This window comes from Idiotropiscis lumnitzeri, chromosome 17, assembly GCF_059441095.1.
Source record: "Idiotropiscis lumnitzeri isolate Australia: NSW breed Sydney's pygmy pipehorse chromosome 17, RoL_Ilum_1.0, whole genome shotgun sequence".
NCBI lineage: Eukaryota > Metazoa > Chordata > Actinopteri > Syngnathiformes > Syngnathidae > Idiotropiscis > Idiotropiscis lumnitzeri.
Window position 1 is genome coordinate 14281082 of NC_142407.1, and position 59299 is coordinate 14340380.

A 59299-nucleotide genomic window follows, 5' to 3' on the forward strand; every position below is an offset into this window, starting at 1 on the left:
GTGTAAGACGCACTAAATCACGGCACTCCAGTAAAAATAATGCTTTCACTGGGAGCGAATTGTGCTCCATTAAAAATAAAGTACTTGCGTAAAAACCCATTAAAAAGCAGGCGTAAATTGATTCAAAACGTCGTTTGCATTAAGATTTGTCAGGTCCCTGATTTGTCAGTTTATGAATAACTTTAACCGGCGAAAAACAATCGCTCCGAAAGATAATTTATTGATCCAAGAGCCATTTTTCATCAAAGTGCTTCGCTACATGGACAGCTATGATTTTCTCTATTTTCCGGTCAGAGTCGTGATGAAATGGAATATTTTACAATGGTCAGTTCATCACGAGCCAAGCAAGCTTTTCACTTACTAGAAACTAAAGTGAAAGCAGCAAGATCGGCCCGTTTAAAATGTTTTCAAGGCACATATATAGAAAAATCTTCAATGGCCAAGTTGTTTCCCTGACCTTAAACCAAGAGAGCATGATTTTCATTTACTGTGAACAAAGGTGAAGAGAACAAGATCGGCCCGTTTAAAATGTTTTCAAGGCAAAAGTATAGAAAAATCCTCAATGGCTAAATTGTTCCCCTGACCTTAAACCAATAGAGCATGATTTTCATTTACTGTGGACAAAAGTGAAAGCAGCAAATCCACACATTCAGTGCATTTTGGAAGCAAACCAATGGAATATTTATTCTACATTTGCCAAGTCAGCTTAAGACAAAAACAAAAGCAGTTTAAACCCAAAAACTCAAGACTTTTTTAAAGGCAAAGAAATGGAATATTCGTGTATGGAAAGTTGGTTTCCTGATCTGAACCCAATAGAGCATGCTTTTCTTTTACTCAAGCACAATTGAAGGCAGCGGGATGCTCAGATGCAAGCCTTTCTGAAGGCATCATGCAATTGAGATTTTCTTCACTTACTCAAGACAAAAAAATGAAGGCACCAAGACCCAGCAGCTCCACACTTTTGGAAAGCAAACCAACTGAATTATCTTGCATGGCCAACTCAAGTCTTTTTCGAGACAAACACATTGAACATGCTTCAACTGTCAAGCTGATCACCTGATCTCAACCCAATAGAGCATGACAAAAATAAAGGCAGTAAGCGCCCCCACAAACGCAAGACATTTTGATGGAACATTCTGTTTTCCACCCATTGGTTTCTCCTCTTGCCTTTGGTCATGATGACACAGTCGCACCCGCTAACCTGAGAATCCAAAATAGTCCTTCTCCTTTTCATAGCAATGGGCATTGCACGCATGAATGCAAGCACCGCCTGTCCAAAAGTGTGCCAACAGGTCATTTTGAAGGCTGCCCAAGACGGATTAGACCTCTGTGTTCTTTCGCTTCGGGTGCATTCATCATGTAGGCTCTTGACCGGTTGCTAGGTATGCGCTGCACTGTCCTACATTACGTGTGTGTGTGTGTCTAACCTGGCCAGTGTGCACATTGTGGTAACAGGCCAGCTGTGCCGTACCATCCCCTCCCTCAGCCCAACCCAGCCCTGGGCCACATGGAGGCGGACAAAGGCTGCGCCTGGATGGAGAGATTACAAAATGAAATGAGTGATAATTGGAAGCCGGAGGGGCTCCGCGAGCGCAAAAGGCGGCAAACAAGTGGAAGTGGAAGAGATGCGCAAACTCGCTCGTTGCATCGCCATCACGAAAACGACCACAACAACAAAACGTGCTTGCTTTAATAATGCATTGCTCGAAAAGATGGGAAGAACACTGGTGCGCTCTCGCGCATGGATCGTTATTTGATGCCATTAAAACAGCAACATGTGCAACAGTCGAAGCGACGTTCACTCGTTCGTTGTTTTGTTCGTCAAAACGGCAGGCAGGTGCAGCACTTTTTTGAACAGTGCCTACAGAGTTTGAAGTGAACCCTATTTTATTGGTGATATAGAGAGACTATACAGGATAAAAAAAAATTGAAATCCTACCTGTGGTGTGAAATGCTAATTTGACAAAACCCAAACATTGGAAAGTGAATTTTTTTCAAGATTTTTCCATGTTTACATTTTTTCCCATTTTTATGGAAAACAATATTGACTGCTTATTATAAGCATTTTTTTAGAAATATTTTCCCATATGCATTTCAAACCATTGCTACTTCATCACACACAAACCAGCAACAAGCACCAAAATAACAAACAACCCGGCATACGTGTGACCCTCGAAATTTGCACTCGGATTGTATCATGACTCTAAGGACCCTACAATCCTCGCGATATAAAGATACGAGAGAAAAAAAAAATATTCACTCATTTGCTTCCAGCTGAATGAAAAAAAATATGGATCTTAGCAGCAGAAAATGAGTTCAGATTAAAAAAAAGAAGAAATGCAAAAGTTATGACGGTGAAACTGAATTTTATGGAAATACAGATTTGACATAACATTTTACGATAATAAAGTCATACCAATCCAAGAAATGTTGCGTGTAATGCCGGAAGACTCGTCTCGAGTTTTCCCAAAAGATTTAAAGCGGTACGGGTCATTCGCGCCCTGGTGATGGGGCGGGGAACATGTTGACTCTCGTTGCCATGGTTACCACTCACTGCCCAATTAGACCCTCTCGGCTCATCGTCTCGGCGGTGTTGATTTATTTTCATCATGCGGCACGATCGCCACCGTCCGTTGACGAACTTGCCGGACGGTCTGCATCGTACGCAAATATTTAAACTATCGCGTTGATGTCGTCGATTAATTGAGCATCAAACTCAGCAGTCGGCGTGTTTTCTTCCGTTCGACTTTAGCTAGCGTTTCTGTTTGAGAGCCGCTTACATTATTTGTCGGCTTTTTTCAGTCACTTTTTTTTTTTTTACTTTCTAGTTAGCAGACGTCTTGAGGAGACATAACCCGTTGTTGAACCCCGACAATCGCACGATAAACAAACCAAACATGTCACCAAGCATTGCTGAAGATTAAATGCAAAATTGAATGTTCCGCTTTGATATAAAAAAAAAAAAACTAGAGAGAATCTGCAATCTTATTTATCTCCTCTTTCTATCTCAACCAGCAAGGCTTTTTCCTGTGGATTAGCATATTGATGTGCGTGCCTTTTAATGCTTCAATTTCCACGTAGGAAATATTGGAAACCGGCAGAGGCGGCGCAAAACAGCAAACTCGGCATCTCGGGTCCAAATCTAATCCCGGTGATTATTTTTGAAAGCCTGTCGACACAACGCCGTTATTTACCCAATAAATAGATCGTGGCGCCAACAACACGGAGGAAAGTGTCCACGTAACACCTCAATAATGCGCGCGTGGCACGGCGTGAAATATGCATTCACTCCAGCTCGTCTTTCAAGAGGCCAAGGTCATCCGGCGTTAACTCGATCGCTCGACGTATGGCGCAAATCGCTGCGAGGCTATTCGGTCACGTGCAAAATGGACCGCCGTGGTCAGTGACTGTGAAATGATGGCCGCCACGGAATTGCATTTCAATTTGATATTTATGTCAGAAATGTAAGCCGTCGTGCTATTATTAATGATTCTTTAGGCGTGTCAGCGATTGCGATCGATGAACGCTGCGTCTCGTTTAGCCTGGCGGCTCTCGAGGCTTGAGTAAATACATTCGACGGCGTCGTTATTCAAACAATATTGTGGCTTCTAATTTGCGAGGTGACAAATGTTTTAATGGGGCTCGCGGACACGTGTCGCTTTGGCATCATCGCCGGATGATGACGAGCGGAGCGTCATACAAATCGCATCCATAAAGCGTTTTACGTGGCGGCCTCTTGAAAGCGAACGCCCTTTCCGTTAGGATGAACACACGCACGCACGCACGCACGCGCGCACATCTGGCCGTGACGGCCCAATTAAAGTAATGCTCGCTGGCACACACTCGCTGGAAAGAATGAAACAATGAAAGAGGAATAATGTCCGTCACAGCCAGAGAAATCTTGAAGTTGGCTCACAGCTCGGTTGGTACATTTTTTTTTTTTTTTCTGTCATAACAGCTGCAGCCGCCAGGCCAAACTGAACATAGTGAAGAAAAATAAATGCCTCACTCAAATAAATGAGCATTACGAGAAATAAAAGAGACTGGTTAGTAACTGTAATGACAGCAGCGCAGCCGTGGGCAAACTACGGCCCGGGGGCCACATGCGGCCCGTTAAACGTTTTCATCCGGCCCGCCGAAGTTGACAAAAATGAAATGAATAAACCTTGTTAATGTTTTATTTTGTAAATACTGTGCTGTGTCAAAGACAGATATTTTGTTGGAATGCTTTTGTTCATTTTCAAATGAGAAAAACCAAACTGAAAGCTTAACCCTGCCTTAAACCTTCACCCTCTTTTGAAACCCAAACCCGTCATTCGCAACAGTAACCTAGTTAGCGAGCTGTTACGTTTGCGCTCTTTCTGCTCTGATCTAACAAGATGACTTCATCGCACTCCAGCGCGCAGCTGGGCGGCTTTGTACCCTCGGAATTATTTGATGAAGAAAAAGCAAAGGAGGGACGCGTGCGGAACACGGCAACACATGAACAAAAAGTTTCCATGCGGCAGGAAAGGCACGATGTAGAACGTAGCACGCACAAAAGATGACAGAAACTTCCTTCAAGGATCGAGGCGAGGAGCGCATCAGCTCAGCTGCTGCTTTTTTTTTTTTTTTGATCACGTTACAGTTGCGTTTGTGAGTTCACGAAGCGCCGTGCCGCAAGCTGCAGCATGTCAATCATGTTCCCATTTTAGCTGCGGCCATTTAAAAAAAAAAAAAATTCTTATATCTGAGAATAATGAATTGCTATCTGCGCCGCCTTTTCTATCCGTGCACGTTATTTTTCTTCATTCAAGCGACAGAGTTCGACAGGTTTGATATGACTAAGCACCCCACCTCCCCGCGCCGGTAATTGTGTTGGTGCACCTGCGTGCGTCACACTGCCAACCGGTGAAATTATTGAAGTGAATTTGGTTTGATTAGCTCGCCTGAATTATTCACTCGCACTTCGAGTTCCGCGTGACATGGTGAGTTCAATTCTCGTGTGTGTGTGTGTGTGTGCGTATCCTGATTTGCCTATTGTATATACTTTATTACAGGGGTGGGCAAACTTTTTGATTGGCGGGCCACAACGGGTTCTAAAATTTGACAGAGGGGTCGGACCCGGAGCAGATGGACGGAGTGTTTTGGTAACGTCACCTCATCTGAGAAAAAAAAAAATACATTTAATTTTAAATGAAAGTGAACAAAAGCATTACAACAATATATATATATATATATATAGATTAAACATTTTACGGGCCACATGTGGCCCCCGGGCCGTAGTTTGCCCACGCCTGCTCTATTAGGTGTATAGTGTGTCTCATGTTGCTAAGTAAAATGCTGATGTGAGATGTCGACTGCGCTGACTGTCGAGAGGCGCTGACCTGGAAATGGCCGTTTCAAATCATAATGGCTGACTTGCTGTGTTTTTGTTATCGGGATGTTTTGGTGGATCTTTTCATGATAAGCACGTCTATTAAATTTCATACTGCTAAGTGAAATAAGTTCAGAGGGGTACATTTTGAACAAATTCTGGAGTGTGCTACAATCTGAAAATGACGCTAGCATGTCAGCTTCAAACCAAAATGGTTTGACTTTATGCATCTTTTCAGGCACATCTTTAAGAGATTTTTTGCCAAATTTTGTTCATGCTTCAGGGGTTGAATTTTCAAACTTTACAAAATTTGTTTGGCACGTGAGTGTCAAAGTAAGGAAAACTACCAAATCTGGAAAGTTTTGGTGGCATTCATTTTCTTGGAGAACTTTTCGGAGTATGCATTTTCCTTGAATTTAGCTTAAATGACTTCCAGGATTTTGCTTCTTTTTTTTTTTGTGCATAATGAAAACAGAGAGATGACTGGAGACTCTCTTGTGGTTTGAGTCCTGCGCAGAGATGCTAATTGGAGCCTTTTCTCTTTTTCTTGGGATGCGTTTGTGTGAATATGACGACAGAAACTTCCATCGCGGCAGATTGCGAGGAAGGTTGAGAATACCGTGAGGATGAAGATGCTTTTTGGAAGACAGACAGCCAGATTGACAGAACGTGTACATGAGGGGGAAAGAAAGTTAAGTAAAAAGTTGCGCAAAAAGCTTTAGTTTGAGAGTAAGACAAAGAAGTTTGAAAAATCACAACACTGTGAATATTATGTTTTTTTTTCTTGTGAAATCACAACTTTATTTTCTTAACATTTTGCCTTTTCTGGTCTAAAAATATATTCAGACTATTCAGACGTCTTTCTTGTGAAATTATATTTAGTCTCTAAATAATACAATTTATTCTTGGCACATCCTTTTTTTCTTGTACTTTTTTGTCGGAATATTACAAAAAAATATATTGTTGCAATATTCTCTCTTTTGTTGTGAAAATTGTGAATTATTTTTTTCTAGAATGACAATTTATTCTCATAATATTCCTGGCGTTGGGCCTTTTTTCCGATAAAATATTAAATAGTCGAAGAATATGATTTTTTTTTTTAATTGTGACTTTTTAACAGAATATTCCTACCTTTGTATTCCATGGTAAATTTTGTAAAATTGTCTTTACTCTCCAAATAGTACGACTTTTCTTGTAACACTAAAAAAAAAAAAAAAATAAATAAAAATATTCATCATATTCGACACCTTAATTTCACCTCATATTTTCCTTGGAACAAGCATGCAAAAAACAAAAACCCTGGGCAATGAGCCACGTGCTGCTTCATCAAGATAGACATATTTATCTGATCACATGTAGCAGCACGCTCTGGTAAATTTGCATTTCCCATTTTTCCACAGGTCACATGACTGCTTTCTTTTGCTCATTTGCATATCAGCAGTCCAAAGAGTGCCGCCGAGTCTAATAAAGCACAGATGGCGAGCGAAGTCGATAATTTTGATGAAAAAGCGGCGGAATTAGCTTTCCATCTCGGGGGTTATTGATTCTACAAAATCAGAGAAGGGGGGGGCTCATTTTTTTTCCCAAGGAAAAGGACTTCAATATCAACCAATTCTCCTGCCACGTATGAGGAATGAATGCGTTGCTAAAGAACATGATGCATATTTGCGTGAGTTATTACGTTGTTTTTTTTTTGTTGTTGTTGTTTTCTCTGCTCATGTTTTGTGAAGGCATGAAATAAAAAATAAAGATCTTCTGCCTAAATTTGGCCATGTGATATTTTGGAAGAGGCAAAATCACAATTTATTAAAGGAAAAATGACATTCTCCTTCTCGCAATTTTTCTACCATATTTTTTCTAAAATTACAAATTAATTTCTAAATGTTACAACTTAATTGTTGTTTACTTTAATTTAATATCAATAAAAATATTCAACCAATATTCAAATATTTTGATTTATTCACGTCGACTTGACACAGAAAAGAAAACTAATTTAAATGCTTCAAAATTATATTCTCGTAATATCAACATTTCTCATTTTTTGTTTTATTGTACTTTCCCTACTTTTTAGAAAATTCCGACTTCATTCTTCTAATATTCGACCCATATTTGCCTCATATTTCGACTTAATTCCCATAACAATGAGTCACTGAAAAGGAAAAAAAAACATTGATGTATTTTCTCTCATATTTGGACTTTTTTTCCGTAAAATACCAAATGTATTCACTCAATAGTTGGTTATTGTAAAATTCCAAATTTCTTCTCATTCTAATGCAACATGTGACTTCTTTCTTGCGTCGTGGCCATTAAATTCTTTCTTTTGGTGCTTCTGAGTTTTTGTTGTGGTTCCCGAATTGGCTCTCATCCGATTCCATTACGAGAGCGCAGGTACAGCGAACGTGGCAATTATTGCCGACGAGCACACTCAAAAGTGCATTAAGGCCATTATCCGCAATGCCACCTATTCATGCCGAGCTGACCACTTGGCCAGCCTTCAAAGTGTTATCACCTTTTCTTTACAAGCCCACCAGTCATCAAGCTTCTATTTTGGTGTCGTTGTTGTTGTTGTTTTTTGTGTACAGCACAAATCCTACAAATGGAATGCTTTAATGCAATTACATGTTGGGTACGAATAGTCATGCTGGCGGGCGAGATGTGTTGCTGCTGAATGATTTTGCCATAATTGCTGTGACAAAGGAGCTATGCCAATGTGAGTGGGGTTAAATATTAATATCTACATGTCATGTATAAAATGTTTTTTGTGTTGCGAGCAAAAACTGGTGTTGCGAGACGGCTTCAACCACAATTAGTTTTGAAACCTGGAAATTAAGGAAAATTGATTTATTTACCTTTCATTGTATTTGATCATTTTATTACTGGTTGTTTTACACATTACAATGTTTTTTTTATCTGACTGTTTTTCCCATTAAAAATGTCTGTATTTTATTTTTTGGGGGGGGGGTTAATAGAATTTCTATTAATTTCAATAGAGGGAGTAGATTTGTGAGTAAGGAGTATGGAACAAATTCAAGTCATAGGACGACAGTCTATGAGTTATTTTTCAGGTATAATAAGGTCCATCATGATGCCATCTAAAGTTGGGTTTTACCACACTGGAGTCCCTCAGGGCTCTGTTGTAAGTCCGCTCCTTTCCAGTTTTTATTATCAGTTATTTAAACAGAATTTATCCAGACTTAGGAATTTAGAGTGTTCGATTAATGTGGGACTACCCGGACAAAACCCACACAGGAAGACTGGAGCCCGAATTGACTACTGAAGACACACACACACACACACACAGACACGTTTTTTCAGTATCTACTCTTATCTCAATAGTAGCTACACTGACAATATTCTATTTTATTTTTCACCTATTTCGTGCAGAAAAAAGAGAATATAAAGACGTTGAACTGAACGGTTTTGGCTTTTTCGTATTGATTGATGTGGCATTGGAAAAAAAAAAGGCTGCTTGACGTTTTATCAAAATGGATTCTTGCTCGGTCGTAAATGAATTCCTTGAAGGACACCCCAAAAATGTGTTCTCTTGCCAACGCGACTGCTTTGATGGTAAAAATGGATTCCAAGGACATAAAAGTGAAACTCCTGTTGGCGTGCAAGTTTGTTTTCCAGGGAATTGTTTACCTCGGGGTAGCTGCGGCAACTACAAAGCAGCAGGCAGGCCCGATTAGGCAGGTGATAATTCGATCGAGCAGCTGTTCTGCATGATGGCTTGCCACCCGCCCCCGACGGCAAAACTGCAGAAAAAAAAAAACAATCACAGAAAGCGCATCAAACACACTAGAGATGATGTGTTTGTGCACGTGTGTATCTTACATTACAAGAAATACAATACAGTTCAGGTTGAAAGACGTGGAGTAAAAATACAGTCACTATTAATCAAACATTAATTTAAAAATAGATTTTCCACTAAATGATCTGTAATTAGTAAAAAAATATATTTTCTTTTCCTAAGGAATATTTAACCAGGTAAAGTCTTTATTGAATCATTTAGAAAGGTTCATTAAATCACAGATGAGCAAATTAGATTCAGTTCTTCAGAAACAGCTTCAACTTTTAGTTTTTTTCCGCTTTCGTTGCGTTGCTTCACAACACTGCATCATCCTGTTGACTCTCGCTTTTGCGTAAAAGCCAGTGTCGAAAGATGCTTCGAAAAGTTTGCGCCGCTGTTAAGTTCCTCCAAAAAAAGATCTCCCTTGTGTTTAAAACTGAGGAATTAGCACGTCACTTTTTTTTTTTTTGTTCAGGCACTGCGAAAAGAAAAGTATGCCCGCCGCACCTGCTTCACTTTTGCCGCCACAAGCGTGTGAGTGACGCCTGCTGCGCTGCTGCGCCTGAGTGCTGCGCCGCTCATGTGATTAATGTTCAAATCATGGCCGCCGGCATCACTCGGCATGTGTCTGGCGAGCACCTGCAAGAGAAACAAACAGTGAGCGCTTCGGAAAAAAAAAAAAAAAAGGAAAAGACGAAACGGTGTCGATCCGTCGCCATCCATCACGTCGCTTCTTCTTTAGCTTTCGTACGCTAATGTTGTTTTTCTTTCGCTGCGGAAAAAAAATCTTATGTTTTTGTAATTGAGTGAAAATGCAGGAAGTGATGCGTGTGATTGCTCCTCATTGTTAATCTATTTATTTTTGTATTACGCGCACACGCGCGAACACGTTCTACAAACTGTGAAAGCGGCAAAACCAAACACAATCCAACGGAGGCCATTTGAGTTTGCACAGGTCCTTCAAGGGACATACAAAAAATAGTTGACGACGTTTGAAATATGTTTCATGATGTTTCAGCTGCATTTCAATCAATTCAAATAGCGTGGAAGACATTTATTTATGTTAGTACGCTGCTTCATTTTCAAAGTGAAACTCATATTGAGTCACCAGTCAGAGTGACAGATTTAAAAGAAGAAAAACTCAAATAATAGCATGTGCGTGTCATGTTTTGCTTTTGGATTAGAGTAAGGCAAAAAAAAAAAAATAAAAAATAAACTATGAAGAAAAAAAAAAGTGAGTTGTCAAAGGGAATGTCTCGCTGTGGCTGCTTTGCCCAAAAAGCAATTTAATAACATGAAAAGATTCGGTCCTTGCTGTCCGACATCCGACGTGGATGTAAAAAAAAAAAAATAAATAAATCAAACAAAGACGCGCTCCAATCAAAGCCCGATCACACACTTTTGATTAAGTCTCAGTCTAACAATAAGATGCGCCTGCAGTTCTTTCACAGAGGAACTGACATCCCTTTATTTTTAGCTCAGTCCTTGGTTCACAAACAAAAAAAGAAAAAAGGGTCTTTAGTTGTCGAATGTGCAATTACAGCTACAATGACACACGCTCAGAATGCCATTGCTGTAATTATGTATTCATTTTCACATCTAAAATGCTGCAGGATGAATTGTATTGTCTTGTTTTTCAGAAGCGAAAGCGTCGATTAACTTCTAGTCAGGAATTCTGGCAAGTTGTAAATGCTTTTAAATCGAGGTTCAAAACATTTTTTTTGTCCCCATACCTACGATTAAGGTCTTTGAAAGCATTTTTGAAATCAATTTCACTGTATGTTCTTGGAGTAATTTGAGAGCCGGCGTGGGCAAACTACGGCTCGGGGGCCACATGCGGCCCGTTGAACGTTTTAATCCGGCCCGCCGAAGTTGAAAAAAATTCAATGAATAAACCTTGTTCATGTTTTATTTTCTAAATACTGTGTTTTTTCAAAGACATATATATTTTTGCAATGCTTTTGTTCACTTTCATTTATTTCATTTTTCATTTTTGTTTTCTCCGATGAGGTGAGGTTACCATGATATATGAATACAATTTTTAGCAAGCACACTGGTAATTTTTCTGATATTGATAACAGTAAGTTAAAGCTACCAGTTATCAATACTTTTTCTACGAATCTCGATAGTTCTCATAATTATGTATATTATTTTAAATAGCATAATTGCCTCTTGAAGATTTGACTCTCATGGCAAGAAACTTTAACTGCAAATGGCATCTCAGCTTCATTAGAGCGCGGGTGGAGTGAGTGCCTAATAAAGAAAATGGCTTTCGGTTCAATAAGTTCAATCAGTTGTTTGAACGTCGTTTCCATCGGGCAAATTTGCGCACCATTTGTGTTTGCGCAAGCTGTTGCTCCCGCGCGCCTACCATTTTCGCCCATCTATAAAAGCTCCCCAGTCAATCTGTTGCGTTTGCTGCCAAATGAGCAAACGCACATTGATGGTGTTTGCCGGCGAGTGCTCCAAGCGACAAAAACAAAGGCGGCGAGGCAGATGAGACGGTCCTTTCATCCTCGCCAGGGTACATTTGGATTTCGAGGGGGTGGTGTTTTCCTCTAATTCAGATGGTTCGAGTAAAGCATTGAATTTCTTTTTTTTTTATTTTTATAATAGCACACTAGATTCGAGCCACTAGTATCATTGACAGGACACCCAATTTAACTGTATATGTATCTTATATAGACAGGAAAAGATTTCTATTCTATTCGCTTCTATTCTGACTGTAAGTGTCCCTTGAAAGGTTTTATGCAGTGGACCTGTGCATATTTGGAGGGCAAATTAAAAAAAAACAAAAAAACATGTACATGAGAACCAGACCAAAGGCAGTTGTGCCAATTGCATTATCTTTAAAAAAAAAAAAGACTTAACATAAAATATTGCACAATGGCTTTGAATCGTTACATACACAAGATTTCTTTCAGAAGAAAATAAAATCCTGTCGTTTGTATTTTTATATGGTGTATATATGACAGAATGTTGGTACTCGTTGGGAAAGGACCCAAGCCTTTGCTAATTAATTCCATCCAGCATGCTTGCAGTCCATATACTCCGACTGGTTCACTGGCCGGTTGCCGTGACCCAAATATGACCGAATGTTATGGCTCATTCTGCGCTTTGGCAAACCCGAACATACTGAGACTGGCTCTCTGACAGTGAATTATGTAAATACAAGTGGATCTGCCAGCCCCATTTGCATGGAGGCTCGAATAGTAACACTTATTACATTGGTGTCATCCAAGTGTTATTTCTCACCTGTGTCGGAGAACACACAGTGGGAGGAGGAAGCGGAGGAGGAAGCGGAGGAAGCAGGTCAATGAATATTTCATGAGTTTCATTACTGCATATTTATTATGCGTTCTACCGTTCACTCAATCCGGCGGACTCTTTGCCACCGGGCGATCTTTAACCCAGTGGCCAAAAAAAATTTAAAAAAAATAAATAAATAGGCATCTCATTTGACTGTTATGCCAAGTAACGGAATCTCATTGGCTGAGCTATTGTCGATGTGACGATAAGAACAGGACGTAAACGGAGGATTAGGCAGAAATGGGGATAGGCAGCGCTCGACATTTATGCATTGCCAAATTTATACCGAAGCTATGTGTGGCCGAACAACAATACACTTGTAGAGTCAAAATATATCACTCAAAAAGGCACTGTATGTGTTGGATAACAATCACACACTCGCTAAGTCAAAAAGAATCAGTCGCAAATCTTTGTGTGGCATAACAATCACAAAATTGTGGAGTCAAAACAATTGCTCTGAAATATAGGCGTGGCCTAACAACCGCTCGCTCTTAAAGTTGAAACAGTTCCTCACAAAGTTAAATAACTCCATCACAGAAATGTTGTTATATTTGTGAAATAGTCACATTTATTTGATTTCCATTTTATCGGTTAACTGGAATTTCATTTATTCATTTAGTACATAGCTTTTCTCATATCAATGCTTCCCTTTTAATTATCCAGACGTCTTCTTCAATATACTATATTTCGGCATTACTACCACCTATAGGACTGGGGTAGAACTGCAACTCAAAGAATGCAACTGCAAATTCTTTGTTGTTCTTGAGGCTTTGATGCATTTGTGCATCTAAAATAAAACTTTGCAGGAAATCAATCTCATTAACGGAATGCTTTTGTGTGCGCGCTATTAAAAGATGTTTGCGGGGGAAAATTAACATTCTTATGTGGACTCGGGATGAAAAAAAAATACACTTTGTTGTGTGTTTGTCGTACAGTGCACGAGACCTTCTGTCTTGAAGGAAAGGGAACCATACGTGGGATCAAGCAAACAAATTAAGAGAGTAAACATACACACACACGCACACACACACACGCACGTGACTGAGCTACTCACAGCTGTTCAGCAAACGTGTCGTCTGTCGTCCTTTTGGCTCTCATTTGCACCCTCTTTTCTTTTAGCGTCGACTACACAGCAAACAGAACAGAGCAAACACGAGTTCATATAAATGTCATTTCTAGTAATGGATAGCTCATTTGCATACTTAGTTTCCTTTCTCACCACGCACGGAGACACACACACACACACACCCCTACACACACCGAGCTATTTCCAATCCAATCCAATCGATGTGCGTAGCTCACCTCCGTGACATCTGCTGGAAAAATTCAAATCCTTCAAATCTCGCCTTCCCCCCTGTCTTGCCGGGCCTGGCGTGATGAATGATCTCCAGGGCCGATCAATTCTATTTAGATAAGCTCGCCCCCGGAGACGACAGGTCTGGGAAAGGAGGATGGATTTTCTTTTCTTTATTTATTTATCTATTTATTTTTGGGGAGTGAGTCAACAACACGGAGGCCCAAGGTTATTGTGATTTTAGCGGCGGCTGCTCTCCAACCTGATGCTCAACAGCCAGAGGAAGCTTTTAAGTTCAGGATGGAAGGAAGTACTTTGCAAGCAGCATGAGTCCACGGTTCACCCTTACAAAGCTTTGTGGCAGAGTTTGAGCTTCGACTTTTTTTTCTGACCAAATGCTGCTGGAGGTGCCTAGGACAAGGCAGAGCTTCAGGGGGGATCGCGCCTTTTCTGTTTAGTCGTTCTCACAAGAATGACCTTCCATTAAATGTTAGGCAGGCCGCCTTTCGGTCCACTTTCAAAACTCATTTAAAGACATTTTTATTCTTTGGCTTTCGACTCAACATGAGACTGTCATTGTTCTGTTGTTATCTACTTTGTATGTGTTTTATGTGTTTTCATTTGTGTCTTACTGCTAATTTATGACACCATAGCCCCAGCTGTTGTCAAATGTGCTATACAAATAAAGTTGTCTTGTACAGTATTGGGAAACACGGCGGTCCGCTGGTTAGCACGCAGGCCTCACAGTACAGACGTGTAGGGTTTGAGTCCTGCGTGGGTTTTCTCCCACATTCTAAAGACATGTATGGTAGATTCACGATTGAACCCATTTACGTCGACGGTTTCCTTAACGGACTCGCTCAATTAGCTTCGAGTGTCACCTGAGTCAACTAACTTGAAACATTTCGTTACTTCTACAACAGTAACATGAAAGGGGAAAGGGGGCTCATACTCACATTACTAACTGTTATACTGCATACCACCAATGGTTAAAGTACATCAACGAGGATATAAAAAGAGAAAGGTGAAGAGGTGTTTTGTTCGTCCAATTCAGGTGCCTACATTTCCCACGATGCTTTACGCTTACTGACGTCACCAATTGCCAGGGGCAGCGAAAGACATGTCGTCACATTGGATGCGTCTGAATGTCGTTGCACGATAAATTTACTGAGTTGGAAAATGTATCGATGTATTATTTGTTTCTTTATAAAAATGTTTTCCAATTTTACCCGTCGTAAGTAGTACATTCTATATAATTCAAAATATTCATCCGTCATACATGAGTCCCATATGGTCTAGCGGTTAGGATTCCTGGTTTTCACCCAGGCGGCCCGGGTTCGACTCCCGGTATGGGAACGAAATTTTTTTCCCCCTTATTTTACCCCTGCACAAGGGGCTCACAATCCTTTTTGAGATTCAAGGCTGATTTTTGGTAGGGATAAATGCACTGGGCTACAAGATGGGCCCACAGTCCTGAATCAAGAAATTAGCTCAAAATTCATTTCAGTGTTATTAGCAATAACGATATTCATTTATTAGAAGAAACTGATCAATGTTAATGATTTGATGATAACCTTTTAAATTTTATGCCTACCAGTGTTCTCATTTTAAAATCTACAATATTCCTAGAAAGTCACACAGTTTAAACATTGTTGAGCTATTTTCATAACAGTCCAGAGGGCCCACACACCTTAAGTTGGTGACCTCCACTCAACTGCTTTTTAGATATTCCAAAATTAGAAGTTCACAAAAAGACATGAAACATCTAGAAGTCGGGGTAGAAGTCCAAGACGTCTTCGACCACAACACAAATTATTCTTAAGACCACAGTGCGACTAATTTTACAGAACAGCAAATTGTTTTACTTTTAAAAACTCACTCAAAAGAACAGCAGGGGAGCCTCCAGGGGTGCCGAATTCTGTGTTAACGTCCACTTACAAATTACAAAAGTATTTTTATTTTATCTTATTATGTACCCTGGATGAGTTAATAACATGGACCCCAAAATGGCATTTGCAAGGAGAATTACAAATAAAAGTTCAAAGTGGAATGAATGTGAATCACAGCAGGTCTGAACCAGAGGACTTGCACGTTTCTTTACAAAACGGCACAGCTCCCCTCGGTGGTAGATTATTTGTTTGAATATTTTTCAACATCCTTTTCAGGGATTCAATTGCATTCTAAATTCTTATAAATGTTAAGTAAGTCACCGGAGTGCTTTTTATTCTCCTTCAAAAACATGTTACAAACATTTTTCTCTTTGTCCTCACCTTCACGGCGAGTGAACCGACACCTCCATGTGGGCGACCTGGTTTTCCCTCTCCTCCCCTCTCATCAACCCCTCCGCCACTGGCCCGTGGGTGGCCGCCCCCCTCCTGCCCTCTGCGTTGGCCACGTCGTCGGCGCCGCTGCGGCAGTTGAGTAAGAGCGGCGGCAAGGGGATGCTGTGAGCCAACTCCTCCATGTGCCGCGCAAACTCCTTCGTCTTGTACTGCGTGACCTTGGCCAGCTCCAGCGTCTTGGCTGACGTGATGATGGGGATGTGGCGGGCGATCTCCAGAGCCTTCTGGAGCTTCTCGGCACCCTCGGTGCGGAAGAACTCGTTGACGACCCGTTCGGTCTTCTTCAGGTGGCTTCCGACCATGCCCAGCAGGGCCACATTGAGGACCATGGTGACAATGAAGGCGGCCAGGCACACGCCCACATAGTAGACGCCCAGGCCGCTGTGGGTGTAGGCCACGCGGACGGTCACGCTATAGTTGCCGGCATCCGACACGCATGTGTAGCGGCCGCGGTCCTCGAAGGAGACGCCGCTGATGTTGAGTTGGCCCCTTTCCTCGATAAGCCATTTCCCACCTGCCAGGACAAAATGCAGAGTGTCAAGTATAGGGATCGTGTAACGATATCCAAATGTCACGATGCGATACTGTATCAAAACTCACAAAGTTGTGAAAAAAAAAAATTAACAAAATTATATACATTTTTTTTGCCTGATTCCTCAACAAACTTCTCACTTGCAGTGACAAAACCCTTTTTACTTTACAAATCACTTCTGACTGCTGTGACATTAAATTAATTTCTTTGTTAAGCCACCTTCCAATGTTGATGACTGTCAGATTCATTTCCCGTTTTTCCTACATAAACCAAAATGGACGGCTTCTTCATACCTGGATCCTCAAACACCAGACGTCCGCTGGGGCCGTACCACCTAACATCACCGCGGTCCCCCGTCACGTTGCACTCGATCAGCGCGTCGGTTCCTTCCTTGAGCACGACACCTGCAGACAACGTCTCCGTCTCCGTCTCCGAGCGGTTCTCGATGCCATCCATCATGCAGATGCAGAGGAGCAGCAGCACGGGGATGTTTGTTGGCATGTTGGCAAGGGGCAGACCTGCAGAAACAGGTCAGGCGACATTTTACACCCCGCATTATCATCAGCCTTTGTAGTTGCGTCTGGAGAGGATCCACTGTACAGTAAATGACACACACGCGCTCACGCCAACGCAAACATTCACACAACACACAAATATGTGCTATAGTAAATCTAGTCTTACGTGTACTCTAGCAGACTGCAAAATTCAAATCCTTAACCGACGTAAACTGCTTTCTCAAATCAACTCAACAGTATTTATCAAGCACCTTAAGACAACCACCGCAGCATGCAAAGTGCTGTACATGGAGTACAGGTAAGTCTTACAACAACAAACAAAGCAAATGAATAATGAAGACAGTAAAAGGCACAAAAACTGTCATTTCTTACTCTTACAATTTTAAACGCTTAATAATCACGGATACGTGTCAAATAAGTCAGTCTTTCACCCATAAGTATTCTTGTTCACATCAAAAGTGCGTTAAAAGTTGAAAAGTTCGATTTGGTCGTGTCGTGTACTTCCATGTAAGAATAGTTGTGACGCAAGGGAGTAGGCGTGGCCTGGTGTCAGGTAAAGTCACGGACAAACTTTGCCGTTTTTTATTTAAAGTATACAATAAGTTCTAGTTTTATCTAAATGTGTCTATGTACATTATTTATACTGTATTTCTATTTGTGTAAATATTGTACTCAAATCTTAAGGTAAACGTTGAAGTTGCTTTCGACTTCTGCTTTACATAGCCAATTGTAATTGTAGTTGAGCAAATAGGCGTGGCTAGCTGACTGATAAATCCACTCGGAAAAGCTTTTAGTTACGTTAATATTATAATATAATATATGATTATTAAGTTTTACATGAATTACATTTACATGTATATTAACTATACAGCGTTTGTATTTATATATAGATTGTATTCATTATAAACAATCGGGAGAACTACCGGAAGTTGTTTACTACTTCCGTACTCAGATCGACAAAACTAGTCAAGTGAATTTATTGTTGTCAAGTATCTCTGTCGAACGTCGCCATTTTTTCCTCCAAAATTAAATGTATTAATTTATAGCCATATTTGCGTTTATATAAGATGCATGCATAATGCATTTACAGTCATTTATTTATTGTATTTACTGGAAGCGCCTCGCGAGGTCATTTACAGAAAAATATCATCGATAACGTTTTCGCTTATGTTGTTTGAGACGTTGCCACCTTGCTTTTATTTTGAAACGTTCTACCGGATCTTCTTTGGTTGCCTGTCCATCGGAAGAGTAGACGAGTTTGTGACGTGGCTAATCCTTCATTCACACAAAAAGACAAGCAACATTTTCAATATTTAGACTGTTGATCTCGTCTGAGATCACAAGATTTAGATCGAACTATAAATTCATAACGTTGTGTCGTTTTTAAGACGGAAACTTTGCACGGAGGCTAGCGTAACTGCTAGCTTCCACACTGACACCTGGAAAAGAGGTGAGTTGTTTACAAAATGATGTCTCTTAAAATCATGAAAAATGGGATCGAAATGCATGAAAAAATATCAACGTCGCTTTTGAAACAACCGGTAGTTACGCTACGTGATAGTATCTCTGGTCGAAACGATCGAATTCATTTCATTAATCAAACACTGTAAACAAAACTGTAGTTTTACAAATGAATTTGTCAAACTAAGACGTCACCTCTCAGACCACAAACAATCATTTTCAGGACTTTGTATCGCCACGTAGCCTGTAGATACCATGTGTGAGATTTTATGGTCCAAAAGACACCACTCACTTGCTCACTTAACAGTGTTACCAACTACCCACCGGGGGTAAGGCACATACATGAATTAATAAACACGGATTCTTAATTTGAATGATATATTGCAATATTAATAAATAAACTGAGCTTGTTAGTAGTGTAAAATGGACCATCTTGGCTAGCCAGATACTTTAAACTTTTTAAATTTACTTATTTAAAGGACAGAGCGAGGGCGAGAGGTGTGAAAGGAGAGATATTATGGATGTTATGTACATAGGAAGGAAGGATACAAGGATGGTATGACAAGAAGGAAGGGGCAAGTAATGATGAAGGCGGAAAGGTAAAAGGATGTCATGAAAGAGGGACAAGGAGAAAGGATGTATGGAGGAAAGAAGGAATCAAGGAATAAATATTTATGAAGGAAGGAAGTGTGGGAGGAAGAATGGATGGAAGAACGTGTAACATGGGTGGTGTCAAAGGCAGAAAGGAAGGACTGTAGCAAAGATTGTGGAACGTACCATCGCTTTAATAAAAGGCTCTTTTCCTGGCAGGCATGCGCTAAGATTCGACCATGTCGAACAACGAAGCTAGCGCACCTGAGGTTCAGGCCGCTGAGACGCCTGACAGTTCCCCGCCGACCCCGCCCGACACGTCGACGGATGTGGCGCCCACCAGGAAAGCCAGGAGGCGGCCGGCGCCTCAAGCCCAAGTCGCCGAGACGTCCAAAGCAGCCGAGACTTCCAAAGTAGACGAGCAGCCGGCAAAGGTAGCTGTTAGACACAGAAAATATATATGTTTTATGAAAGTAAAAAATCAACTTATTGACTGCATGACGGAGCTTCTTTTATTTATTTTTTTAGGCGCCGCCAAGTCAGTCGGCGGTTTTACAGGGAGGTTGGGGTTATTGGGGCGACTGGGGTAAATCCATTCTGTCCACCGCCACTGCCACAGTAGCCACAGTGGGTGAGTATGCAAACTCAAAAACCTCACCAACAACCCACGCTGTGACATCACACTTGTGACATCATCGTCTTGGTCGCCCTTCAGGCCAGGGTCTGACACAAGTCATCGAGAAGGCCGAGACCACGCTGGGCATCCCTAGCCCCGCCGAGCTGTCGGCCTCAGCGCCTGACGATTCGAAAGTCGAGCAGCGGTCGGAAGCAGGCGAGACGGAACAGCTGGGCGGCGACGGCGCGACGGTGGTGACCGGCGCCATGGGGATGTTCACGTCGCTCACAAGCGTTGTTCAGAACACGGTAAGTCCAACGGGACGACCATGCAGTCCCGAGGAATGCTCTAGGTGGCGCCAGACTTTACGTTTGAACAGTCTGGCTGTTCCCGCAGGGTAAGACGGTGATCAGCGGCGGCCTGGACGCTCTCGAGTTCATTGGCAAGAAGACGATGGACGTGATTGCAGAGGGCGACCCCGGCTTTAAGAAAACCAAAGGCCTGATGATCAGGACCTCCACCCTCTCTCAGGTGAACTCAGCAAGTCCGGCGGCAGGAATGCCAAGAAGCCAAGCACTGATGCTTGCGTCTCCTTCGTCAGGTGCTGAGGGAGGCCAAGGAGCGCGAGGAGCTTCAAACGGAGGCGTCGTCGGACTCCGAGAAGAAGCCGGTGGCTCACTACGGCGTCCTCTTTGACCAGTACCAGGGCATCGCCCACCTCGAGGCTCTGGAGATGCTTTCTCGGGAAAGCGAGTCAAAGGTAGGATGGAAGGGAGAGCGAGGAGAGGACTTTTGTTGAGTAAACAAATCGCCAGGTGAAGTCGGTGTTGACGACGCTGTCGGGAGACGAGCAGAGGAAGCTGAGAGAAGAGCTCGAGCTCATCAAAGACGCCTTCTCCATGATGGAGTTTGACGATGAGGACGTGGACGAGAAGAAAGGTACAAAAGTCCACAAGTTGTTCTTATTTCAGAATATTTTAAAATCCACAAATACGTGCCAAGTTAAAATTCCATTTCCTGTCCTGTGGTGACAATCTCGTGTGTAATTCCAGACCAAGATGGCTCCGAGTTTGAGGCGGAGCTCGCCCAAGCCCTGGAGGGTCTCGATGTTTCCACCACAGCCGAAAAACTCACCAAGGTGCCCGTAATTTCATATGCAAAGTGGATGGAAATCGTTTAAACATGTATTCCGTATCCTTGATAAGGTCCATGTCGTAGTAAGCGCTTGGACGAATTCGCACGCTAGTAGGATGTGAATAAATGTTTTCATGAATGTGACTGCCGAACAGGCCTGCAAAGACGCCTGCGGTGTGACGGTGGACTTGAGCAAATCTTTTGAGGAAGACGAGGAAGAGAGGAGCAAGCTCACAGTGGAGGTATGGACACACTCAACGCAACGGCACCATCTAGTGCTCAAAGTGTGCAATTGCATCATTGGAGTTGAACACTCGCAACCACATTCAAAATCGGGCATGCATAGTTTCTACATGGTTATGATGGTCAGGTCTGTTTCGCTTTTTGCAAGACCTTTTTTTTTTTTAACTTTAATTTAATCTTGTTTACTTTTCTTAGACAAAATCAGCCAGATACATACAATACGTCCTCTCAAACGTACATTTTGTCACATTAAAATAGCCTCCGATTTTGTTTAGTCTGAGTCACAGTCTAACTTCTGTTACCTGCTTTTTTTTTTCTCTTCCCAGGAAGTGAACGCCGCCGCCATCAGGAGTCTGGCCGAGCTGACCGCGCGCTCCATCGAGCTTTTCCACAAGCTGGGCGAGAGCCTCCTGCTTTCCAACGGCGACGTGGAGGCAGACGTCCTGTCAAAGTAAGATGGATGTTGTCTGTAAAAGTGGGACGTTTCTTAACCCGAAGGCTTTGTTTGATTTAACTCCCCTTACAGCTTCTTTTGGGGCATTTTTTAGCTAACAATCAAAAGCGGCAACAACTTGATATATTCATTTAGTACTTCTCATGGGTTTCAGTTGGCCAAAAGATACAATTCAACATTGATACATTTAAAGAGGTGAAATTCCTGAACACGACTACAAGTATTGTCACCTTACTTCCATTTACTGCCCTCAGGCTGACGGTTGTGCTGTGTAAAGAAGTCTCGCTGCTTTCCAAGAAGTTCACCGCCTGTCTAACAGCAACCGGGGTGAGTAGAAAGATAGATAGTGGAAAAATAGGAAAAGATTCAGGGATTTATATGCTTTTTTTTTTAACTCCCCAGTCAAACGAGAAGGGAGAAGTCCTCAACCCACTTATAACAGGAGTCTTCTTAGAGGTTTGTGTTGAATTTAAGAACTCAGCCGTGTGGCTCACAAGCGCTAAACGGTGCCTTCCCCCTCACGCAGGCGTCCAACAGTGCGTCGTACATCCAGGATGCCTTCCAACTCCTGATGCCCATCCTGGAAATCTGCCACATCCAGAGAAGAGCCAATACACCAGACCCCTGAAAAAGAGAGCTGCGTTGTGTTTTCGTTTTTCCATTTCAACCAGTGTTAACTATATTTTTTGTATGCATCAAACTTACCACTGCAGAACTGTAACCACTGCTTCTTTGGAAGAAGCGTCCATCCAGGTCGTGAAAAAAAATAAAATTAAAAATCCCTCCCTCAAGAAACTCAACGCTCAGGTGTTCGTATATGAACACTTGTGGTCAAGTCATATGTGGAGCAGTGGGACAAACATATATGAAGTGCTTTAAAATAAAACATTTTAGAGGTAAAACTGTGTCGTGTATCTTTTCATTCCACCACGGAACTCAAACAAAATCAGTTTCATAGATTATATAGAGCGTGTATGTGTGCCATGCATCGCCCGGACGACAGGTGGCGACAATCACATGAACCGGAAGTTCAAGCACCACAAAGAAGGAAGCAACCTGAGCCGCGGGCGGAAACTACGAAGAAATCCAGTGCTGCACTTGCACCCTCGGCTACGTCGAGGAAATTCTCAGGTTCAACCTACTTTCTTATTTTCCTTTCCGCGGCTGCTTTCCTTTGGTGTTGGTATGTTGTCAGACGTTGTCGTTTTCGTCAACGAGGCAAAAACGGAGCCGTTGCGTGACCAGCGATGTTCGCGCCTTCGTTAGCGAGAGGATGCGCTGGCTCGTCAACGTTAGCATCGGTGCTAAACTGCCGGCATCGGCGCCGTTACTTGTCCCGTTAGGAAGTCACGACTATCTCAAGATTTATGCCGACGTAATTGTTGAGCGAGGCAGAAGTACTGCCACGCTCTTTTCAAGTGTCTACAAGTGAAAGCAACGCGTTAGCTTGTCCGTACCAGTAATTGTAAACAACTCGTCGCACCATACCCAGCATGCAACGCGCACTAATACCATCAAATCAAAGTTAGAAACTAAAGTTACTGTCGGCCTTTTCATGTCCTCTTTCAGGTTTATATGCATACGATTTAATAAGCAGAACAGCTGCCATCCATCACATGCTCGCTTTACTCAACACAACTATATAACGTGACTTTCGAACGTCTAACGTGACTGAAAAGCCATCCTAAAATGGTGTAGATGTCACGAAAGCACTAATAGGAAATTGGCACTTTTGCATCAAAGAAGCATGTTGAAGTGATGCGTATTGACTGAGAGCTGAGCTTTGATAAAAACACAACGTAATCAGACAAAAAAAAAAGGTATTTCATCCTGAATTGTTTTCCCCTTATCAGATATTACTTGCCCCCCCTCCCTGGACCAATCCGCAGAGCGCCGCAGAATTGCCGGTGGGGATCATCGAGAAGTCTCGTGAGCCGCCGTCAACATGCCGGCCGCACTCACGGATGCCAGCCAGATCATCTGCGAGGTCTGGGCCAGCAATGTGGACGACGAGATGAAGAAAATCCGACAGATCATCCAGAGCTACAACTACATCGCCATGGTAACTGATTGACCTTAAAAGAGCCGTCCTTGGTCATGTCGTCAAAAGTTTAACTTTGAGGGCTTACAATTATTTTTTTTTTGTCTGGGCAGGACACAGAGTTTCCCGGCGTGGTGGTGCGGCCGATCGGCGAGTTCCGCAGCACGGTGGACTACCAGTACCAGTTGCTGCGCTGCAACGTGGACTTGCTCAAAATCATCCAGCTGGGCCTCACCTTCATGAACCAGGATGGCGACTACCCGCACGGCACAACAACCTGGCAGTTCAACTTCAAGTTCAACCTTACGTACGTACGAACGCACCACCGATGCCGTTATCTAAATGGCTTGCTTTTTTCTCCTTCTTTCACTCTTATTTCTCATGCTTTCACTCATCTACCTCTTACCTCGATATCTGAAAGGGCTTTTTAAGTTTACAAAAGCAAATTTGACCTTTTGAGGTCTCTGCATGACGCCTGTGCAATGTGTATGGTGGGGAAAATGAAAAATCTCATTCTCTCACGATGCAGGGAAGACATGTACTCTCAGGACTCGATCGACCTCCTGCAGAACTCGGGCCTTCAGTTCAAGAAGCACGAGGAGGAAGGCATCGACACTCTCTACTTCGCCGAGCTGCTCATGACGTCGGGCCTGGTGCTGTGCGACAACGTCAAGTGGCTCTCCTTCCACAGGTGGGTACCGGCCAACTTTTTTTTATTCTACTGCCGGTCACGGTCACCTTAACAAAATCCGCCTCGGCCTCCTCTAGCGGGTACGACTTCGGCTACCTTGTGAAGCTGCTGACGGACGCCAGGCTGCCCGAGGAGGAGCACGACTTCTTCCAGATCCTCAACCTCTTCTTTCCCGCCATTTACGACGTCAAATATCTCATGAAGAGCTGCAAGAACCTCAAGGTAAACCACCAACACGCAACAGGTTTTCATTTTACAATATTACTTTTTGGGATTAATCAGTGGTCTGAGCAAAAAGAGTGCTTATATTAGCGTATGGCAACAGTAATATGGAATCTTCTGGCAACATTTTCAGTTGTTAAAGGTAATGTGGATGGTCTGGATTGTAGGGGAGGGCATTTTAGGGTCGATTCACCAATCTAAGCAAAACCCCAGAAAATGAAAAGGTGCTGTTCTAACTTTAGTGACTTTTTTTTTTTTTCCCCATCTGTCAGGGCGGCTTACAGGAAGTGGCGGACCAGCTGGAACTGAAGCGTATCGGGCGGCAGCATCAGGCGGGTTCTGACTCGCTGCTCACTGGCATGGCCTTCTTCAGGATGAAAGAGGTAGCGCGCACTCTTCCGAGCACGGTGCGCTTCAGTCGCCCACCACTGACCACCAGCCTGTCTTTCGTTTCCCCGTCAGCTGTTCTTTGAGGACAACATCGACGACGCCAAGTATTGCGGCCGCTTGTACGGCCTGGGTTCAGGCTCCACGCAACCCCAGAACGGCATCTCCAGCTCGGGCCAGGAGGAGAGCAACAACAAGCACTGACTGGCAGCTTTGCTCTCCCTGCACTTGTTTTAAAAACGTTCTAAATCCTTTTTTTTTTTTTTTTGGATTGTTATGGGTTCGCTTGTTCTCATTAACGAGCGTGGGACCACAACACCAGCGGCTGTTTTTCTTACCAAGCTGCGCTCACTCGGTTTTCAAGTGAACGCCGGTAGGGCCCTCCACCCATTGTAAATTTCTAATGTATCATTTTTTTTGAAAGAGAAATAAAAATGTTTTAGAATTTTTCTCCAGATGTCAAGAGAGAACGTTTTAAACGCATGCGTCCGTTTTTTGTCCGGGCCAAACTACTGTCGGCGTGAAGATGTTACCGTTGTTTTTACGTTCTGACTTGTTTTAAACTGTTGTACATTAAATTGTTTTGTATTTTCAATGTACACTCGCTTCTTTTTTTTAAGTGTGCAAAAAGGAACCTCTGATACACAATATGAGTTTTTCTTTTAATTCATCAAATTAGTTTTATAGTACAGTGGGTCCATGATTTAGCTTAAGCATCGTCGGGAGGCCTTGCTTAGCGTCGGACATGTTCCGTATTTCCACAGCAGGTCTTTGGCGTCCCGTTGCAGGGACTCGGGGATGGAGGCGCCGAGGTGGAGAAGGACCAGGCAGCACTCCGCCACATTGGGACGGGGATACAACTAGACAGTGGTATCAAGAAGGAGGATGCTGATTGGTTAAAACAGGAACAAGGACTGAGCTGTGGAATCCAGGATAACAAATGCTGAACTAAAGGGGTCCAGGTACTGACCCTTGAGGGACCCCAGATGTCACGGCCATTTGAGCCGATAGAATACTTTAAATTGTCACAAAATAATTCCTCCAAGTGGGATCAGAACTACCGTTACATTTTATCCAACCGATTTGTTACCTTGATGGTGTCAGGAATGTTGGCCAGCTGCGTTTGATGTGTTGCCATTTTTGTGGTCAGGGAAAGAAAAGTCTCCTCTTCTTGAGGCCTGAAAGAACAAAAAAAAAAAACATTATAGCTACAAAATGACCATAAATACAAACCAATAAAGGTGCAAAGCCGTACGGTATTTTAAAAACAGTATTCTACCGATATTCCAAGCACTCACTCTTGTACATCCTCATCATCAGCAGGTTCCTCTCCGCTGCGACCGTGCTGTGCCACCATGGCGGCCAGGCGCTCCTGCACCACCTCTATCGCCCGCCGCTCGGCCTGGCACGCGGCGTGAGCGTCTGACAGAAGCAAGGAAGCCTCGAAGTCCAGCACACCACATGTCTTGCTTTCTTCTTCTGGTGATCCTCCGGCATGGAGCCCATTGCTGATGACATCATCAGCTGGGCGTCGCCACCACAACCGGTACAGACGGTGATAGGCGGCCCACGCCCGTAAACTGTCGGCAGCGGCTTGGGCTTCTGCACCCAGATTAGTGTTGATCTCCGGTAAGGCAGATGCCAAAACCCTAAAGAGGGCGGCGGAGACCTGGAAGGCGGCGGCCTCCCGGAGCCACACTGTCGCCAGCCACAGCTCCTTCGCCAGCACGTCGCTGTCGTCGATTAACCAGGATAGGACGCCACGGGCCACGTGACGGGACAAACACAACAGCACCTAAAAGACAAATTTAAAACGTTATTCTGGAAAAAGAGGGAATTTTTGGACTGGGGAAAGTAATTCCTTAATTTTGTCAGACTTAAATTTGAAATGAAATTCATCTGAAATGTTCAGATGACTTAATAATCATGCTGCTCCTGCCGCCCAATATCGAAAAACGAGCAAGCCCAAGTTGGTTCTGGGTGGCTCACATACAACCTGCGTGAGGGGGACGCTGGCGGTGGGCTCGGGGCTCTCCACGTTCTGGAGCTCCACAAGCAGAGCGCAGAGGTCGCCTTGGCCGCCGTCCGAGTCGAGGCGAGAGACGCCAAAGTGTTGCGCCCAGACGTCGCGTGCACGCTCCAAGATGCCGCCCGGGCCTGCCTCCGGCGACGCCCACCCGTGACCGGCGCCATGTAACTCGGGGGCGACGTCCGCGAGGGAGGTGCACAGCAGCTCGGCCACGCTGAGGTGAAGCCTGTGAACCTGCGCAAGAAACGTGGATCGTGAGTGTGGTGCGCTTCACTTGAAAATGACATCAGAGGATATTTCATTTGAAAAATGTGCCAGAGTCACTGACCAGCAGGCCCTTGTGGGAGGCGAGGACGTCCTGCGCAGCAAGCCAATCCCGTGCCGCCGCCGAATCTTTAGCGCAGCGCAGTGCCAGCGACTGAGCGAGAGCGATCTCGCCCGCCGTGCTGGCCAAGCGCGCCGCCGTCCTCAGCGAGGTCACGTCGTTCTTGCGGGCGACCACCTTGGCGGCGTCGAAGCTGCCGCCTGACGCGATGTAACTGGGAGTCGAAATGAACGACTTTTGTAATTACGCCACTGCATCGTCCACGATATGAAACTCCTCATTGAGCGATTCGCTTTTGACTCAGGGGCCAAAGAGTTCTGAAAAGTCAAGTTACCATTTTGCGGCTGCAGAGAAATGTCCGTCTTTTTCCAACGTGACGGCCCAGCTGGTGTAGAGCTCCTTCACGACGGGATCTTCAGCCGGCAGTCGCGCTTTGGCCAGAGCGATTGCCTCTCTAAAAAAAAAACGCACGTTCACAGTAATCAATAGGTTTGACAAGATCAACAATAACAATAATAAGCAAACGTTTCATATTTTTTTGTACATATATGACGTAAAATTTTAACCTATTTAACTCATTCACTGCCACTGACGGCAAGAGATGTCAAAGATCCATTTTCACCAAGCTGGCAGTGAATGAGTTAACTTTATAAATTGTCCAGTTTCTCCTTACATTCCTACAGCGGTAAATAGGGGAAAAAAAATGCATGTAAAAATAAAAAATGGATTGATAATCAAACAGTCCATCAATTTATTTGTTTTAAACATGCAGCAATCATTTATGATCAACAACTTAATGTCCAAAGACAATGATATAAAAAAATATATATATAAAATGATATTTTTCTTTTGTACAGTTCAATTCTACACAACAAAATGTTATAAAAAGTCAAATTGTCTTATATTGGAATCAACAATGCACCTGTAGAGCTTGTTTGAGTGCAGCAGCTGCACGGCCTGGTACACTTGATTGATGGACAGCAGGTGAGCGGCCGCCTTTACATACTGCTCCTGCAGACACAGCTGCTTGACGTAGCGCTCCACGGCATCGCGCCACACCGCGTAGCCCGCTGCAAGGCCCCCCCCGCCCCACCCGAAAGTTACACGCTGCCTCGTAATGACGACCTTTCACAAGTCGACGCCCGGAGTGCTCACCCATGGGCGCCATGGCGACGAGGTTGTCGTTCAGCTCGCCTCTGTCCCCCGCCAGCTGCAGCGCCCCCTGCAGGTCGCCGCTCCACAGCCGGAGGTAGACGGCCGACTCCATGTGGCCGCCTTCCACGTGAGCCTCCTCTAAGAAAAACAACAAAATAAAAATTCTCATTTTTTGTGTGTTTTTTTTTGCCTTATTGAGCTGACAAGAAGACCAAATCAAACGCACCTTCCACACGGAACATTCGGTGCAGGGCGGCTCTGTCGGAAAAGAGGCCAAGGTGGACGTGCTCGCCCTGGCCGGCGACGCAGCCTGTGGGGGGCGCTAACGTGCCAAAGCAGGAGAACAGAGTCAACACTTACAATTCCACACATTACATGACGCGCAAACTTTTTCCGCACACTCATGTGACACAAACCTCACGAGCACAGATCACACTTACACCACATATGAGCTTCACTTTGTTACACACTTAAGACACACACACACACACACCCCTTGCCAGTTTCCAACTTTGGTCGCGACTCACCGGCGTCGTGCGTCATGGAGGCCAGGGTGAGGCAATCCTGCAGCAGATCCTCTTTGGGCCGATGGTCCATGGACGTGCTCAGGGGCAGGATGGAGCGAGGCTTCTTCTTCTTCAGAGAAGTCGAGTCTGCAAACGCTAAAAATGCACGCACACAAGTGTAAGCCATTACAAACACGAGGTGGTGTTTCTGTCGTGGAACTTACCTTGCTTGTCTTTGCTCTTGCCTCCAGTTGTGCTTTTCCTTTGCGTTGCCATGGTAACTGCTGAACATACGAGATGTTAGCATTCAGGTTGAACAATACAAGACGAGACGGTTCCCTTCTCACCTGGTGCAGGCACAGGACTCCTAGTAGCGAGGACTTCCTCCTCTTCAGCTTCATCCGAGGCTTCTTGTCCATTGGTCGCCGTGGTTACCTCCGTCGCGTGCTCGCCGTTGACTGCTGGACACGCCGCTTCCGTTGCCTTTTTGCTCTTCTTCTTCAGCTTGGCCTTCTCCTTCAAGTCCACCATCTTCTTCCCTGAGAGGAAAACAAGGAGGATCTTTGGCTTTGGTGGTTTTAGGGTTAGTTAGGGGGGGGGGCAGAGCGTCACCTTTGGGCGGTTTTGTGAAATCCTGCTTGGAGACTCTCCACTCCTGCACGGTGAAGTCCTTGCCTCCGGTCCAGATGACGTCCGGGTCTACGGGGGACCAGTCCACGCTCAGCAGGGAGCTCATGTGACCGCGGTAGTTGGAGAGAGCCGTCTCCTGCTGCACGTCCCACACCTGAATGACAAAAAAAAAATTCTGATCTGGATTTTATTTCTTTTTTTAATTTTATATGGTAGGATTATCCTAATTTCCTGACAATCAGCCACAGGCGAGGGACTTCGACTCGACTCGACGGTAAAGGCGAAGAAGGCCGGGCCGGCCGACACTGACCTGGGCGGTTCCGTCGTACGAGGCGCTGGCCAACCTGCCGCTGTGGTGTGGACTCCATGCCAGGCCGGTGATTTTGGCCGTGTGGCCGCACAATCTGCGATACGGCTCCGTCAACACCAACGGGCTCTCTGGAGGCTTCTCTGCATGCAAGACACATTTTCTCTAAACATTACAACTTTTCCTCCGTAACGCAACTCTTTGGCTTTCTTTCGGAACATTATCGATCTTTTCTCTCATAAGACTAGATATCGTGGTTCGTCATTTCACATGCTCCTGCCCGTTTCACGTTATCACGTTAAAGCCCGTCTATGATGTTGGACGATATATGTTGTATGCTTTGCTGAAGGCGTTTGCATTTACGTTTAATTCTCTTCTGTTTTAGGAGTCAACTTTATAGATAACTTCAACTTGGAGTGACAAACAGCTTGAAGTGAACACGTGCAACGTTTCAAATGGTTTAAAGTATGTGGGAGGAGTAAAATATATTAAAAAAAAAAAATAAAAGGGGGTTTTAATTTATTTTTTAGATCATAATGGGATTTCTGATTGTAATTCTTTTTGTTTCCATTTGAACCACCTATGAGCTTTCGCAAGTCGTGCACGTAGACGATGGCGTTGCAGGAGCCCGAGGCCAGCAGACCGTGCATCTCGTTGTCCTCGGGGTGCCATCGCAGCGTGTTGATGACCTTGTGGTGCTGCTGGATGCTACACAGCAGCTTCAGCGACAGAGCCTGGTAGACGTCGATGCACCTGCGGGAAGACGAGAGGGACGGACGGCGTGATGCCACGCGTTGCGAGCGGCTCAAGTTCGCTGCCAGGCCTCGTTACCCGTCCTCGTTGCCGATCGCCACCACTTTGCCGTCCGGCTTCCAGCTGAGGTCGGTGTGAGGCGACAGCTTGTGCTGTTTAACAAAAATGCACCGTTCATTCTCATAATAGATGAAAGTAGCTTCCAAAGTTGTTAACGCGAGTCACCAGCAGGCTGTCCCCCTTCTCACCTTGATGTTGTTGGTCTGCCGGATGAGTTTGTCGATGTCGCACGCGTCGCCGCTCAGCTTGGTGGGGTCGTGCTGAAGGATGACGCCCTCGCCGGCGCAGCTGTACAGACTGTGGGCCGCCTTGCCCTCCGCTGCGCCTGAAGGTCACGCGCTTTAGTTTGATAGTAAACCACAAGAAAGCTCGACGCATGTTTTTCATCAAGTTAACTAATAGATTGGCTTCGTCGACTGCTGCCTCCTTCGACCGTATTGGCAGCGCAAGTTGAAATGTGATGCGAAGAGCAGATGCTTTGCAGTGCCCACTCAGCACGCAGGTGTTTAAATGTGGGGAAAAGAAACTAACGCTCTTAATAAGACAAATGACCTGTGCTGACATTAAAGACTTCTTTACGTCTCATTAAAGGCCATCGGCAGATGGTCGGCATGGCAACAATCAGGGCCTGAGAGCCAGGGTTTGACAGATGGACTCATTAAAACGCCATCTGCCCCGAGTTGCTTATATGAACTGGGCTCGTTCAATTACAAGAATGGAGGCATGTGGAGAGTTTTTTTTTTTTTGCTGACTGGCTTTCTAATTGTGTTGTCGTCAGGTCAAAGTTGGCAAGACGCTTATACCAAATGACATCGGAGGGAGCGGCGGTCCCCAGGCCAGCGAGTACACCGTCTTTCTGTGGTAGGAGCTCGAGATCTGAGGAGGCCTGCGAGGAGACGGTAAAGTCACAAACAAGTAGAAGTAATGTGTTCAATAACATTAGAATTTTTTTTTTTTTTTTTTAATTTTCTCACTTGCTGGAGAAGACTTCGTAGATTCCCACTTTGCCGTCGTCCGTTCCAAACGACAACGTTCCCTCTCGTTTGGGATGCCAAGCCAGCTGCAATGGACGAAAAAAATTATGTCATGTAATAACATAGGATAGAATCTGGAAAAAATATTCTGACTGTGTTAACTCTTAAAAACTGAAAATCTCACCGCCGTGACTTTCGACTTGATGCCCTGCCAGAAGCAACGGGCGTCGTAGTGGTTCTGGGCGGACAGCGTGTTCCACACCCGGATCATGTTGTCGCCCACGCCCAGCGCCAGGCAGCCGGTGGCCACCGGCGAGAAGGCCAGGCTGTACACGAAGCCGCCCAGCGTGGGCAGCGTCCAGCGGCAGTCCAGGTCGGCCAGGTCCCAACATTTCACCTGCGCGGCGGCAGCAAATGACACTGGATCTCAACACTTAATTAAAAAGTCGATATCAAAATAGAACGCAAGAGTATTGTACTTTGTAAAATAAATTAAAAAGATACAATTTAACGGGTTATAAAGTTTTTGTGTTCAAACATTTAAAACGTTTATAAACACCACAAAAGTGACGCTAGTTTTGTTAGCCTGTCTATAGCTTTTCCCATTATGCGTTAGCATTGCGCTAGGTGACCTTCGTAAAGTCGAGCCATGTGGTTGTGTTAACTGCACGAAATGGCATTCTCTTTGGGTTTTGTTTTGCTTGATGAGAAACTTAGCATGCATTATCTGGTTGCATAAGTATGCACACCCCCTAAAAGTGGGGATGTGGCTGAATCACCTTCATTTTTTTATATATATTTTTTTTAGTTTTCAGAATAAAGAGGCATTCATAGGGGTTGAGTTAATGGAATCTAAATGGAGGCCCACCTCTCTGTCCAAGGACGTGCTGATGAGAAGTTGGCGGCCGTCGGGCAGCGTGAAAGCGGCGGTGTTGAACACAATCCTGCTGTGGTTCTGGCCCTCGGACGACGAGCCGAACAGGGTCCACTTCTGCTTGCCCGTCCGACTCAGGTCCCACATCAGCAGCTCGCCGCTGCACACAAGCGCACGTGTGTTACTCATCTTGTCCGTGCAAGACGTGGACCCGCGGACGCTCGGTCGCACCTGAAGCAGCTGGAGACGAGCTGCGTGGGTCGTCCTTTTGGCCAGTGGACGTTGAGCCAGAGTCTTTCTTTGAGCGTCGGGTCGACGGCAGAGCCTCGTCTCTTCAGGAAGGGCAGCTTTAAGGTGGTCACGCCTGCACGCAGTTTCTTTGGGCATCAATATATTTTGTTTAACCGAATGCTGAGTAAACTTTGCCGGATTTTTTAAACCGAAAGTTAGGCCAGGTCAGTCGTAGGTGTGGAGATGTCAACTATTTAATCAAATTTGCCGAATTGCATATTTTTAAAGTGTGTGTGAAAGTGTTCCTTTGGCTCCATCTGGTAGCCTCTTGTTGCTGAAGTGAGTTGAGGAGCTCCATTTAGACAAAAGCAGTCCTTTACCGCCAACCTGTGGCATCTTCAAGCAATTACAGTTTGTGACAACCATAATGTAATTAACGGCATAACTGAGTAGTGTACCAAAATTCTGCAACGCACGGACCGACAGAGAGTCACTTTTGGTTACGACTTACAAGTACAAAGAAAAACATGACTGAGAACATTTTCACTCACGGAGGCAGCACTTCCTCAGCTGACTGCCATATTACACGACACAAATGAATGCTTGTTCACCTTTTCCTGTGGCCGTGCTCCAGATCCTCACCGTCTGGTCTTTGCTTCCTGACGCCAGGTAGCAGCCCGTCTCCTCTCCTGCACTCGCCCCGTTTGAACCTGGAAGGCACACAAGATGCTTTTTATTTCCCCGTAGATTTGGAGGAAAGATTAAATTGCAGTGGAATAACGATACCGTCGCCGGCCTCCGCTCTCCAGTTGAGAGCATCCTCGTTGGCAAGCGGCGACCAGGCCAGCGAATGGATGTCGTCGTCATGCCCGCGGAGCCGACGCGACACCTCGCCCTTCTTGCTCACGTCGATCAGCACGATCAGGCCATCTTTGTACCTGCACAAAGCGCAATAAATTATTTATTTCATCACTTGCGTTTTATGGTCCATTTTGTTTGCGTATAGCACTTTATTTCAACTGCGTTATTTTTATAGGTTGTGTTGGGCGTTCATGTCCTCGTCTTACCCGACCGCCACAGTGCTCCAGTTGTGCGGGGAACAGGTGAGGCAGATGATGCTTCTGGCTTCGGGGAAAAAGCTGCTCGTGTCTCCCGTGTTGTACCAGTGACAAGCCACGATGCCTTTCTCATCGCCCGACACCACCAAGTTTTTGTCCAGCGGGGACCAGTGCAAGGCCGTGACGGCGCTCTGAGGATGAAATGGGCGCTCATTATCTGGAACTGCCGTCAGAGCTAGAGCGACGGATCTCACCTGATGAGCCGTATGCTCTCGTAAGAGAGATCGATTGTTGGTGTCCCAGAAGAGGATGACGCCGTCGCCTGAGGAGCTGGCACAGATGTGACTCTGCGTCACATCGTGACAGAAGGAAACGCCTGACACCAAGCCCCTGTGGCCCACGAGAACACCTGAAACATTGAACAAATAAACGACAGTTATACTGTCCTTAAGGCCTCAACATACCAATCCGCCGTCAGCGCGCCACATCTAAAGTCGTAGCCATTATTTTTTGTTACTTTGATATGGATACAAAAATATAGATTATTGATAAATAAATGTCCTCATTTAAAAAAATGTCAACGTGATAGGGGGGGGGGGTCGTGATACCTAGGGGGTTTTGGGAAGCTTACAGTGCCCCCCCTTCCCACGCCCATGGTGCTAAGTAATCTACGCACCTGAGAAAGCCAGCAAGTTGAACACCAAAAAGACACATTAAAACATCACTCGCAGTTGATTTAGTGGCAGTATATTATGTTTTATTTGACGTCCACTCACCTTGAGGACTGCATGTAGATGCAGACACGTCAATCAAATAGACAAAGTTTTTGGCTCCGACGCCTAGTAAGCCTCCGCTGCTGACGTCACAGCAGCGGGAGCAGTACCAATTGGGAGAGGCGGGAAGGAGCCGTTCGTGCATGATGATGATGATGGTAAGCGTTTAAATGATTCTCGAATAAAAAGGAAAGCTTCCTGGAAAGTAACACAATGTAATCACGTCTCACATGTTTCCCACAGATTGGCGTAGCGTCACGACAACGACCGTATGCCACCACGGTGTCGTAAATCCTTGCAGATACGGAAGCTCGGTTGGCCCAAATTGACCCCGGTGACGACACTTACGGATCAAACACACTCGATAAGGTGTTTAAAAATTTTCCATTCATTACTAGTATGTTGTCAATTATGTATGAACAATATATGTTAAATTTGTCCATTATTATAATCATTCTTAGAAAACACACCTAAGGCAACGGCAAACCAACTTCAACAACTACATTACCGTAAAGCAGTTCGTTGACGGCAGGCAAAATGGCCGCTACCGTGTCAGGATGCGGTAAGGAAAATACGATATTTTATTATTTGATATGTACGTACATTCCTTTATATCTGACATTTTCGCCACTTATTTACAGGTATTGCGTCAATAAGGAGTATTTTGGGACTTTTTCATCCGAGGTATGTAGAAATGTTTGCATACCGAGCAAGGACAAATCGACATTATTACTACTGTGATTATAAATCATTTCTGAACAGCCTATTTTGGACAGTACTGAATTAATGCTGCAAAAATGCATCTATCTGTGGTTGCACTGAAGTAATTTTTGCTTTACCTCAGTTATATTAATTCGTGTGTCCAGGTTAGCGACACTAGGCACCGGTCATCAGCAGATATCCTGTCTCCACACCAGCACTACACACGAAGCAAAACATTGGGAGAAGAGGAACAAGATTCTTTACCCACCTCAGTTGCCCGGCGAGCCACGTAGACCAGCCGTATGTCCTTTTTCCACCTTGAAATGTTTATAAATGTCAACATGAAACCTTTATATATATATATGTATATATCCCATACACAGGAGATTCATCATTCGAGGAGACAGATCAAGTACAGCAAAGACAAGATGTGGTATCTGGCTAAAATGGTGAGAAGTAACATTTCATGCCTGGGAAAAGTTTTCATCATGTTGTCATGGCGTGGTATTTGAAGATGGTTGTGTAGACTTTATATACCCACTGTAAATGATCCTGTGATGCTTTCCATGCAGATTAAGGGGATGAGCATCGACGAGGCAGTGGCGCAATTGGACTTCAATGACAAAAAAGGGGCCAAGATCATGAGAGAAGTTCGTTTATAAACTCCATGCATAATCTATAAATTCAAATGTCCCAATTGTCATTGAAATTTATTGTGTGCCAGGTGCTCCTGGAAGCTCAGGAAATGGCGGTGAAAAATCACAACGTGGAGTACAAATCCAACCTGTATGTGGGTGAGTGATTCTCGTTTTTGGTTGTTTTTTTTTTGTTTAGAACAAAGTTGCAATTTTACCTAATAAAATGTTGCAAAAACACAAGAATAAACTCATATTAGAGGGGGGGAACTTCTTAATTCATAAGAAAAATGTGACAAAGTTACTAGCACATTTTAAAAGAATAAAGCTCTGGTTGAATGGAGTAAAATAATCAAATGTTTACACGAATAATCCTATTTTAAAAAACATATGATTTAATCATTTTGAGAATTTATTTTAAAAAGAATAAAATCATAGAATAAAATAGAAATTAAGAATTAACCCGCCATACAATAATCATAATATTAAGAGATGTTACTTTTATTTATTTTTTTACTGGAAGTCATATAAAAGACTAGCGTTGTAAGAAAAAACTGTAAACGTAAAATAATTTTGAAAAGGGGGAAAAAAGATTAAAGGTGCAATACCAACCTGTTTACTGGAAGAACAAAGTCAAAATTTAAGTAGAAAATCAGTTAAAATTCAAAGGAAATTGGTCATTTATTTATTTTTATTTAATAATAGAAATTATGAATAAACTTGTAATATTACAAAAAAAAAAGTTATACTTTATTTTTATGGAAAAATATACTGGTATGCAATTACTCCAAATGTAATAAAACTGCAATGTCATTTCTGTGCACTAGAGGGCACTGCAACATCACCAATTAATATAGATAGATTTCTTTCCCTGCCTTCTTATATTTACATCTCAGTCGTCATTAAGCTACTTTTTACGTTTACGAGCCCACAAGGCATAGTTAGGTTGCGTCCATGTACCATTACGTGAGCTAAATATTCCTCTTCCCCTCTTTTCCATTTATGCTCTGTCTTTGTTTTTCTCACTTGGCTCGTGCAGCCGAGTCTCACACCGGCAAAGGCATGTACCTGAAGCGCATCCGCTACCACGGCAAAGGCATGTTTGGCATCATGGACAAAGTCTACTGCCACTACTTTGTCAAGCTGGTGGAGGGCGCCCCGCCCACCACTGTGCAGAAGACCAGCCTGGACCAGGCCAACGAGTACGTGCAGAGCCTCAAGAGGAGAACCATTATACACAGTCTGTAGAGCACACGGCCCTCGTGAGTGTGAGTGTGGCAAGATTTTCTTTTTGTAAATAAACCGCCGAAGAGACACAGTCAGTGCATCTCATTTTGTTTACAGTATAGTGGGCCTTTTTTTTTTTTTTTTTTTTGCAGGGGCCTACCCCGCAAAAGTGAAAGTCTGTGAAATTGGTGCCAAATTCTACAAATACAAGAATAGTCCTAATATTTAGCCCCCCAAATCATCTTAGAAAAACCAAAAAAATAGAAATAAAAAGTTACATAAACATGTTATTACAACATTATAATACTATAGCTTTAATCCCCAAACATTTCTCTTTTGTCATCGTGATGTGTGTATAAGCATTAGCTGTGAACGCTAACACTTTCACATTCAATGCCATCCGCTGGCTCCGCTTTCATTGAGCGAGCGCCTTCCGTCTCTTCCTGGAAGGTCGGGTCAGTCTCACGTGGCAACAAAACGCAGACCGTTTCTTTTAGCAGGGTGAGAACGGATTTTTTTTTTCCCTCTCTGAAAATTCATGATGCTGCCTTTGCCCATGCTCCTCCTGCTTCACTGAGTTGCAAGCACATGCAGCGGCCATTAGACGGGATGTTAATGAGTACTTTCAAGGTCATGCCTGATGTTTGAGACTCAGTTGAAACATATTGGTGAATTTGATGGATAGAAGTTTATTGAGGAGTTATTTGAGGAAAACACAGTACCATTTGCAAAGTCTGACCGGAATGTGGCTGACGTAACAAGGCTGAAATCAAATGTTTGAAATGGTTGAGGCTAAACTTTAACACCGAGTCTTATGGCTGATGATGTGTGAAGTTTATTCAAGTACGGCGTTTATTTTTTTAAACTAGGCTGTTTAGATCATATTTTACATGACATTTGGATGTGTTGCCCATTTCCATGTATGATTACCGTGTTCTTTTTTTTTTTCTTCCACTGTAGATTTCAAGCCTCTATTTGATGGAGAATTATTTGAGGAATTTCAGTTTCGTTTGTTTAAAAAAAAAAAAAAAAAGAAATGACAGCAATGAAGGCAAGTTGATATAAAAACGGTGAAGTTTTATCCTCAGTTTAAACATAATGAGCCTTTAATTAGAAAAATGTAAAATGAGTTCAATTAAGGCTTTCATTTTTTAAATTCTCAATTTTAAACCTTTACATTTCGGAGCATAGCGTACCGTCACATTTCTTTGCGGTGTGGCGTGTATGTATCTGCGATTTATTGGCCTGAATACCAATGACTAACATCTGGGTGTCTTTATAAAGCCAATATAAAATGAATTTGACATGGAATGCAAATGTGACCAATATTTCCCTGCACAGTGGATTGTATTGACGCAACTGCAGCGCCTGCCAGATATCTATTGATGGTGCGGTGAGTACATAAATACATAACCGACATAACCGCAACGCGGGTGACTCACATGTAAACTGCACACCAGCTCTGTTACTGTCACTGTTAAATATTATATAGACACACCAACTTTGAAAAAAAAAAACATTTTTTTATTTAATGTCCTTTGACCGAAGTTGCTGCTGCCTGGTGGTGAAACATTTATGCCCGTCCACTGTGGTTTTCATGAGAACACACACACACGTAGACGCACACAAATGTGAATTATTGAGCACAGACAAGCATCTCTGCAACACCCTCAGGAAGCATGTTGCTCCTCGTCTCCCGTCATACAGCGGGACAAGAAAACATGCCGCAAATGTCAGAAATCAACAGGAGGAAAGATCCAAGTAAGTCTTCACTCTTTTTATTTATTTATTTTTTATTCATGAATGCTTGAGAATACTCCACATGCTCTACACACGCACACACGACTGGATGAAAGGATGCTGTTTCGACTCGGGACAGCGTCGGAGTGGGATTTATGGTGTGTAGACACCACCTGAGGTAAGTTGTGGTTGCTTTTCTTTTCCTACAATACAATGATTGGAAAGTGTTGACCGTACGACTTTTCCAAGTTTAGTGATGTGGCGTCAGAAGTGGGATGACACTGTAATGCTGGGGACTATTTTTTTGGGGGGGGGGGTTTCTGTGACCTTTTCGGAGACACGCACACGTGGGTTTGGCTTCATTTTATTGCCCGGGCAAGGCTCGTTTACCGCACTTGGCATAGCGGCGGACTGACCGCATTTTGTTTTAGACGGCGAGGAGCTACCGGACAATTTGGTGACGGAAACAGGAGTAGACCTCGTGCAATCAGGTCTAAGTTGTGGCGCAACCCGCAGGTGGTGGAATGCGATTTTGGTAGAGTTGATCGTGGCGCAGGCGGACAGGATTTGTGCACTTTCTCAACACAACACGTTTGTTTATTCTATTTTTTATTTATTTTTTTTTTTTTGCTAATTCAATGTACGTTTTATTAAAACGCTGAACCCAAACGCCACTTTTTGCCTGCGCCAGTCTACTGCACTTGACTTGCACCGGTACAAAACGGGGACCGTAGTGTCCGAAATGGGACGACACGGAATTCTTATGATGCCTCATCCTTGAATTTTGTAGCTTTATCTGATTATTCCAACCCGTTCTTGGCACCAAGCGTCGCTGTTGCATTGTCGACATTATGGCCCGCCAGCCTCGTATCGCTGGTCCACAGCACGTCTCTTAGCGCGGCGTGATGCCAGCGATAATAGAAAGCCACGCATCGGGTTCCTGTCGAGCACCTGCACGGCTCTCCATTCATCAGGCGTCATTTCAATATTCAAATGCGTCACGCGCGGCGGCATGCCAGCGGCGCGAAGACAATGTGCGGCATGTGGGGAAAGTCATGTCGTGTTACAGTTCACTCGGCTTCACCCTCACAAATTTGCATTTCCGGTCCTCTTGTAAGAACAGAAGTCAAACACAAAGAAAAGATCCTTTGATTCCTTCAACCTGGATTTGAAACCTAAGGAAATGACGAACTTTTTTTTTTTTTTTTGTGAATTAAGTAAAAAATAAATGCGCCGCCTGCGCCACAACTTAGACGTGCTTTTCGCTGAAGTGAGATGACGCTACCAACAAGTGATCAACATTTATTCAGCTCTTTCAAATGGCCAAAGTTTCACTTTGATTTATTTGAAGCTCCGCCTCCTCAAAGAGCGCCAGTCCAAACTTTATTTCACTGTATTTAAAGCCTTGTAAGCCACTTTTCATTCTGTCCAATGATGTCCCAATCAGAGTTTCAATTGATATTTTGGTCAAACGCTGGAGATCACCTCTCTTGTAAACCCGGGCCCGTAAACACGGAACCAATCAGACGGCCCAAAAGACGTGATCGTCCGGGAGCAGGCGAGGCGGCAAACCTTTGTTAACAAGACCCGCTGTTGGCTTAATGAAATATTGACTTGCAGATTCTATTGTAAGAGCGCAGAAAGCTTTCAAAGCACTTCGTCAGCACCGACGTCTGCACTTTTTTTTTTATTTTTTGATAATGTTGTTTGAAAAGTGTAGCGTGATTAGCATGACATGTTTCTGTCATTGTTAACCCATTGTTGTTTTTTTTGCAGTAAAACAGTTCAAAGTAAAAAAAATAATAAAGCAAACTATTTAATTCTATTCAGGGTCATGATTCTATTTGTCTCTCTTGGGCGCAAAATCTGCACGTAATCTCCATGTGGACCGCATTGATAAGAAATTAATCCCAACTAATACAATTCGTTCGGGCGCCAGGATTTGGTTATTTTACTGTCGTTAATTTTGGTTATCACCGTTGAACAGTCGACATTTGCCCCAACCTTTACGAGCACTGCCAACCAACTCCCCAAAGTTCCCGAGTAGCAAAATTGCCTAAAAAAAAAAAAAACCCAGACACGCCAAATATCAATCAATCACAGTCACCTCCGCTACATTGCGTAAGGCCAGCCTCAAACAGCTCATACATCATTTTCAATTTTCTTCCCTCTGAAATTCATAATCTAGACTGACAAATACAAATGAGAAATCTTTGGGATGTGAAACAAAATCAGACTCAGAACAGATAAAAAGTTTTGACTGGTGACTCATTTCAGTCCACTCATAAAGAGCGCACCAACACATATTAAATATAGTTGCTGTTGACAAATTGTTATCTAGCTTCAAAATCACTACAATCACGTCCAAAAAGAAAAAAAAAAAAAACATTCGCTCTGAAGCGATCACATCAAAGCGACGCTTCGGTCCCAGTCGTCCCGGATGATGAGAAAGGGCGAAGAACTTCACTTTCTCCAACTCGGCGGGCTGGAGTACGTCGGAGCAGATGTTGTTGTGTTACCTGGCAAAGTCACCCGCGTGCTCGTTAATCACGCTTTCCCCGACGGCCCGAAAAATGCCCGTGCCCGTGCCGTCGCTTCATCAAGGTCCCCACGCGATGAACAAAACCAGCGTCTGCGATCTCCCTCCAATTTAATGATAAGCATCACCTGTTGCTGGAGTGCTTTGTGAGTAATTGGTCTGTGCCTTTTGCTTGATTAATCTGATTGCTACATTTTTCATGCACCCCCTCCACGCCCACACCCCCTCCCCACTCACGCCCCCCTTTACCTGATGATTGCGCCTGTGCCACAGGTGCCCGGTTTCATTAATTACCTTCCTAATTGCTTTGGAAATATGCAGCACACAAGTTTGTTTTAGCGGGGAGTTGCCATCATTGTGACGAAGAAAACGCTTTGTGTTTTGTGTTTACGATCGGAATTCTTATTCCTAAAAAAAAACAAAAAAACGGTGGTATGTTTGAACGTTCACAAGGCAATACTACTGTAATCATGTAGCCGCTAACTAATGCATTCTTTTTAAATACTTATAAACAGGTTATTACGGTGTAATAACACTTGAGTGAGCCATAAACACCAAAACTATACTGCTAAATTGTGAGGGCTGAAGGTTAAGTTGTTCAAGTTACTGGTTAGGGGCCATTTCAATTTTGTGCACAATCATTAAAGTAATGCCATTTTTTTTTTTAAACACATCAACTGCAACCATTGGTCAACAAATGGTCGAGTAATTAAAGTGTTCAAGGCAGTAGGAGCCACAGAAGCAAGCATTTAACTTGAGCTGAAGGTCAGGAGAAACACACGAATGGACGGTAGTTATTCATGTCGCCCGCTAATTAAGGAGAAACCTGCTTTTAAGTAGTGACTTGAAATAGAATCGGATGTTAAAGCACTCCATCTTTTTACGGCGGCGTGAGTAAAAGCGTGCCGGTGACGCCAGCGGCGGTCGCGATCCATTTTCTGCTCAATGTCGTAAAAAGGCGCCAACGAGCACTGATGGCTCGGATTGAGATTGATTTTTTTTTCGTGTTTTTTTTTTACTGATGTGTTCTCGATGGTGATTCATGTTCCGACATGGGGCATTGACAAGATCGTAAACACCAAGCGTTGCGTATATTGGCACAACAGGCGGACTGTTTACTCTCAGGATTTCTTTTATGTCGAAGCCCTGATAGTGATCAGGGTTTATGTGCACTTTGTCGGGCTACGCAAATCTTCATTTTATGGCATCATAACGACATCGCTAGGTCGAGTTTATGGTTCACTTTCTTCGTTTGTTAGTTAGTAGCGCTGCTGCAGAAAAAGGAAAAAAAAAAGGATTCCATTTTCGGCGACAGCGTGAACAAAGTTCAAATCCAGGAGGACGGTACTACAATCTTGAGATCTCAGAAAAACAAACTCTAAAATGTACAGGCGGCTTGTGAAGGGAGGCCGGAATAGACGTGATCATCTTACGTGCTCCAATGCCGAGGCGAGTCGCCGCATTTTAAACTGACTGGAAACATTGAAGGCAGGACTGGCTGACTCCAAAATGAAAGTATGGTTCATTGTCGTTGGACTTCAGGGACATATGGCGTGTGAAGTGGCATGGCCTCTAAAAAAAAAAAAATATATATATATATAAAATAAATGTGAGAGTCTGTATTTGGAGTTTGGATCTGAACGCGCCGAACGTAACAATCTTCTTGTGCACTCGCTCCTGACCCATCACCGCATCTCGGTTGGCCGTAATCATGTAATGTCCTCCGCCGAGTGAACTCAATAATGGATCTGTGCTCTGCAACGTTTGACCCCTTGATCGGTACGTGGGCGCTCGTTTGTCTGGCCTGACAACGTGACCTCCATTTGCCGAAGAAGCGAGAAGACCAATTTTCCAGGTGCACACAAACATTTATGATGCTGTCAAGTACCTTTGCGATACACGCATTTCATCCATTTTCGAAACTGGTTGTCGTAATTAGGTTCGAGGGTGAGCTGGCCGAGCTGAATTTTTGGTTTGTAAACTCGACGCCAGTCAATTGCAGGTTTGGGGTGGAGGATTGGTTCTTTGGGAAATGGACAGGACATCGGCCCTCGAGGAACGGGATTGAAGAGCCTTGGTCTATAGCAAGCGTGGGCAAACTACGGCCCGGGGGCCACATGCGGCCCGGCCCGTTGGATGTTTTAATCCGGCCCGCCGAACTTGAAAAAAAAATTCAAATAAACCTTTATAATGTTTTATTTTCTAAATACTGGATGTTCCGGGGAGCTGGTTTGTGTTTGCATTTGGCCACTTCTCACCGCGTCTGACAGCGAACAACAATCGGATCAGTTCTCAAGACTTCGGTCATTGATTAGTGAAGCTAGGCCTGTCGAGCGTAGTCAAAGACACCTCGGGGGGGGGGGGGGTCGTCAGACTCCGGCTCGTCACGAGCTGTTTAGAAGGCGACGGATGCCACCGGCCTCTAATGAGCTTCGGGGTTGCCATCGCGTTAGTCGTGACACACTCGCACCGACAGTCCAATCGGCCGTAATGGACGTCAGAAGAGCGGCGAGGCCCTTGTTGACTTTTCGGGTGTCAGACGCTCGCGGTAATGAATGCGTGTGGATGATCTCAGGCGGGTCAAAAGCAAAGGACGCCATTTATCTTAATGTCTGTCAGCACACTTTTACTGAGCAATCCGTCGCCAGAACGTTCAGCCCGAAGGATATGATCTTTCCGTGGTCACGAGATATTTATCGCAAATATTGTCTTCGCTTGGGCTTCGTCAGGACGTTTATTTTTCGAATAACCGCCAAAGCTGCGATTGCGACGAGCTCCCAGTAGACTGTAAAACTGACAGATGATGTTCAACCGAAGCGGGAGTTTTTATCGAATATAAGTCTGCTAGCCTAAAAAAAAAATCACTGGTCAGTGAAATAATAACTTTTTAAATGTTTGATTTTAGTTTGGTATTTTGCGTCTGAATCCTGTTGGAGGAGCTATTTGAGTAGGCGTGGGCAAACTACGGCCCGGGGGCCACATGCGGCCCGTTAAACGTTTTAATCCGGCCCGCCGAACTTGAATAAAATTAAACGAATAAACCTTGTTCATGTTTTATTTTCTAAATACTGTGGTGTGTCAAAGACAGATATTTTGTTTTAATGCTTTTCACTTTCATTTAAAATTGAATGCATGTTTTTTTTCTACGATAAGTTGAGGTTACCAAAACACATTTCCCTCTAGAACACCCTGACATTCTTGATATTTCATCATAAACTGAGTGCATTCAAGACGTCCAATCCCTGATTAGCAAAGCAGCCCCAAAAACTTTAACCCCTTTCCCTGTCAAGCTGACATAGATGGAATATTTTCGCTCCCGCATGCCGTGATCGTCTTGAGCCATCTTTGTAAGCAAAGCAGCCCCAGAAAACACCTCAATGAATACGCTGTAAAATTCTTTTCGACACTCTTAAGCTTTTTATTTTGCAATTTCCTCCGATCACAGTTGAGTACTTTTTCAAAACACCTTTTTACAACGGTCGCACCCATTGCTGTGATCCTAAACGTTTTTTTCAAGGCAGAGGCGATCATATTCCACTCGAGTGTTTCTGGGGAAACGTAGCAATGATCCACATTGATCTCGGACTGAACACACTAAAAGCGGCGAAGCGTTTTAAGGACATTGTCTGAGGCGTTGAGAGACGACCACAATTTTGTTAATAGTCATGTAAACATGTGAGAGTGGCCCAAGGCGTAGGGAAAGAGGAACCTTTTGTCGCTGGTGGCAAACGACGCGGCGGTGCATAGCTAATAGGCTCAACTCGGAGGAATTGCTAATTTGTTGTAGATGCTAAAAACGTTGATTGTCTTTCCTTTACCTCATTTGTTTTTTTTAATCGATATTCCCCGCGGCCATGTGGCATGAGTTCTCCTGTGAACCTTGATACACATCGAAGAGGTTGAATTTCCCCGTTTGGAATAGTTGGCTTTGCTTTTTGGAATTTTCGATTATTAGTACAGTTCTGATCCGTTGCTAGCTCGTTTCTTTGCTTTGCGTTACGAGCTAGCATCAAAGCAAAATGGAAGACCTTCTGTGCCTTTGAATTCATCGTTTCTGGAGACTTTTCTGTGAATGTACTAAGGATAAAAAAAATACTTTTAAAGTTCATGTGCGACCCGACTCGTGGCGTTGAATTTTCTCCCTGAACCGCGAAAAGTCCAAAATGGCTGCTTTAAAAACTTCCTGTGTCTTTATTGAATCATGTCGTGATTCTACATTGCGATTAAAATTTTTTTTTTTTTTAAGTGAACAGCGCCATTTTTTACAGGCAAAGCCTTTTCAAACTTTGCCAGAGCATCATTTTGAGATTAAAAAGCTTTATAGACGCACACAATCGCGCCGCGTGACTGCCAGACAACCACGGAGCAGACGATTGATTCACGAGTGCCAAGTTCAAAGCAAGGACGGCGGAATCATCTGCAAACAAACACGCGTGAGCGCCAGTCCAACGCGCTCGATCCAAAAAAAAGAAAGCACCAGCGCGGGGGTCTCGACACGATCTTCTTGCCGCAGCGCTCGCGTTCAGGCGTCCGGGGCGATCGTTTCATTAATGACTGTCATGTGACAGCCAGAGAGGTCAGGCACTGAGGCGAGCGTCGATTTGACAGGCTTGATGATGCGCGGCGTGTCTCTTAATATTCACCACATCACTCCGAGACTTGGAATGAAGGGAATGTCACCAGCACCAAGGATGAGGCGACCAATTTGCTCATACGCTGATAAAAAGTCAAAAACTCCAAACACGCAATTTTTTGATGATAACCATGCATAACGAGCCACATGCTGCTTCACCAAGACATGATCTATTCTGGAAAAGTACAACGGGATATCACCATCATTGTGTTACGTAAAGAGGGCATGCAAAATAACCGCGTCAATAGTGTCAACCTTTGAAAACACCTACACAAAAAAAATAAAATAAAATAAAACTATAAACGGTTGGGCCCTTTCACTCAGTCAACAATTGTATGTTTGTAAGTGTGACAGCACAGCAGCACATACATCGCATTCTGCACGACTGCGCCAGGCAATTTCTCCTCCTCTTGTGCGAGGGGAAAAAAAAAAAGGGAGCAGAGAATATCATGCTGACAACTTACTTTGTGGTGAAGGGGAGGAGGTGAGGCAGCAGTCGCAGGGATGATCATGAACACGGCAAGTGAGGGGGCACGATGCTATTCATGCTACTGACAGGCACGTGGATGTGGGCCACGCTACACACACTTATTTTTTTTCTTTAAAAACATTTTGTGTGGAGGGAAAGAAAAAACTGGGGATTTAATTTCATTTTTTTTTCAAGCTGTGGTCATAATTGAAGAAATATATTATTAATTATTATTAATGTGTCATTTAGCATGTATGTTAAGAGAAATTATTTAAGTTTTTATTTAAAAGCCCCAAGCGGCGAGCTAAATCTGGCAAGATAAGCGTTAACTAAACTGGCGTTAACCAACCAACTGCTAATATATCGCCCCCTACAGGTCTGGACTAAAAACAATTACAAAACAAGTCCAAAAAGTACCGGCATTATTTCCGCTTAAGCTTTGTTTCTATTTTTGTGTCCCCCGAAATCTTCAGTTTGATTGCCGTCATTTGAATGAATGAATGCGTTCCACAAATTTACTAATTGTTCATTAACCTCCCAGAAAGGGCTTGGTCATTATTCGCCGCTTTTTCTTTCTTTGCTTCTCCCGCAGTTTGACTGGCAATTGCGCGGCGAGAAATACGGCAATTAAGAAAAACATCACGGCTCCCGCTCTTGAAGTAGGTCGCGGCTAATTGTGTCTTTGCGGGAACACGCAGCGGCTGGAATCCGACACAAAAGGTAACATTTCCTTCTTGTGTTCGCTACAACTCATTTGATTGTGTTATTAGAAAAGTTAAGCAGTGTTCATTTTCTCCGCCGTTTCTTCTTCCGTTACACCTTATCTATTTTTTTTTTTTCAAGCGTAATAAAACATGGCGGCGTAATCGGGTTTTGCATGATGAAATTATGGCAATTATGGCGACTCTTCATAACGAGTTTATTCAGGAGTGCGAAAAACGCTATTGAGTCTTTGACGAAATTTGATGATCTGATAAGGTGGCCTTTAACTACATCAAACACATCTCAAGAAGGCGTTTAGTACATTTTTCATTGTATTTTTCCATTTCAAAAGGGACACGTCGTCTTTGTCGATATAATTTCCATATTTCTTTCACTTCAATTTTGTCCGCCGATTTTCACCGCGTACCTCCTATATCAAATCGACCAAGGTTGACCCTCTTACTCGGTAAACAATTGTGTGTTTATGGTTGTTTAAACTCACCAATAAGAAAAGGTTTCCATGGGAAATAAGATGATCAGGTCTTGGTGAAGCAACTTGTTGCTCATTGCCTAAGGATTTTTTTTTTTTTGATAATGCGTTCCAATTAACTGAACTATTGAAATTGAACAACCAGATCCGGCTAATTCATTAAAAATAAAAAATCATGTCATTGTCTCGAGAGTTTGTGACGCAGCATGTGGCTCGCTACCCAAGGTTATCCTTGTACGCTCTGTAAACAATTGCACCTTTGAGATCTTGTTTTCCGGCGATGTTTGTCATCTTTGCCAACTCGTGGCTTTCTTTAACAATCCCACTTTCAATCAACTTTTAATGAGTGTGAATTGATTACCGATATGTGTTTGTGGAATCAATTTGGCACATTCTCTCAATTAGCAAACTTGCACGCTGTTAGCCCGCCACGACGTACCCACCGTCGTAATGAATTGTTTACACTAATCACAAATGACGTTTCAAATATTGATGAGCTGCGCGCACTGTAATTTCCATTCAGCGCAGTAGTCGCGGCAGTGATGAATAATGCATTTCATCAATTGACTTTTCTTGTTTTTTTTTTTTTTTTGTGCCTTGTTCAAACAAACGTTTTGAGTTACGGTTTGACGCTGAGAAGCGGCAGCCCAGCGGCGGCTCCGAAGTGACGGCTAATTAGCGCCTTATTTATAACAGGCAACTGCTTTTTCATACTCTTACACAACAAAACAGATCAAATAAGTGAGAAGGTTTGAGACCAAATGTGAATGGAGGGAGCACAAAACCTAAGCAATAGCAGCGAAAATGGGGGAGAAAAAAAAAGCTAGCATGAGCAGGCGAATATGCTAATTTGCTCTTAATATTAGCAATAACGCTATTTTGATTTTGTCTAACTCAATCTTCTTCATTTAACTATTTCACTCAGCAATTAGCTTCAGTTTTTTTACTGGGAACATGAGTACAAAGAGAAGAGGCAAGGACACAAATGCTAAAATGAAACATAGCATTAGCAGGAGAAGATGCAAACTCTACCCAAATATCAGTAACTTTAGTCAGAATAATTTATTTGGCTACCGTATCGCTCTTTAATTAGCCTCACTAAAAACCGTTACTTGCATGCGAGAAATCCAAAAAGTACCATCATTATTACCGCGAGGATGTGTGAAGCAAAGCGACGAAAGCTAAAACGAAAAAAGGTGAGAATTTTGCTTACTGTTTGCATATTGTCTTTAAAAGGTGCTTATTGCTAATCATTTCCTAACAGCTACTTATTTAACATCTTAGCTAGTTAGCTAGCAAAGCACCTACAGCAAAATGGATCAAAGCTAGCATGAATTGGGTAAGTGGCTAATTGTTTAATTTTCTTTCACTTTTACTAAATGAAAGACTAACTTGTGGAAAAAAAAACATTTTGGTTGGTTTCGCAACCAAAGCTAAAGAGATCCAACTAGCAATAGCACAAAAGATACAAGTCGTTGTATTCCTCTTTTAACACATACTCATTGAAAAATGCTGTAGCCTATCGCTAATTGAGCATTTGTCAGCGTAATTTATTTCACAACAAACTATTAGACAGTTAGCTAACAAGAACAATATTTCAATTTTTAAACTTGCCAGGGCACATCTTTTTAAGTGACTGCGACCGGCTCCATAATGGAAGAAAGTCATCCTTTTAAATATGACATTTCCGCTACAGTGACAAGATCAACATTTGAATTATACGGCCATCCACTTGCCTTAAGTAAATGATTTTGAATTATGAGTCTGGAGGGGTGTCGGCACTTAAACCCTCTGCACTCATGAGCTAATGTTGCAGTAAAATAACCTCAAAAAGAGACCCAAATATTACTTTAAGTGTTAGAATTCATTATTATTTCAACGATGGGGTCTGAAGGTGACTTCTCGGCGTTACAGGTTATTGCCTCATACATCAAAGATGCGGGTGGCCTGGCATTTTTTTTTTTTTTTTTTGCGTCTGACTATGAAACGGACTGCTCTTCAATAGTCGGTAATGACTTTGCTGCGCGTTTGGAAAACAAGAAAAGACTGCGTTAATTGCTGATATAAGGCTTTCCACCAACCACTCTACTTTGATGTGAATGTTAGCATCCATTTTCCGGGAATTGGTTGAAAGGCAAAATTGATTTCTGTGTTTAAAAAAAAGAAAAAAAAGCTCCTGAAAGAAACAATTGCAACATATCATTTCCTGTTTTTTTTTTATTTTTTTAATCTAAACAGTGGATCTGTGGATTTGTTGATGTAGCAGAAGTGTTGATATAACACCTTGTGAAATGTAGAAAATTTCATTCACTGATGTCGCGTCATTTTTTTTTTTTTTAACTCTTTCCATTTTTGCAATTTTCCACACAATATTTGCTAAATTGTTATTCCAACTACGTAGCGTATAGGTTTTCCAAACAAACAACATTTTGGTTCAACGTTTTAAGTTCGAGAGTTTGGAGAAAAAAATGTCAACAATGTTAGCTAAATTGTTGTAACTCCGTAAGATGTGACTTTACCAGTTGCTTTGAGTTTTGTGGAAAATGACAAAAATGTTGTACGTCTTTAAGAGTCCGAATTATTTGAAGAGTTTTTTTTTTTTTTTGGGACTTGGCAAAATCATTTTTGGAACTACATATGGTGTGTGCACTTTTTTTTTTTTCAGTGTCTCAAGAACATTGTCCCGCAACAATTTAAGGTATGACTTTTATTTGATTGTTTCAGCTTTTGCTAAAATCTTGTTTATTGCTCCTGAAAAAAAAAAAAGGAGGGTGGGCCGCCGTATGATTGGATGCATCTTCATAAGCGCGTCCCTTTGAGGCAAAATCATGTCATCAATTTCTTCCCATGATTGCTGTGTTTATTATCTTGCCTTTGATCTGCTCATACAAAAAAAAAAAAAAAAAGTCCGATATTTCGGAAACGGTACGTGTTTGTGTTGAGAAAATGACGAGCTGGTCCAACCCGGACGAATCGCATTTAATTTGAGTGATGGCGGCGCTTTTATTGTTTTATGCTTGTTTGTTTTCCGCTTTGGACTTATGACTGCTGTCATCACTGCCGAATGTTTTTTTTTTTTTTAACATCTTGTTCTCAAAGTATGTCAACAATATACATCACTGTGAAAACTTTTCCTAGTAATAACCTGGACAGATTCTTAAAGTTGCTCATGCATTTTGAGTTTGCGGCGCGGTATCGGCCATAAAAAAATGAATAAATAGATCGTTAAAAGTGCTACGTTTGGCTGCGGATGGAGACGGTTTATTCTGTGGTGTTTTCACGATGATGTAGATGTCTGCGTCTGGTCATTAAAGTTTAAACGGGGGGCCGTTGTGACGAGAGGCTCCGTAGTGCATGATTCATCTGACACTTTGTCTTACGGTTTGGCACAAAATCCGATTTGAGCGGGGTTGACGGAAGTTAGCTGCGCGTAATAAACAGATTGAAACTCGACGGCGATCAATATCAAAGTTGAATGAGAATTTTAGCCCTGCGTACGATCAATAATTCACAAATTTACTAAATGATGAAGCGGAAAATTTAAATTAAATCAAAGGCAGAAATAGTCAAAATTACTTTAGAAAAATGGCTTGAGTTTTGTGATAAAACAATAATTTTGGTTGAATTTTTTTCTTATGAAAATTTTGCAATTTTCTCAAGGTGATGAAAAACAACAAACGTAGACCAATTTTGTTGCCGGAACTAACTACGTTTACTTGTTTAAATTGGCTTGAAGTTTCTGAGTAAATGACTAAATTATGCTTTGGAATATTTGACGTAATTTATTTATTTATTTTTTTTTTTTGATGGTCTCAAGTATTTCGAAAAATGTTTGCTAAATTATAGTCATGAACAAACGACACAACAACAACATTGGCTAAAATGTCTTCGCTATTTATGGTCTGACTTTTAGAAATTCTCAAGATTTGTGGTAGTGTCGTACAGTAACTACCGGTTAGATTTTTTTTTTTTTTTTTTTAATTCTCGAATTTTTTAACATTTGACAAAAAATGTTGATTTAATATTAAAATTACTTATTGTACGATTTTTAGTCAGTTTCGCAAATAAGTGACAATTAAGTTGGGCGAAAATTTCTCAGAACCTGTTACGAATCTAAAAAGCAATGCTGCCTCCTTTTTGTTACTTTTTCCGTTGCCTACATTTAGCGAATACATAACAGTAATTTTAGCATAATCATTTTTGTACTTACTTATAGTCTGACATTTTCAAATTGTCTTGAGTTTGAGCTCTCCCGACGGCCGCGATAAGTCTCGCTGATTCATGCAGAAAATTGTCAGCTTCCTCCCAGCTCCACTTTCTATCTGCTCCATCCATCCCTTAACTGATACGCACTTCAATCCCGCCGCAAACCACTGGCCTTTATCGCTCAGCGGTGGCGAGCTCTCCCGACACGAGTGCTCGTGAAGACGCTTGGAGCCATGCGAGGGTTCCCAGATAGTTGAAAGAACAGAATTTCTGACCATTTTAGGATGGAAGGACACTTCAAAGGCAAAGTGGAGCGCTGGGAAAAGCTACCGTGTTCACCTTCTTGTTATATTGCCGGTTAGCAACATCATCTAAAGTCTCGATGGAAATCCAGTTTTAAAATAAAAAAACCAGGAAGTAATTGTTTATTCTACAAATTTTCAATTTATTTTAAAAGGGGACCAATAGCAATATCTCAAGATGACTCACATGATTTGCTTTTGCGGGCCACCTAAAATGTGGTTGCGGGCCAAATCTGGCCCCCGGGCCGTGAGTTTGATGTCAAATCAAGAACACAACTCACTATGTAAATAAAGTCTTGGACTAGGTTGATCTAGGTCTTGACTGGGTTTAGGTAGCGGAGGGGTGTCCAACACCTAAAACACAGGTGTCAAACTCAAGGCCCGGGGGCCAGATCTGGCCCGCAACCTCATTTTATGTGGCCCGCAAAGGGCAAATCATCTGCATCAACTTCCTGTTTCTAGCAAAGTTCTTCACTTTTAACAACACTGAGATATGAGATATTGCCATTTATTTGTTACCAATCCTCCCCTTTTAAAATAAATTGAACAATTACTTACTAGCTTCTGATTTCAAAACTGGCTTTCCAATCAATTTATATGGGTTCAAAGTCATACCGGCCCTCTGAGGGAAACCACAACTACGATGTGGCCCGTCCACAAAAATGACTTTGACACCCCTGACCTAAAACATGCGGATAAGGACCCAAGGACTGGATTTGGACACCCACGAGGTCGATTCGAGGACGATGTCCGTGTTAGGTCTTGAACGATGTTCTGACAGGTTGAGAACTGGTCTAGTACAATGCTGAGGTATGTCGGGTGCAGAATAAGTTCTGTAGGTTATTTGTAACTGTCTCAAACTATGCAAGGTTTCCAAATAGTTTCATATTGGTTTACGTGGCGTTCATCACCGTAACGTGAGTGAGCGCAACGTCTCTAGCCAGCAGCACGTGCGTGCCTTCCCCTTAAACGGGTCCGAGCCGAGCAGACAAATCCTCCAGCAGAGTTTAAAGAACGCGTCACATCCACTTTTTGACGAGTAACTCGCACCCCCGCGCCCGGCGGAGCTTAAATTGGCTGCAGATTAGATTAAATAAGCACTTGGTTTTTTTTGGACGCATACTCGTGTGTGCTTTTATGTGTGTGTGTGTGTGTGTGTGCGTGAGAGCGCATGTATCTGACCGCGCTGTGGCCCCTGGTAGTGCTCCTTAATTTACACAACCCAACACATTTGCTGACACACACACGCACGTTCGCATGCACACACACACACAGCGCAGATGTACACCGTCTTGACACATTCTAAAGGACCTTGGGGGCTCGACTCCTCCGGCTTTCAAGCAGTGACGCACAGACTCTCCTTTAAATGCTAAAGTGCGAAAGCTACCAGACAACACATAAACGCGAGCGGGTTACTAGTGCTGCTTTCTAATATATTTCATCCCAGGTCCTACACAAAATTACTTTTAGATGTTGCATGAACCTAATTTGAAAATTGACATCAACTGAGTCCTCGGCCCTTCGTGGATGTCGTCCTAGACCCGATGAACTGAGTTGGAGCCTTCACGGTGCTTGAAGGACATCTTGGTCAAAATAAGCTAGTACACTATACGATGTGTGAATCTCGTTTTAGATTTCGTATAAAGCTAAAGATCCAACATATACCTTTCTAAACCCTTCAAAAATGATATATACATATATAAAAAAAAACATTTAATATTTAAAAAATATTTTTAAAAAAACAGTGGGGCGCAAATTTATTCTCGTTTTGGAATTTTGATTCTAGTTAATTCTTGTTTTGTAAATGTAGTTAGTTTTAATTAGATTTCAGGTCCTGTTTGTTAGTTTTTATTAGTTTTAGTTTTTTTGTAAAAGTTTTAATTAGCTTTTGCTTTAAAAAAAAAAATGTTTTACACGTTCAAGATAAAAAAGATATTAAAAAAAAGAAAAAAAAATGTCAAGAGCTGGTGAGCCATTCAAGCCAACGCCACTCACGAGTTGTAAACTTTTAAAGCAACCTCATTTTTGAGCCTACACAAACCGAGCTCTTGTGCACTCGGCACCGGCTTGATTCTTTTATTTTTTTATATCTTGACTCGCCCTGCAAAGCGTTTGCCGACTGCCGGCTGGATGACGACAGCCTTGAGTGTGCGCGAAACCCAGAGAAGAAAAAAGGCCACCAACTGAGCCCAAAGGTGATGCTTGAAAGAAACTTGGGGGTGAGCAACAATTCAGTCTTGTACATCAAAGGTGCCGTCATGCCCAAACTATTTGAAGTTGATTTTCAGCCAGAATTTAAAACTAAATGGCTAACGGGAACACGCCTTTTGTATGCGGATTGCGGCGCAGTCACCCGTCGGATTGCTTCCAGTTAATTTTTTTTAGGTGAGTGGTGTGATGTCACCCTCACATCCTCAGCATCACCAAAATCTCATTTCTGCTCACCGTGCGAGTTTCTCTTTCCTTACTCTCCCGTGGCTGTTTTTTTTATTATTATTTTTTTATCTTTAATGAAAAAAATAAATAAATAAATAAATTGGACTATGATGCAATTGAACTTCTTTGGGAATGTCTCTCACGCCGGGCAGCGATGTCGGGGTTCGGCACTAGCCTCGGGGTGCGAATGTTCCGGCAGCTGCTACAACGAACTGGACTTACTTAATAATACGACAAGTGGTAGTTATTCGCTTGGCTACAAAAAGCACGGACATAGATGGAAGTCAGTCATGAGTCTTAACCTTTATGGTTCAAGCCAGACGATACCGCAACACAAATGACAAGATCACATTTTTAATGGTCCTAAAACGACTGTCAATTCCATCTTTGTTGTCTCGTCAATTCAGCTTTGTTTTGTGTTTCACCGACTGTCAGCTCTCTGAGTTAACATAACTTCCAGAGGCTTGTCATTATAATGAACCGATTTCAATGATTTCATTCCGTCCAATAAACCATTATTAGCTCCTAAAACACAAAACGATGACAAACTGGACATCTCGCAATATGTATCAATAGTCAAGATCAAACATCAGAAAGTAAACCGTCGGCGTAAAAAGCAGGATTGCGGAGGATGTCACATTCAATGACCTTTCAGCAAAAAATAAGAATTACAGAATTACTTTCCGTTTTCCTTTTTCTTCTTTCAATGTAACGGAGAAAACGTAGCATGTACCCCCCCCCCCCCCCTCGGGCCCGTAAATGTCGCCGAGGGCCAAATCTGGCCCCCATCCCTCGAGTTTAACACAGAAAGTGTCAAAGGTGCATGCATATAGTATAAAAGCCGCCCGCTGCCACGCAAGCGTCTGACAGGTGGCGTGCCGGCCACGGGGGAGTTGGCTCCTCTGATTCCGAGCTGTCGCCACGCGTCCACGCCTGCTCTTTCTCCCCTCCGCGAGCAGCCACCCGGCGAATTCTGGGTAGAGAGTGATGGAAAAGATGCAGGGAGTCCTTGCCCTGCGCTGTTGTAGTTTCTTGATGCGTTTGCGCCCGGTGGGGGAAAAGAGAAGCAGCAACAACAACAACAACCGCTGGGCTGCCTCAGCTGGCGCCACGGCCGCTTTCCGAGCACGTTCGGCGGCCTTTCAATAATGCAAGCGGAGCCCAAATGAATGTGCGCTCGGCCGGACCGCCAAAGCCTCGTTTATTGCGTATCAATGAAGAGTTGTTAACAATTTCAAACAGAAAGCAACAAGTGACGTTTTGGGGCAAAATGACAATGGATGACGGGTGGAAGGCTTTCTTATAAAAAAAATGAAATTTGGATGGTAAAGTTAACTCGAAATGAAGGTAAACTCGATTTTTATCAATAGGATTTCTTTTTTAATATGACTATTGGAATTGACATTTTGTCCAGTAAATAAATTAAATTATCAACATACTCAAATTAATTTTTCAATCACAAAATAGTGATGGTGGACATATAATTGATAATTCGAACAAAACAGATGAATAGATAGATTGAAAGGGCATGCGCAATAAAAGCAGAAATACTCAAAACCGACCAAATCACAGTGCCGAAATTAGCTCCAAAATAAAAGGACAGAAAGGCCGGGCATATTTTCGGTCCGGTGGTCGGGCCTCTGCAGCCTCCATCTTGACAGCAACCCCCTTCAACCCCCCCGTGGTTCTTATTTAGACAGCGACATTTTCTAATTGTTATTTTCTTTTGGTGTGACAGCCCAATCGCGCCTCGTCCGCCTCCTCCTTACTCTTTGCTGTCAGCTAATTAGCTTTTGCCGTAACAACCTGCTCGGGCGCTCGCTTATCGTGCTTACGGCTCTTACTGTTTGCATGTGATGGAGTGGAAGAAATCGCACGTTCTTGTTGCTTGTCGGACTAATTAAAGAGAAGTCACATATGCAGTAAATAGTTATATAATAATTGTATTTGCTATTCGTACTGACATCAGCCATCGGATGAGCAAATCAACTCGAACGAGATTTTTATTTTATTGTTTATCCAATTTGACGAAAATGCTAAATTTTTTTTTTTTTTTTTTTACTTTGGTCCAATTTTTTTTTAAATTTAGAATGACTTTTTTTTAAATATTTTTTAGAAATATTTATTTTTTAAAAAATTAATAAATTAAATATAAAATACGACATATGCGCCTCCCAATGTCACTCTTTTGCTGTTTTCTGTTTGTCCTCTTGCCACGATGACAATAAAGAAAGAGGTCACCATCTGTTGTGATTAATTAAATTTTAAATGGAGATACTCATGCATGTAAATTTTTCATGGACAAACTTGGAATACTCAGAGTGGAGTGAGAGGGAAACATTTTAGGAATACTTTTGTGCCAAGAGGAAAAACGTTGCCAGAAAGGGAAAGATTTTTAGTTCTTGCGGATATCTGCTAAGATATCTGCTTCTATGTTGAAGGAAGAATTAATATTTTAAAATTGCCAGACTTTTGAGATTTCCATATGCCTTGTTTGCGTACCAATAAAGTTGTAACCTCATAAAAAAATATGTAAAATTTTTTAAGACAAAGTTTAATTAGCTTTAAAATCAAATTGTAATCTTATGAGAAAAATGTTCAAATTTTATCCCCCAAAATTTTATTTAACATGAAAATAAAGTTGGAATCTTACTACAAAAGTTTTTTTTTTTTTTTTTAAAGAAAAAAAAGTGAAGAAAGTTTGAAAATAATCTTGGCGGAAAGTCTCAGTTTAGAAGAAGAATTGGTGCAAAAATAGTCGTAATCATTTTACCAGGAAAATGTTCACCTTCTACAAAGGTAGAAATTCATGAGAAAAAAAATCCAAAAAGAAGAATGCAAGCATAAAGTTGCCAATTTGTATGCTTTTATTGTGCAGTAAAAAAATAAATAAATAAATAATAGCGACACGCGGTTTTGCCCACTCTGACTTCCTCATGTTCCCATTCTTTACAGTTTATACATTTTAACGCTGATAAAACACATTTGCGCTCAACCAACGTGTGCGCATGTCGTCATACCGCCGTGGGATACTCACGCACGCCACTACGCTGCCAACGCAGCCGTAATCCTTTTTCAAACATGTTGAGCATCCCATAAAAACGCTGACCTTTACAAGACAAGCCGATCGCTTGACATTTGCGATGACAAGAGCGCTTCTGTCACCGCCACGTTACGGGACAGGTTGTAAAAGAGAATCAATGGAGCGCGCACGGGAGGCGACGGTGGGACGGGCAACCTGGCAGGTGGACATAAAAATAAAACGGGCAACGGGAAAATAAGATGAGACAAGCCGCGTGTTTTTTATGCTCACACACCAGGAGGCGCTATTGCAGCTTGCTGTATATTGAACACTACTCACATGCATATATTCTTTATCCTCTGTGAAAAAAAACTATTACGACATAGTTCTAATTTGGAGAAAAATTGCCGCTATTATGAGCGAAAGTAGTACTTTAAGTAGTTTTATAACAAAATCTTGAAATATTAAAAAAAAAAAAGTTGAAATTTTTACATGAAAAAAAATGTTTACGAAACTAAAGACGCACTTTTATGAGGGGATAAGCATTTAAACATAATCATGATTCGACTATTACTAAAAGTAGGATGAAATTTACAAATTTGAAAACAAAATTCAAATTTTTTTGGAGTGGTCGCAATTTAACAAGATAAAAATGGTGGACTATTGTAAAATCAACAAAGTTTAACTATTGTGAAAAAGTCGGGAAAAAGAAAAATTTGCATTTTTGAGAATAGTCACATTGAAAACACAAAGCATTGAATCTGTACGAAAAAACATTTTTACACGACTCTCGATTGCTCCTAATTGAATGAGGAATGTATTTTTACGAGGGCAAAAATAGTTACAATTTTAAAAGAATATTGTAGTAATTATTACAAGAAACATTTTTTAAGAATAAACGCTGATGTTTTCAATTTTCAATTAATAACTTATTAAAAGGATCCTAATTTATTTGGGGGGGAAAAAAAATACCATGAGTCATGACAACAATGACGATGATTTTGTACAAAATCAATCCTTCACATGAAAATGTCTCGACGAGTGATGTCATTCCCCCGACAACAAAGCTCCTCATTACTTCATCTCCGGATATGCTGTCCATCCTCCTGCTTTTCACCTAAAATGAAATTCCCACATCGACCTTATCGTCATTAAAAATCTACTTCACAAGTTCACCACTCACACGCTATTAGTATGGAGGACCCCGCGTGTCATTAGCGGATGTGTGTAATCGCCCCGCTTGTGAGGACATCACGTGTGATCTACTGCTCATGGAGCTCACATTTTTGTGTGTGTGTGTGTGTGCCTAAGATCCATCATAGCCATTCTGCAGATTAGAAATCCAAGTCATTACACAGCAGCTAAATATCTTTCGTGTCACTTCCCATTATCAAAATGTTCAAGTTCATTCTGCTGCACCAGAATGAAATTTGCAACCGGGTTGTATGTATTATGCAGCCGAGGCAGAAGGAAAAGTGACACGACGAGTCTGTGAGGATTTGTGAAAATACCGTAGGTTGCTTACTGTATTTGGTCTGTTGCA

The 59299-nt window shown here is 42.7% G+C and overlaps 5 protein-coding genes and 1 non-coding gene across 9 annotated transcripts; 4 read left to right on the forward strand and 2 right to left on the reverse strand.

Moving 5' to 3' along the window:
* The first annotated feature begins 15033 nt into the window (after positions 1-15033).
* trnae-uuc (transfer RNA glutamic acid (anticodon UUC)) lies at positions 15034-15105 on the forward strand. Its single transcript has one exon. It is a non-coding gene; the product is annotated as a tRNA-Glu (tRNA).
* Positions 15106-15951: 846 nt separating this feature from the next.
* LOC148320434 (microfibrillar-associated protein 3-like) lies at positions 15952-17677 on the reverse strand. 2 transcript variants are annotated; one of them, XM_088279860.1, is made up of 3 exons: positions 17570-17677; positions 16917-17141; positions 15952-16605 (listed from the first exon to the last, which is right to left on the reverse strand). In XM_088279860.1, exons 1-3 carry the CDS (start codon positions 17571-17573, stop codon positions 16022-16024), a joined length of 813 nt encoding a protein of 270 aa, XP_088135986.1. In that variant the 5' UTR covers positions 17574-17677; the 3' UTR covers positions 15952-16021. The 2 variants fall into 2 exon arrangements, with proteins under 2 accessions (XP_088135986.1, XP_088135987.1); XM_088279861.1 differs by having other exon boundaries at positions 17517-17647.
* Positions 17678-18368: 691 nt separating this feature from the next.
* fam114a2 (family with sequence similarity 114 member A2) lies at positions 18369-22539 on the forward strand. Its single transcript, XM_088279259.1, has 13 exons — positions 18369-18588; positions 19410-19624; positions 19719-19821; positions 19906-20114; positions 20203-20337; positions 20408-20566; positions 20622-20745; positions 20859-20944; positions 21096-21182; positions 21510-21634; positions 21892-21964; positions 22040-22093; positions 22164-22539. Exons 2-13 carry the CDS (start codon positions 19430-19432, stop codon positions 22263-22265), a joined length of 1452 nt encoding a protein of 483 aa, XP_088135385.1. The 5' UTR covers positions 18369-18588; positions 19410-19429; the 3' UTR covers positions 22266-22539.
* Positions 22540-22640: 101 nt separating this feature from the next.
* On the forward strand, positions 22641-25577 carry cnot8 (CCR4-NOT transcription complex, subunit 8). 2 transcript variants are annotated; one of them, XM_088279260.1, is made up of 7 exons: positions 22641-22768; positions 23491-23699; positions 23792-23985; positions 24208-24369; positions 24447-24591; positions 24864-24974; positions 25054-25577. In XM_088279260.1, the coding sequence occupies exons 2-7, from the start codon at positions 23583-23585 to the stop codon at positions 25180-25182; spliced, it is 858 nt and encodes a 285-aa protein (XP_088135386.1). In that variant the 5' UTR covers positions 22641-22768; positions 23491-23582; the 3' UTR covers positions 25183-25577. The 2 variants fall into 2 exon arrangements, with proteins under 2 accessions (XP_088135386.1, XP_088135387.1); XM_088279261.1 differs by having other exon boundaries at positions 23527-23699.
* A 49-nt stretch (positions 25578-25626) lies between these two features.
* gemin5 (gem (nuclear organelle) associated protein 5) lies at positions 25627-34954 on the reverse strand. 2 transcript variants are annotated; one of them, XM_088279258.1, is made up of 27 exons: positions 34657-34954; positions 34135-34289; positions 33890-34071; positions 33609-33760; positions 33434-33532; positions 32823-32955; positions 32586-32751; positions 31902-32114; positions 31718-31803; positions 31547-31629; positions 30932-31068; positions 30762-30835; positions 30511-30683; positions 29934-30073; positions 29606-29777; positions 29341-29532; positions 29218-29274; positions 29015-29149; positions 28714-28809; positions 28488-28625; positions 28255-28402; positions 27667-27786; positions 27336-27546; positions 26975-27241; positions 26277-26773; positions 26069-26156; positions 25627-25838 (listed from the first exon to the last, which is right to left on the reverse strand). In XM_088279258.1, exons 1-27 carry the CDS (start codon positions 34796-34798, stop codon positions 25683-25685), a joined length of 4212 nt encoding a protein of 1403 aa, XP_088135384.1. In that variant the 5' UTR covers positions 34799-34954; the 3' UTR covers positions 25627-25682. The 2 variants fall into 2 exon arrangements, with proteins under 2 accessions (XP_088135384.1, XP_088135383.1); XM_088279257.1 differs by having other exon boundaries at positions 29218-29277.
* Positions 34955-35127: 173 nt separating this feature from the next.
* On the forward strand, positions 35128-37304 carry mrpl22 (mitochondrial ribosomal protein L22). Its single transcript, XM_088279262.1, has 7 exons — positions 35128-35215; positions 35295-35337; positions 35520-35655; positions 35739-35804; positions 35928-36005; positions 36080-36149; positions 37030-37304. Exons 1-7 carry the CDS (start codon positions 35191-35193, stop codon positions 37236-37238), a joined length of 627 nt encoding a protein of 208 aa, XP_088135388.1. The 5' UTR covers positions 35128-35190; the 3' UTR covers positions 37239-37304.
* Positions 37305-59299: the final 21995 nt, after the last annotated feature.

Bases quoted from the DNA above. Each gene is read 5' to 3' on its own strand.
- LOC148320434 (XM_088279860.1), bottom strand. The intron at 16,606-16,916 runs GTATGAAGAAGC...TTGTCCTGGCAG, and splicing joins TCTGGTGTTTGAGGATCCAG to GTGGGAAATGGCTTATCGAG.
- fam114a2 (XM_088279259.1), top strand. From the start codon at position 19,430: ATGTCGAACAACGAAGCTAGCGCACCTGAGGTTCAGGCCGCTGAGACG. The intron at 20,115-20,202 runs GTAAGTCCAACG...CTGTTCCCGCAG, and splicing joins CAAGCGTTGTTCAGAACACG to GGTAAGACGGTGATCAGCGG. The intron at 20,567-20,621 runs GTAGGATGGAAG...ACAAATCGCCAG, and splicing joins CTCGGGAAAGCGAGTCAAAG to GTGAAGTCGGTGTTGACGAC.
- cnot8 (XM_088279260.1), top strand. From the start codon at position 23,583: ATGCCGGCCGCACTCACGGATGCCAGCCAGATCATCTGCGAGGTCTGG. The intron at 23,986-24,207 runs GTACGTACGAAC...CTCACGATGCAG, and splicing joins AACTTCAAGTTCAACCTTAC to GGAAGACATGTACTCTCAGG. The intron at 24,370-24,446 runs GTGGGTACCGGC...GGCCTCCTCTAG, and splicing joins AAGTGGCTCTCCTTCCACAG to CGGGTACGACTTCGGCTACC.
- gemin5 (XM_088279257.1), bottom strand. From the start codon at position 34,798: ATGCACGAACGGCTCCTTCCCGCCTCTCCCAATTGGTACTGCTCCCGC. The intron at 31,069-31,546 runs GTATAAGCGTCT...CGTGACCTTCAG, and splicing joins GCTCCCTCCGATGTCATTTG to GCGCAGCGGAGGGCAAGGCG. The intron at 27,242-27,335 runs GTCAGTGACTCT...TTTCTTGCGCAG, and splicing joins CCTCCCACAAGGGCCTGCTG to GTTCACAGGCTTCACCTCAG.
- mrpl22 (XM_088279262.1), top strand. From the start codon at position 35,191: ATGGCCGCTACCGTGTCAGGATGCG. The intron at 36,006-36,079 runs GTTCGTTTATAA...ATTGTGTGCCAG, and splicing joins GGGCCAAGATCATGAGAGAA to GTGCTCCTGGAAGCTCAGGA. The intron at 36,150-37,029 runs GTGAGTGATTCT...TGGCTCGTGCAG, and splicing joins CAAATCCAACCTGTATGTGG to CCGAGTCTCACACCGGCAAA.